General features: G+C 29.9%; 1 protein-coding gene and 1 long non-coding RNA gene across 2 annotated transcripts; both read right to left on the reverse strand.

The window, feature by feature from the left end:
* Positions 1-2,193: 2,193 nt before the first annotated feature.
* Positions 2,194-5,311, reverse strand: LOC142319988 (uncharacterized). Its single transcript, XM_075357667.1, has 3 exons — positions 5,113-5,311; positions 4,423-4,540; positions 2,194-2,838 (listed from the first exon to the last, which is right to left on the reverse strand). Exons 1-3 carry the CDS (start codon positions 5,309-5,311, stop codon positions 2,832-2,834), a joined length of 324 nt encoding a protein of 107 aa, XP_075213782.1. The 3' UTR covers positions 2,194-2,831.
* Positions 5,312-26,049: 20,738 nt separating this feature from the next.
* LOC142320285 (uncharacterized) lies at positions 26,050-30,037 on the reverse strand. Its single transcript, XR_012755337.1, has 3 exons — positions 29,844-30,037; positions 28,153-28,273; positions 26,050-26,331 (listed from the first exon to the last, which is right to left on the reverse strand). It is a non-coding gene; the product is annotated as an uncharacterized LOC142320285 (long non-coding RNA).
* Positions 30,038-72,089: the final 42,052 nt, after the last annotated feature.

The following is a 72,089-nucleotide window of genomic DNA, read 5'->3' on the forward strand; positions in this document are numbered from 1 at the left end:
GTTAATAAAAATTAGAAGAGAAGTAAATGTACATAATACTCGCATTTAGGTTGACTATCTTTAACGTTAATTTTTAAGACGTAGTCACAAAAATTAATGTTATTAATCTCAAAGGATTAGATTTATGAAAATTCCTTACAGTAATAAGATGTGAAGTAGCATTTGTCCTTGTGTTTTTTGAGTATTTTCCAGTTAGTATACCCGTGAAATTTCACGCTTTTCTATTAAAATGGAATTGATCATTTGTTGCTGTTTCCTTCAATAGTTTGGAGTCAAAAAGGAGATCTGATCATATCTCTCGCTACTAACAATAGAAAAGATAGGAAAAATTGATGTAAAAAAAAAGGATTAACTTCTTTCGGATTGATGAGTTACAAATATTTATAAATACGATTAGGTAAATTTCATATGAATAATTCTCTTCTTACCATTAAAATCACTGTTGTAATTATGTGTCTTCATTTCATCCCATTCGTGAGCCGATGTTACAAAACACAATGCTAAGAATAAAACCAAGGCAAATAATAAAATTTTCTTCCTCATGGTTATTGAAGAAATGGTGAACTGTTTTCTATGTTGTGTTACGACTAAGACTAAATTTTTTTTATTTTTTAGTAAAGAATAGCCAATTAAATAATAATAACCACTAAAAATGTAAATTACAAAATACTAAAGTTGCTTAAAATATCGAAATAATTGTAAAATAGGTTTATTAATATAATTTAGGCAATCAAAATTAAAAGAGAAGTAATTGTACATAATAATCACATTTAGGTTGGCTATCTTCATTTTTGAGACGTAGTCACAAAAATTAATGTTATAGATGTCTAAGGTATAGATTTATGAAAATTCTTTACAAAAACAAGATATGAAGTAGTTTTGTGTTTTTGGAATATACTCCAGTTAGTAAACCCAGGAAATTTCAGGCTGTTCTACAATGGGATTGATCTTATATGATGCAGTTTCCTTCAATAGTTTGGAGTCAGAGGAGGAGTATCCCTCGCTACAACAATAGAAAAGATAGGAAAAATTGATGTAAAAAGAAAGGATTACCTTTCTTTCGGATTGATGAGCTGCAGATATATATAAATACAGTTAGATAAATTCCATATTATCTTCTTACCATTAAAATCACTATTGTAGTTATGTGTCTTCATGTCATCCCATTCGTGAGCCGATGTTAAAAAACACAATGCTAAGAATAAAACCGAGGCAAATAGTAAAATTTCCTTCCTCATCGTTATTGAATAAATTGAACTGCTTTCTATGTTGTGTTACAACTTAGACTATAATTTTTTTCCCATTGGTTTGCTTTATATACTGTTATTTAAAAAATTATCGAAAATCTAAGCAGTAATCAAAGCATGAAATTATTGAAAGGAAACGCCCATTAACATTGACCAATAGAGGACAGATTACTAATATTTCCCTTTTTTTGTAACAATTCCTTTTTCCTTATTATGTGTAGGCTACTCATGATGTATTAGTAAATCAACTACCTGTTGAATATTTTAATACCTGTTTCAACTACCTGTTTAATATTTTCTGATATGTAATAAGCTTTTACCCAAGTACTTTTAAAATTTCGACTTTTTATATTTTAGGTAATTTATATAAACAAGCAATTTCAATTCTATAAGTAGGTATTTGTTTTAACACTTTTTATGAACTACTTAAAAAATTCTTAATTACCGATTCATGATTTTATTTCAAATAGTATTTTTGCATTTAAAACCATACGGATTTGACTGAATAGTTAATAGTTTAGGTACATATGTCAAAATGATATACGATTTCAATGTACGGGCACGGATTTTACGTAAGGAGTCCTCTGAACTGTCTAGAGGGATTCTTAATTTTTATTGAGGAAAATTAATTTTTTTGCAGTTAATATTTAGGCTAACTGTTAAAATCAATTAGTTGGTAAGTAATCTTCTGCTCTCATCTAAATAAAAAAAGTTCTGTATTCTTGAGGTATTGGAAGAATGGGACTTTTTTGCTTAGAGTAGGACTTGACCTTCTCTCTGGATTAGATATTTTCTGGTTATCGTAGAACAAAGCAAGAGCTATAGTGCTGTAGAAGAAATATAACCCTTCTAAATTTTGCTGTAAATATAAATGTTCATTTTATTGAAGAAATTTTATTAAAAATCTGTTAAGGGAAAAAAATGCTAATGAAAAAGGTTCTTAAACATTTTTTATTCAAATAAAACACTTATATTTGTCCTTTTTGTTAATTGTTATGTATGTTAATTCATACATAACTTGAGTGATGTTTCCAACAATTTGTTGAGCAGTTTTCCAAGTTGTACAAGGTAGAAAATTTGTTCTTGCAATATACTCACATCATGTTTGATCATGTGTGATTTATTAACTATGATTTTTAATTTTATTTTTAATTATTATAAAAATAACGAAATGAAATTCATGTTTCAGTTGTTATACTCGTATTGCTGAAATGACTGATTTAACCCTTTATGGAGTAATGTAGGAAATGGAAGCGAGGTACGTTTGCCAATAGCGAAAGCCACATTTGATAAACTGGTTCAAATAATTCATGGACGTTAAACTTCGCTTAGTACTCTTTCACTACTTACAGTATTCTTAATTTTAGTTGACGTTCACAGAACTTAATGTCACCTTAATTTACCAAATAAATAAAATGTTAAATAAAAATTTAAATTCTGTGATTGTTTATTTTTAAATTGTCACAGATTTCATAAAATAAAATTAAGTCTATAAATTTATCACATTCAGCTTCTGATGTATACTTGTATTACACCTTATGTCATACAGCATGTTAAAATATCGTTTATCTTTACTGAAATAAATTAACCACTGAAATAAAGAGAAAAAGCAATATTAGTAATTTTTTTTCAGGCAGACTATAATAGTAAATTAATATTAAGTATTTTTATAATTAGTATTCGGTGTCAAATTAATAAAATAGTTGGATAAATTCACTTAATATAGTATTTGAAAGTAATCAAATCTGTACTTGAAGATACCTTCCTTAGAATTGAGTAACGTCTAATAAAATTAACATTTTTAACTGTAAAAGGAAATGAAAGTAATAATAATAATAATAATAAAATAATAATTTTCCTGTTTAAGAAAATACTTTCAAAATAATATCCATAAAAATAGTATTAGGCCTAATAATAAATAAAAAGTTTAAAAAATGTATTTTTTTAAAATGAAAGATTAAGGTTTACAACGTTAAGATGATAATAATACGATGTAAAACATGTGAATAATTAAAGATATTTAATTATTATAAAAATAAAATTTATTAATAATCACCTCTTAATTATACAAATTATGCTAAATTAAAAAAAAAAAAAAAACAGATTATTAATTTAATTTTTAAAATCCAAATCGAGTTATTGACAGGTATATTATGAAGTCAAGACATTTTATTTAAATGTACTTTTTTTTTATTGTTTAACCTTCAGGTCTGCAATTAAGCATTTTTTCCGCAGAGGATGAGAAGAATGCATAGTAGCGTGTGTGAAAAATGCCATGCCTGACCGTGATTCGAACCCAGGATCTAAAAAATTAATTTTTTTTAACCCACTTCAAAAAGGAGGTTATCAATTCGACGATATTTTTTTATGGATGTTACGTAATATCTTCCAGGTTTGTAAACCATTAGATTTTGATAATAGTTTTTTTTTAATCGAAAGAGTATATCTTCGGAATGGCCCCCTATAAATTTTAACAAAATCCGATGATATAGGAAAATACTAAGAAAAACTGAAAACCGAACAGCTTGGCACCCTTAATCGCTGACCGATCGCGCAGTACAAAATGAGGAGGATTTTTATAAAATAATTTATAAAAATAAAAATAAAAACCGACTTCAAACAGTAATAGCACCAAAATTTCATAAATAATTATATTTTTATTTATTAATTGAAATAACAGTATTTACAACAAATAACTATTTTTGAAATTGGAGCCAGCAAACACAAATTAAACAAAAGGTTACATAAAATTAGGACCTCAATCGACCGATAGGCGGCTAAACGGGACTCGAACATGTAAAATGGGATCTCAAGAGCACATAAGAGAGACCATTTCACAATCATACCTCATCACAAGTTCGCTAAGGCATGTATACTTGGTGATAATAAATCTACCTTAGCATCTATAAAGTATTGTTATATCATATTTTTGTATGTCGAATTTTATTCTTACATTATACTTTTGTAGATCTCATTTTATTGTAGTAAATCTTCCACTACCAATTTTGCATTGTTTTAATTAGGATTTGTATTATAGAGATCGTAGGTTTATTCTTTTTGTTCAACTTCTGTTGGCTGGCACCGGCTTCAAAAATAGTTATTTGTTGTAAATACTTTTACTTAACAGGAAATTATAGAATTAATCATAAAAACTTGTAGCTAGAAAACTACTTACCCTATCGTTGCACCACCTATAGTTGAGGCATGAACTGTAACACCATACGAATTGAAGTCTCCAAAAGTAGCCCCCTTTGGAAAACCAGGTCCGAAGTCATAACGGCGATATCTTTGACCTACAAAAAAAAATATATATATATATATATAATATAGCTTACATGTGTATTTATATATTCCCCCTAATACTATACTCTCCCCTAATCATTGTTGTTTTCTTACTCGATCTTGCTTGTTATAACTAAAAATGCCATACTAATTATTACGTAAAAAACAATTCCTTAGTAGAAAGTGAGAAATGAATCAGTTTCAAATTTTCTGTCCCCTTCGTCACCAATCTAAATATACTTCTCCCCTCCTTCTAAAATGGTGGTATGCAAACCTACAAATTTCCCTTCACTTTGTTAACCACATGGAATTGTTGCAATTTTTATTTAAATCTTAAAAATGAAGAAAAATTGTATATTATATTATATATATAATTATATTGTATATATATGTAACTGGGTATTACTGGCCCAAACCAGTAATAAGTACTTTGATATATAGTGGAAAGCAACAGACATATCTAACAGTAATGAGAAAAAACGAATTATGAATTATTTGAGCTTAATATTGAGCAAATTATATATACTTTAACTATTCAGCACAGTATACTTAGCAATAGATTTTGAAATTATTTTATCTTTACCATTATAGGGAAAGTTATACGCATTAAAATTCATGTCTTCCCATGGATAAGCCGATGTAACAGTGATGACTGCAAATAATGCAAAAACTACGAAGTATATAATCGTAGCTTGCTTCATTGTAACTAAAAACATATTTTTGAACAGTGAACAGTATCGTGTTTTATTAAACATACATAAACCAGTTATTATTTTATTCATTTTATATCAAATTTATCACAAGACATGTTATTAATATCATTATATATTATAAGGAAGTGATAAAAGTGGTATACCAGATGGTATACCAAATCATGTTTATTTTTAAACCATTTCCTTACACTAAATTAATCTGTTGCCGATTCTGTTACCAATAATGTAATTAAATTTAATATAATTAATCTGTATTTTTTTTTTGTCTTCAGTCATTTGACTGGTTTGATGCAGCTCTCCAAGATTCCCTATCTAGTGCTAGTCGTTTCATTTCGGTATACCCTCTACATCCTACATCCCTAAAAATTTGTTTTACATATTCCAAACGTGGCCTGCCTACACAATTTTTTCCTTCTACCTGTCCTTACAATATTAAAGCGACTATTCCAGGATGCCTTAGTATGTGGCCTATAAGTCTGTCTCTTCTTTTAACTATATTTTTCTAAATGCTTCTTTCTTCATCTATTTGCCGCAAACCTCTTCATTTGTCACTTTATCAATCCATCTGATTTTTAACATTCTCCTATAGCACCACATTTTAAAACCTTCTATCTTTTCTTCTCAGGTACTCCGATCGTCCAAAATCCACTTCCATATAAAGCTACGCTCCAAACATATACTTTCAAAAATGTAGTCGATCTAATACATAAAAACGGTTAGTTCGATTTGCATTCAATAATTTGAAACACCGTTTGTAGTAGAGTTCTAAATTACTTACAATTAAAACGAAACGATATGCAATATATCTGTTATTTGAGTTTTTTAAGAAAACAGTATGTCAGAATTAATTTTCAACTTGAAAAATTACCGCTTATTAAATCATTCACTTTCTTTTAAAGTATCAATAAACACCTCTATAAGACCCGATAACAAAACTGTACCCCGTTAAATACAGGAATAATTGGGCTTTCAAATAAAGTTTCTTAATATGGTTTTGTTTTAGCTTTTAATAAATTAATAACCTGTGGGGACCGAGCCTACTGTTTTCTGTGTGCAGTCACTTTTGCGATACTGTTATAAATAAATATAAAGTACGAATATTGAATTTAACTATTTAGGTAATTTTATGTATAAATTATTCACTACTTTGTATCATTTTTTTAAATTTATTAAATTGATCAATATCCTTTATGTTTATTTAACTTCAATCTTATTAAAGACTTATTAAGCTGATAAACATGTAATGTGAATAACGTCTTAATTCGTTTATTTTAATTCCAGCACTTTTGGTTAAATGGGAAACTTTTTATGGAGGTATTTTATCAAGCTTTAGTACAAAGCTATGTTAGTAAACTGGTTTGTTTATTTTTAAGTAAGTGTTAAGACTCAGCCGGCCTCCGTGGCGCGAGTGCTAGCGTCTCGGCCTTTCATCCGGAGATCCCGGGTTCGAATCCCGGTCAGGCATCAGCCATGGAATTTTCACACAGGCTACAAATCATTCATCTTATTCTTGGAAGCAATACCTAACGGTGGACCCTGAGGTTAAACATAAAAAAAGTGTTAAGACTCAGGTTTCATTTCCTCCTTTTTTATTTGTAAAAATAAAAATGTTTACTTTTTTCTTACTCTTTATAAATTTTTACTTTTTCTTTTACGCTTTACAAATTCTCAAATTTTGTGTTATTCTTATTAAATGAATTTGTCTAATGCTCTATTGTTAGTCAACTCTATCCTCCAAAGACTAAACTTGTGTTTGTTATGAATGTATAATTAATTAATACAATAACGTTATATAAACGAATTACAGGTTCAAAATTATATAAAAATAATTTATATTATAAACGAAATAAATACTTTTATTTATTTGAATGAACCAACGAATAATAAAATATTTAGAATAATTAAATCTAACCGAGATATTGAACCAAGGCGGCATATTATTCGATAATTTTGGTCCTCCAGCAATAATCTGAAACTTTGAACAATCATCATTTTGATCTTCCAGACCGCGGATATAATATAAACTTTTCAAAAATCTTAATTTTCAACAAATTACTACAATAAAAGGGCTCGCTGCAGTATGATCTACAACATAATTTACGTAATATCTTTTTTAATTTACTATTACATTTGATTTTACATCGTCTCATCATTTATGTAATATCATTTGATTCATTTCATATTTAATTTACTTTGTTAATAATTCACGTTGTTAATTTAAGTTATTACTATTATTATGAATAGGGAACAATTAATTAGACTCAGAGGGTTAGTAAAGGCCGCTATAACAAGGATTGGCACATTTACTCACAATTATGATCCTTCACAAGGTGATATTCCTACCTTACAAATTAAAATAAGGAATCTTCTGGAATTTCAAAGCAAATATGACACCGTTCAATCAGAAATTGAATTTCAATATTTTGATAATGTTTTCGCTTCGGATCGTATATCTATAGAGCGTATCCCTATAGGTTTGGGTTGGACCACTCAAGACAGCTGCCCTGCTTGTGGGGTTGAAGAGACGCCTTTTCATGTATTTTTTCGCTGTTCTAGATTAGTGGTAGAACGTGATAAGATCGTGTATGGTGTTGGCAGAAAGGAAATGTTTGAACCTGAGGACCTCCAGGAAATTATGTTAACCAGTGAGAATCACTGAGCGGCTGTTGCCCGATATGCTAAAGCAGTTATGGAGAAGTAAGCCGCAGGTTAAATAGAGGCCCTGGGGTCCCGGTGCGGGGGCAGGGCCACGGGCGAGTGTATAGAGAGCCCCCCGATCTTGTGGGGGTCGGCTGGGTGCAATGAAGTCGCGGTCACTCCATTAATGCATTCACTTTAAACACGCAAGTGAAAACAGAAAACGAAACAAAAAAAACGACAGCGTCATAACAATTCAACCAAAGCTTTTAACAAACTTTACCTTGAAACATAATAAGCAATTCAAAGGATATAATATCACTTTTTATTAAAAATTTAACTCTAAGCAATGTTTATTTTGTAATTCAGACCATCATTTACAACAATGTAAAAAAAAACATTAAATCTGTCCAGCAATGAACGCAGAGACTTTTTGAGGCATAATAATTGTAGTTTTATTTCTTTAAATAAAGGCCATTCTATAAATGACTATAAATGAGTGTTACTCAAGTAATTTGTGTATGATTTGTACTAAAAAACATAATACACTCGTTCATATAGACAAGATTAATCATTGCAATTTAGATGGCAATAAGCCTGAAGGGAATACTTAATAATACCTATTGTTCATTTAATAATCAGCCAAACGAAAGTATACTTTTATCAACAGCCATATGTAACACCACTGATATACATGGTAATCACACCATTCATGTAGAATCTTATTAGATTCTAGTAACCAGGCAAATTTTTGTACATATAAATTTGCCTAAAAATAAGGACTTAAACTTATTGAAAATGATCTCCCCATTTCAGGCATAAATACCTCATTATCTCAATCCAGATACAGTGTTACACTTACATTACATTCTCGATATAAGAATTTTCCATTCATTGAGGAATGTGGTATTTTATCTGATATATCAGACAGCCTTCCATTAAACCACGTTTGACACCTCTAATCTTAATTTTCCTCGTAATATATTTCTAGCTGATCCCAAGTTCAACAATGCAAATAATATTGACATACTGATACTCAATACTATTTGAGCCTTATCTTGCCTGGTCGAAATTCCAGATATCCTATTATTCAGGAAACTAAATTAGGATATATACTTAGTGGTCGCCTTCCTAATAACGTTAAGGGCAAACAATATTGTTGTATCTTTTCTTGCTTGTTAACACTCATAAAAATCTCTCAACTATAATTGAGAATTTCTGAAAAATTGAAGAAATTAATACTGATGCTTCAGTTAACCTCTATATCTGAAAAACATTTTCAGTCTAACTCTACTCGAAATAATCAAGGCAAATATGTCGTGTCGTTACCACGCAAAGATAATAATATTCAACTACGTGATTATTTTGTTAATGCTAAAAATAAAATCTTATCTTTAGAAAGAAACCTAACCAACAATGCCAACCTTAAAAAAACTACTCCGCCTTCATTCAGGAATATTTAAAATTAGGTCACATGTCATTACACAATTCCAATGATTTGTTATTTTACAAATTGAATGTGTGCTATTTATCCCACCATCCATTATTCAAGCCTTCTAGTCTAACTACTATAATTCGAGTTGTTCCTCTACGGATTACATAAAAATCTAAATATATTAGATATCCGAGTAAAGCAACAAAAATCTGAAAATATAGGCAATCTTACTAAATTACGAACAAATAAACATTTCACATTGTCCTCATCTAATTATGGTATTTTTTTTTTTTACCAGCAGTTTTGCATTTAACAGCAATCTTTTCTTACAAGAGATAAATAATTTTTTGGGGAGGAATTGTTAATACGTAATTGGGAAGAAATAATATGTTCCTTTAATTACATTGCCAAACGAAAGTAAATAAAGATTAAAAATACGTATTATCAATACATGGATAAATAGACATTCCGAAAAGAAAACTTCCGATGAATCTATTTACAGACTACTATCTTATATAAACTAATCGTGCCCCCTTGCGCAAGCACACACACCCACATGTATGAGTAGGTATACATATACACCAAAACGCGGGTGCGTGTGTGTTTCGATTTCTGATAAAATTTTAAATATGTAAAACTAATAATTTAATGAATCTGTTCACCAAAAATATAGGGTCAGGTGTTGAATAAAGTGGTTTCCCGTTTTCTTTTTAACAAATTGTTTTTCATGGTACAGAATTAAATGTTACTGAGCATGAATAGCATTCCAAAATATTCGAAATTTGATACGTTCTCTCTTACCGATATTGAACATAGCAACTGTACAATTGACATTATAATAATTAAAGATAACAGCAGTAAGCACCGAATCTAAAATGTATAATATTTTTTTTTAATATTTAAAAGAAATCATTTATCGTCATAGTCAGAATAAACGCTTGAAAAACATGGTGTTAAACAAAAAAGGCCAATCAATTAGTTCTTTATAAAAATGTTGTTCTTATCCTAAAACAAATCACGGTTTTTACTATGTAGTAGAATCATTTACTATAACGTATTCTAGTACATAACAGAAATATTGCGCGCTTTATTTGACGTATAGAAAAGTTCATCAGTTAAAGAAAAACTGCATTCCAACATTTAATTATTCTTTTGGAAAATACTATGAAAATAAAAAATAGAAAGAATCTGTTCTCGTGCGAAGAAACCTTTTTACAGATTATAACATTTCTAAAGTTTTCTTTTCAGAATTAATCCTATTTCACATATTAGAGAGTAAAAGGTATTGGACTGAGGAAATGGAGACAAACAGTGAATAAATAAATCATGTATATTGTTTAACAAAATTTTATTAGCTCTTTTGAATTAACGTACAAAAGAAAGATATAATTAATATCATATTACGTTTATTTTGTACAGACAATACTTCCTCAATGGTAAACAAAACAACATTACTTATATAACATTGTGGTAAAGGTTGATTAAACTTTGGCGTGAAAATTCTTCTGACTAACCAAACGTGGCAGAGCTAGAATAAAGAAAGAATCACATGTATTATTCCAATAAAATTTAAGCAGCTTACATGTAAGATAATTTTTAAAAAAAGTTAAATTAAAATATTTCTTTACTCTCTTAATAAAAGATGTCTAACTCCTTAGATAAATATCTAACTTTCATTAAGAGAATACATAAATAACAAGCAGAAAAGAATTTCAAAAAATACTAATATTAGCGATATTAGGTATCGCTAATGGCCAGTAAGGTTGCTGTGGCATTAAATTAAAAAAAAAGAAAAGCTGTTTAACTTAATTTTAAATAAATCTGTCAGGAAATTTTTACGAAGTTTAATAATTTATTAAAAATTAAAACATATTTGTAATGAGCACCTTTGTCGTACTTCTAAAAATGTTTCTCTTATTCCTCTATATTACGGGATAGAATTTTGTTATACTGGTTATTGATATTTCATAGGATAAAATGACTTTTTTTAGTAAGCGAAAATTTTTCGTGATGAAACATAGTTCTGTTTTGTTATAAAATGTAAATAACCGGTATTATATTTCATATGGTTATATTTTAATTGTAACTAATTTAAAACACCACTATCAACGGTATCAGATTTTTACTTGCAGACCAGACTAACTGTTTGGCTAATTATTATTATTATTATTTTTTTTTTTTTTGTTAATGCTAAATGTAATTTTTCTGGTTATGTTGAAAACGGAATAAAAAGATATTATCTTGCTGATAACAGATAAGAAAATTTTAACATAAATTATTCTAATAAAAAAAAATAATAATAATAAATAATCAGATCCTTTACGTGGTAAATAACTTGAATTTCTACAAATTTTATTATGTAAAAATTGTCTGCTACATAGTGGCTAATAAACTTTATTAACAGTTCTTGGCTCAAAAACAAATTTTCTAAAAAGTTTCTTAGAAATATTTATTTTAAAATAATAATATTTTAGGTCTTTAAACCTAAAAGTACATTTTTTTCGGCTACAATTTTTGAGCTATATTTTTTCTGAAAATTGCAAAGACAATGTTTTTTCACCTGTGTAGGTGTGAAACAAAAGAAAGTTTGTGTGTGTGTGTGTGTGTGTGTGTGTGTGTGTGTGTCCTTAAATATGGGATCAATTAAACTGAGAATTCTTCGTTTTCCCCTTGAGTAACAAATCTAAGAGTGTTACTGAACATTGTTTATGAGAGAGAGTTGCTAATTTAAATTTTCTAAATCAGCTACTTAAAATTGTAATTTTTTTTAATCACTTTCATATTAAAATTTTAATATATTTTCCATGCTATATTCTAAATCACTGATAATACGACTTTCTTGGCTATTTATAGTTTTTTCATACTATGTAGTGGTACGAATTGTACGTGGGCTTTCTAAAGACATCTCCGTTCTAAAAAATGATACAACCTTATTCTTTTAATTTACCCAAAACGTACATTTGAAGATTAAAGTCTTTAACATGATTTCAAGAAACTAGGTTAAGGCAGGTTCAAAACCATATGCAAATATAAACATACGACAGCTTGTGTATTATTCTATTAACATAGAACAGTTACTATTTATTTACACAGTATCTGTTAGGTTGTTTATTAAATTTCTCCTTCAAAATCATAAATTTGCAGAAAACGATTGAATAGCACGGCAATTTACAAGGTAATATAAATATATTTTATAGCAAACCTCATTAATAACTTAACTATTTTTTTTAATATTTATTCTGTTAATAAAAATTACATAAAAATATTACTATAAAAACACTTAATTACTTACTTGACACTGCCACCTGTATTTTGAGAAGTAGCAACTGCATTTCCAAATGGAGTGAATTGTCCATTTCCTTGGAACGATCCACCGTGGTAAAACCGACGAAATCTGGCACCTATTAAATAAGTTTTAATTATTAACATAATATCTATTTTCATAATAAAGAAATATATAATTAAATTAATTAATTAATACATATTTATATATATATTTCATAACTCGATTTTACTATTATTTCTTATCTAGGAAGGAAAATAAAAATATATGAACACGTACGTATATTCTAGTTACGAGGATCTACTTTTCTGAAATCTTATATAAAATATTTTATGAAATTAAATAGAACATTAACCTGAAATCAGATAACAGGACTTAAAAATTCTAATTATACCTTTATTCTTAATTAAAAAAAAAAAGTTAGAACATATCTTCTAAGAATATATTTTTATCAGTTTTTTAAGAAGACGTCAATCCGGTAAATTGTTACATCTGATGGCTTGAAAAATACTACCAAACTTTCTTTCCAAAATATGGAATAATATTTAATAGTAACGAACATAATCCTTTTTTTGCCCCAGTGTTTAATTTACAATCGGTTCCAATTTACTGGAACCATAATAAAATTTGTATACAAAAAAAGGAGAACTTACACAGGTTTCCATGAAACCCACACAAATAAATGTATGTATCTTACAAAATATACATAAAAACCACCAAAAAGTATGTACAAACGTGAGTCCAAGAAACATTTCTACATAAAATAACTTAAAAAAGTTAAAATTCTGAAAATTACACAAAAATATTTTTGACACACACTCACACATACATTAGAAGAATATGTAATAATAATATATATATAATATATATATATATTATTATTACATAATATATATATATATTATTACATAAAATAATATAGTCAGCTTAGAAAAAAAAAACTGTTTGCTATTAGAAGAACTTTCTGATTATTTTAATTCTGAAAACTGAATTAAAATTTCCATGACTAATTTTCTTACTTTACTAAATATATTCTTTCTAAATAAACCTAATTGATGCTAACTAGTTAGGGCATCACATTTATTCGTTGAATGTTCAAATTAAGAAAAAAGTCTCTCTTATTAAAATGTTTTCTTATAGATTTTACTTAAAACATATAAAATAGTTTATACTACAAATGTAATTATAAATCCATAATAGAAAAATATAATTAATATTCTTGTTATTACAAATTTAATAAATTAATTAAATAAAAAAATTATTTTTTTTTTTAATTTTAAATTAAAATTTTTTAAATTAAATTAAAAAAAATCATATCACACTTTTAATATAAAATTGAACATAGTTCATCTGTGGATTTGACATTATTATACTCATATTAGATTAAAAAATTATATTAATATATTTTTTGAAATTAATTTTCCACAAAATACAATAAATAAAATTTTCTTATAAAAGTATTCAATTATTTAACTTAAACATAAAAATGTCAGTAATTCGAAAAAAGTTTTGAATATAATTCATTTTATAATATAAACAATTAAATATTAATATTTAGTTGAATTCGATAAAATTACCATTGGTAAACGTGGGCTCATAATAATAACTGTTAAAAGCAACTGCTGATGAAATGACAGCTACAAAAGCAAGAGCAAGTAAGATTAGTGTTGTCTGCTTCATAATTAGAAGAGCTTGATAAAATTTTACTAGTAGATCAGAAGAAATCTTCAAATATCATTAATTATCAAGAAAAATCTTACTTTATATACTAATTATTATCAATAATCTATTAAGGAAAAGCATAAATAAAGGGGAAAGATTTCCGCTTTTTTTTATCCTGCTGATAATATGTCTTTTGTACTCGTAGAAAATGTAATTAACAGTATATATTTATTTATCCTGGTATTTTTTTAAATTTTGTAAAGAAATTAATAATTATATATATATATATATATATATTATATATATGTTTGTTAGCTCAAATATAAACATGTATAACGTCATGAAATGAGAAACACTGACAAATACTACATTAATTTTCACTCTCTGTTTTTACTGTAACCTATCATATAATTTGTTTCTTTTTTTTGCTCAGTAATACAGATAGAATCCTCGAAGCTACTGAAAAAGTCGACAAGCAGTCTTCCTGAAAATACCCAAAAAACGCAATAAATCGTTATCCAAGGCTTGAGTTACTCCCTAATATGGCGAAAAATTTTACCTTGGGAGTTATTAAATATCCTTTTTTCTTTAGATTATCTAGCAGTTTTATTTTATTTTTTATAATAATAGAGCGTTACAAAAATTACGGATAAAGATTTTATAATACGAGTACTTTATTCCATAGTCAAATAATAATGTTAACAAAAAAACAGTTTCATTAACGGAAATGTAATATGAAATTTAAACAACTGTGTAAAAATTATGCTAAAAAATTAATAGAAAATAATTAGTAAAATACTTAATAAATTGTAGATGTGAGATTCTTTGTGTAGAACGAGTTTATTGACCCGTCTAATTAAATACGGAATTACTTAATTTTTACCACGATTAATAAGTTCCTGATTTTCAGCTGTAAACTATTGTACTAAAGTTGAAAAAAATTAGTGTCTATGAATGCGTTGATAATTTAACCAAAACATCAGAACATTTATATTTTTAACATTCCTTTGTACTTATATTTTTCTAAAATATTTACTACAGTAACGTAAAGACGTAAGCAGAATTCTGTAAGGACACTAGAACATGTTTCATATCATCCTATTACCGATCGTTAGATATCAAATAATGTACCGTAAGTTAAAAAACTAAACTCATAAATAATAAAGAAATAAGTATACATTGAATTAAAATCAAACATGTCAATGTGTCACTCCGAACATCTGTCAACCTTAACGGCCAACATCTTTTTTTCTAAAATGTAAACCTCTAATATTTATCTCATTTACCTCAAATAAGCAGTGGTTATATTTCAAAGAGAATTATGTTTTTCATAAGTAAACTTTTAACCTTATGGGATTAAGATTATATTAACAAACCACAGTAAATTATAACCGATATATTACTAGCCATATAAATAAATAGAAAAACTTTAAATAAAGTTGCTATTCATTCCCGATCGTATTTCAGATATGAGAAATAAATAATAATGAATGGTAATTGAAAAATGAGCAGTACTTATGGAAAGTAGAAAACAATATTTTTAATAATATCCTAAAATAAAAGGTAAAACATCACCTTTGTCTGCAGAGAGATGACACATTTTGCAAATATATACTGTAGCTCAAATTCAGGTAGGAACTATGATATAACTACCATTTTGATTTGAAACAGTAATTATGAAGGAAATCGAGTACATATTCAAAGATCGAAGACCAGTTAACCTCTAGATCAAACCGGTGAGTAAACGTTTAGTTAAACTTAAGTGGATTGAAACGTTTGAACTAAAAGTAAAATATATCCGATTGTGTAGTCATGTTAATCAGTTGTAAAGAATTGTACGCATTTTCGTAGAAAAGGACAATGTGGTCATGTATTCTACTCCTATATATATCTTTAAAAATGAATTTATAACTTATTAAGAAGATAAAGGGCAATATTAGACATAAAAATACAATGAAAAATTGTTTTATATTTAAGGTATAAAATTAACAAGATTTCTATGAGCACTCTGTATGGGTTTAATTCTACTAATTTTTTAATGCGTTGGACTAAGCTAGACGGCAGAAATTATATATGAGGAAGATTTCAGTGTAGCATTTTTTTTATTAAATTCGAATTTAACTAGAAGAAAATTGTAAAAAGACAAATTAGGATAATTTCATCTCAAATAATGCTTGGAGATTGTAAAACACTCACGCTTTATAAATACTACTTCGAATACGTTCTAGTATAGTAAAATACTTGATATTTTCGAAATTCTGGGTGTAATTACCATGGCTACTATTAGATAAAGAAATTTCGAAGTAAGGTATCCTAACTTTATAAAACTGAAGAAAGATTTTATACATCAAAATATTTTATTTCAAATAGAAGAAGATAAAAAAAGTACATGACGATATCTGTGCCAATAAGGCCTCTTTTCATAACACCACTTCAACTTTAACATCTTCTTGGACTAATTTGCTGATAGTTGGATGGTTTCTATGTCTGATAAAAATTATCTGAAATGAATAAAACTCGTTAAAGGGTTTCTTTAGTGCGGTTAATAAGAAAACACATTGTTTTAAAAGGATATAAAAGGAGATCTTATCTTCTGATACGATTTAATTTTTATTGTGAGTGTGTTTGGTTTGAGGTACAGATGACAGGTGGTAATAGCATGTTAACTGACAATCATTACACCTGCCTGCTAGACTTCCTGATAAGTTTATTGGATACTTAATCAGCTGTGAAAAAAAAATTGTTAGCGTTGTAGGGTAATGATTGTGGATGACTTCAATAAGCCAAAAAATAACTGAAACGATCGTTCACTAAAATTTACGATTCAATAGTATGCTGTAGCTTGAGACCCTATTCAGTTTATGGATAATACTAGAATCGATCAATGTACTATTTCCATCTTCCAGAAGATCATACTTAAATACTGAATCATGTTTTATCTAATCTTGACTTGAATCTGGACATGGACAATGATCATCTGCCCTTTATCCTGATATTCCTCATGAAGCTCTTACATTGAATGTCAAGGTAGAAAGAATGATAGACATTAAATCTGTGTGGCAATCTTTTCACTGCCCTCAGGATAACGATCTCAGTCTGCATAACGTTGTAAAAGAGGCACACTGGATTTTAATCCACTGTTCCACAAATATTAGTGAGTGCCTATTTATTAAATTTTGGTTTTTTTTTGTAAAAAAAAGAATATTGTCAGCCAGAATTAGTGAATATATACCTGTAAGGAGAACAAATTTCCTGATTGGTTTTTCAGAGAACTTATTAATTTTCTTAAGCATAAGAATTGGCACACCGAAATTCATTTCACATGTCGGTGTGTCACCTGAATCATCTTGAAATCATTGGGTTATCTGATTATTGTAATGAGTTAAGAGAAAAAAGGTTAAGGATTTGCTACGGAGGGATGGATACCACTGCAATCAGGACTAAATAAGTTAAAATAAAATTAAAGTTGAATATTTTTTAAAGATAAATATACTTTATTATACTGGTTTTACAATCGTCAAATCGAAAAAAAATTAATGAAATTATTAAGAGGATATTGGTTGTAGAATCCTTTGATATATACTTTTTTTATTTATATACTTTACTTGTATTTTTACATGATTACTACTTAAAAATTGATGATCGTTCTTTATAACAATAAATCCTTGGTTTCTCTAACCGTTACTATTGGAACTGCAACATAAGAAAAGATATTATTAGAATAAATGATTTTTTGTTACATTTTTAAAAAAGTCAACAAAAGTACTGAATAACGAAAAACTTAAGTAAATATAGAAACAGGTTTTTTCTTTGCTTTTTGTAGGCAAGAAAAGGAAATATTTTTATATTCTAGAAATGTTTAATATGAGAGAGACAAGCGCAACACTCCACCTCGTATTAATATAGCTTTGAAAACAATCCTGTATTAAAAATTCACTTAATCCCTCCTGTCTAATTATAAGATAAAGAACGTTTAATAATATCAAAAAAACGCTGAAAAACTAAGAGTTTTTTCCTTAAGTCTTCTGAATATTTAAACAAACGTCAACCCGTTTTTATGAAAAAATTATTAAAAGTTTATCATGAACAAAATCGTTATTTTATTAAAATTCTATTCAGTTTTAGTCCTGTTAATACTGTTTTCTTTTCTTCCTTTATAAAGAATAAAAAACAAACACAAAATTATATCTAATAAAAAAAATTGTTAATTTTAAAATAATAATTAAATATAAATATTATTTACATATTTTCTTTTCTTTTAAATACCGAATAATTTAAAACCACATAAATTATACTAAAAATTTCCTCCCAAAATAATGAAGAACGAATTAATTATGAAATGAATACCTACTTAATGTGAGAGCCAATATTTTGTGAAGTAGAAATAGCATTTCCAAAAGGACTAAATTGTCCACTTCCTTGATATATACCACCAAATATAGGGCAGCCTTTACAAGAACATTTGCCGCGACGATTCCTATTACCTAGAAAAAAATGAATGTTAAAATTAAAAAACAAAAATCTGACTGATACTAAACTATCCCAATACAGTCACAATAAGGATGAATAACATAAATGAATAAAATCCGACAACACAGTTGTTTCTGTTGCACGAGACATGGAGATATACCACTGCAATCAGGATTAAATAACCTAATATAAGATTATTTCTTAAAAGTTAAATATTACTCATAATACTAGTTTTACAATTGTCAAATCGAAAAAAATAATATGAAACACACAATTTAAAATATTTATTATTTTACTTAAATATAATATCTTTTCTTGTAATTCACTGATTTTAATTAAGTTTGCATGATTACCGCATTTAATTCGCGCGGGTGTGGCGGTAATAGTGGAGATGGGTTACACTAACTAATGTAATTTCGCAACTTATATAGAACCAATTTCGCTTGAAGGGTCGGCAGACTGGTGTAGTCGCAAGTATTAACACACGAGGTACCGAGTCAACCGGGAGATCGAATTCGTGACCCAGCCTGACCGAATTACTTTTATATACTTGAAATTCTTTTATTTAATTCCACCGTTCACCTATGACATCAAAACGTAGCAGACGATTACAACAGCGATTTTGTAGTGGGGTGCGATTTTGCAAATGTTTTTTTTTTTTATTGTAAACAAATGTGCTTAAGAAAAGTATGATGTTAATTAGGAAAAATCTTGAGATACTGTTGGTGACCTTTGCCTTACTAACATTTGTCCTTTTAAGTTGAAAATTTAGTGGTATCAATACCACTAAATTTTCAATTACTTCTACACATGTGTAGAAGTAATATGACAAGTTTGGCAAAAATCGGTTCAGTAGTACTGGAGATATAAGGTAATTAAGAGGACAATACCGAAGACACACGCGCATATACGAACATTAACATCCAAAAAATTCCATCCGGTATTTGGGTTTCTTAGGTATTAGTGAGGTTCGATGGGAAGAGGAAGGCGACTTTTGGGCACGTGATTTTAGAGTAATTAACTCAGCTTCAAATAATGGGCAGGCAGGAGTAGGTTTCTTTATGAACAAGAAGATAGGGAAGAGAGTAGAGTATTTCAAAACACATAGCGATAGAATCATTGTAATAAGGATAAAATCAAAACCTAAACCGACAACGATTGTTAACGTCTATATGCCTACAAGCGCCCATGATGATGATGAGGTAGCGTGCGTATACGAAGAGATTGATGAAGCAATTAAACACGTAAAAGGAGATGAAAATTTAATAATAGTTGGAGATTGGAATGCAAGCATTGGAAAAGGCAAGGAAGGAAATATAGTGGGTGAATACGGACTGGGCAAAAGGAATGAAAGAGGGGACCAACTTATAGAGTTTTGCACGAAGTATAATTTAGTAATTGCCAACACCCAATTTAAAAATCATAATAGAAGAATATACTCTTGGAAAAAGCCAGGCGATACTGCAAGGTATCAGATAGATTATATCATGGTTAAGCAAAGATTTAGAAATCAACTCGTTGACTGCAAAACTTACCCTGGAGCAGACATTGATAGCGACCATAATTTGGTGATAATGAAACATAGATTGGGGTTTAAAAACCTGAAGAAAAGGTGTCAGATGAATCGGTGGAATTTAGAGAAGCTTGAGGAAGAGGAGGTAAAGAAGATTTTTGAGGAGGACATCGCTAGAGGTCTGAGTAAAAAAGATAAGGTAGTAACTGTAGAAGTAGAATGGGAGAATGTTAAAAAGGAAATTCTTAAATCAGCAGAAACAAACTTAGGCGGAATAAAGAGAACTGGTAGAAAACCTTGGGTTTCAGACGATATATTGCAGCTGATGGATGAACGTAGAAAATATAAGAATGCTAGTGATGAAGAAAGTAAAAGGAACTATCGGCAATTAAGAAATGCTATAAACAGGAAGTGCAAACTGGCGAAAGAAGAGTGGATTAAAGAAAAGTGTTCAGAAGTGGAAAGAGAAATGAACATTGGTAAAATAGACGGAGCATACAGGAAAGTTAAGGAAAATTTTGGGGTACATAAATTAAAATCTAATAATGTGTTAAACAAAGATGGTACACCAATATATAATACGAAAGGTAAAGTCGATAGATGGGTGGAATATATTGAAGAGTTATACAGAGGAAATAAATTAGAAAATGGTGTTATAGAGGAAGAAGAGGAAGTTGAGGAGGATGAAATGGGAGAAACAATACTGAGATCTGAATTTAAGAGAGCATTAAAAGATTTAAATGGCAGAAAGGCTCCTGGAATAGACGGAATACCTGTAGAATTACTACCCAGTGCAGGTGAGGAAGCGATTGATAGATTATACAAACTGGTGTGTAATATTTATGAAAAAGGGGAATTTCCGTCAGACTTCAAAAAAAGTGTTATAGTAATGATACCAAAGAAAGCAGGGGCAGATAAATGTGAAGAATACAGAACAATTAGTTTAACTAGTCATGCATCAAAAATCTTAACTAGAATTCTATGCAGAAGAATTGAGAGGAGAGTGGAAGAAGTGTTAGGAGAAGACCAATTTGGTTTCAGGAAAAGTATAGGGACAAGGGAAGCAATTTTAGGCCTCAGATTAATAGTAGAAGGAAGACTAAAGAAAAACAAACCAACATACTTGGCGTTTATAGACCTAGAAAAGGCATTCGATAACGTAGACTGGAGAGAGAGTAGAATTACTAAAGACGGACGAAGCAGGAGCGATATAAAATGCCGAATAGCACAAGCTAAACGAGCGTTCAGTAAGAAATATAATTTGTTTACATCAAAAATTAATTTAAATGTCAGGAAAAGATTTTTGAAAGTGATTTTAAAGAGTGTCGCTTTATATGGAAGTGAAACTTGGACAATCGGAGTATCTGAGAAGAAAAGATTAGAAGCTTTTGAAATGTGGTGCTAAAGGAGAATGTTAAAAATCAGATGGGTGGATAAAGTGACAAATGAAGAGGTATTGCGGTAAATAGATGAAGAAAGAAGCATTTGGAAAAATATAGTTAAAAGAAGAGACAGACTTATAGGTCACATACTAAGGCATCCTGGAATAGTCGCTTTAATATTGGAAGGACAGGTAGAAGGGAAAAATTGTGTAGGCAGGCCACGTTTGGAATATGTAAAACAAATTGTTAGGGATGTAGGATGTAGAGGGTATACTGAAATGAAACGACTAGCACAAGATAGGGAATCTTGGAGAGCTGCATCAAACCATTCAAATGACTGAAGACAAAAAAAAAAGGTATTAAAACGTCAACATCCGGTGAAAACCGCACATGGCCAAATTGGAATGATTACAATGCTCTCCCTCGTAGAGAAATAGCTCTGCTATAGCTATATCTAGACGGGAAATATATATATATATGAAAGATAGTTATGTTAATTAGTACTTCGGAATGAAGAGGAACTGGGGTGGGATAATGTGAATTTTTTTAGAATAAACTCTATTATAGAATTTGATACTTTTTATGTACATATTCATGAGTTTTCGTATTGGTTTTTTTTTCTTTTTATAGTTGGAAATGGTTTTAGCTTATATGAAGTTGTTGTTTTAGTTTTATTTACAGGTACAAAATATAAGAACCTTGTAATCTTACTCATTTGTGTTAGGGTAATTTATTATTATTACTATTTTTTCCTATGGTTGTTGTCACTTTACACAGTTGTAATATATATAGCTTTAATATATAGTTGTAATAGTTTTTATTTATATAGTTGTAATATATAGCTTTAATGAATACCCCGATCTCTAAATTTTATATCCGGCTGAGTGTTAAGTATACAGAATGCAAATTAAGATGAATTGCATTCAAGGTCAATAGTTTGGTGTAATAGATTGACATTGTCATACGTCCATAGTAGCCGATGTCTTTAGTAAAGAATAGCCGATTAAATAATAATAACCACTAAAAATGTAAATTACAAAATACTAAAGTTGCTTAAAATATCGATATAATTGTAAAATAGCTTTATTAATATAGCTGAGGCAATAAAAATTAGAAGAGAAGTAATTGTACATAATAATCACATTTAGGTTGGCTATCTTTACCATTAATTTTTGAGACGTAGTCACAAAAATTAATGTTATAGATATCTAAGGTATAGATTTATGAAAATTCTTTACAGAAACAAGATATGAAGTAGCATTTTTTTTTTTGTGTTTTTGGAATATATTCCAGTTAGTAAACCCTGGAAATGTCACGCTGTTCTGCTACAACGGGATTGATCAAATGTTACAGTTTTCTTCAACAGTTTTGATTAAGAAAGGGGATCAGAAAAAAATCTCCTTCAATAGTTTGGAGTCAGAGGGAGAGTATCCCACGGTACAACAATAGAAAAGACAGAAAAAATTGGTGTAAAATGAAAGGATTACCTTTCTTTCGGATTGATGAGCTGCAGATATATGTAAATACAATTAGATAAATTTCATGTTATCTTCTTACCATTAAAATCACTATTGTAGTTATGTGTCTTCATGTCATCCCATTCGTGAGCCGATGTTAAAAAACACAATGCTAAGAATAAAACCCAGGCAAATAGTAAAATTTCCTTCCTCATCGTTATTGAAGAAATTGAACTGTTTTCTATGTTGTGTTACAACTTAGACTATAATTTTTCCCCTTTGATTTGGTTTATATACTCTCTAATTTAAAAATTTATCGCAAATCTAACGTGTAATCAAAGCATGAAATTATGGAAAGGAAACGCCCATTAATATTGACCAATAGAGAATAGCTGACGAATCCTTCACTTCTTTTCTAATAATTCTTTTCCTTATTATCTGTAGGCTACCCATGATATACAGGGTGATTCAAAATTAAAAAAATTAAATAACGTTAATGAAAAGTTTTTTTTAGAAAATGAATTTTATTTCATGTAATTGTACAAATGTTGCTATTTTAGGACACATACATTTTAGTTTATTTTTTAAAGATGACATCTTCCAGGTGACCTCCTCTTCTACGTAAACACTCACGAAGTCTCTTCGTTAAATTGTTCATGGTTTGATGTAACATCTCAACTGAAATTTCCGCAATTGCTTCTCACATCTTTGCCTTCAGTTCTTCCGTTGTGGCAGGTCTACTGTGGAACACTTTGTTTTTAAGGTGACCCCACAAAACGTAATCGCAAGCTGAGAGATCAGGCAAACTGGGAGGCCATCTAATGTCACCATTTCGTGAAATGACACGTTGCCCAAACAATTGGCGTACAGCTGCCATCGATATTCGTGCAGTATGTGATGTTGCTCCGTCTTGTTGAAACCAGGCTGTGTTAAGAATTGGTGGAAATCTCTTCTGTTGTTCCACAACAAAGATTTCAAGCATGGCTACGTAACGAGCCGACGTCACTGTAATCGCAAGACCGTTGTTATCCTTAAAAAAAATAAGGGCCTATAACACCGTAAGATGACATAGCACACCACACGGCCACTTTCTGGTTGTGCAACAGACGCTGGTGTAGCTGCGTAGGATTTTCTTGTGCCCAGTATCTGAAATTTTGCTTGTTAACAAATCCACTGAGGTGGAAATGCGCTTCGTCTGACATCCAAAGTTCGTGAACAAACTCTTCGTTATCATTTATCTTCTGAAGCATTACATTACAGAATTGTGCTCGCACAACTGCATCGTTCGGTTTCAGTTCCTGGACGATCTGCAACTTGTATGGATGGTATTGCAAGTCCTAACATTCTTCGAACACTTGAACTATGCAATTGTAAAGATGCTGAGAGACAACGGATTGACCGATGTGGACTTTGTGTGACAGCATCTTGTAAAGCTAGAACATTCTGTGGTGTACAGACGATTCGCTCACGGCCTGGAGGTTTCTTTTTCATTGCCGAACCAGTTTCCTCAAAATTAGATATCCATGTTTTAATTGCATGTGCTGATGGAACACGGTCGTGCCGTCCCAGATTAAAATGTCGGCGAAATTCTCTACGCGCTCCCTCCACACTGTCATTGTTTTTGTAAAACGCTTTGATAGCAAATGCACGTTGCGCACCACTCCAAGGATCCATGACAACTAAATGGCAGGTTAGATTAGAGAGGCTGGCGCCACTTATCAAGTGGTACCAATCACCCACGGCTACCAATACAACTTTCAAAATTTCCCGTTTCTTTGAATCACTCTGTATTAATAAATCAACTACCTATTTATTTGAAAAAATGTCTAATATATAATAAGCTTTTACTGAAGTATTTATAAAGTTTCCACTTTTTATATTTTACATAATTTATATAAACAAGCGATTATTCAATTGTGTAAGTTGGTAATTATTTTAAAAGTATTTAATTTTATCGTCGATGTCTAGTTTAGTCTACTTTTGCATTTCTTTCTATTCCGCAAAATTTCTCCTCCTAACAACACTTTTTATGAACTACTTAATTACCTGATTCATGATTTTCTTTTGAATGGCATTCTTGCATTAAAAACCATAAGGTTTTTGACTAAAAGGTAACAGTTTAGGTCCATACATCTAAATAATACACGATTTCAATGTACGAGCACGGTTATTTACGTAAGGAGCCTCTGAATTACCTAGGAGGATTCTTAATTTTTTTTAATGAAAATCAGTTCTTTTGCAGTTAATATTTAGGCTAGGTGTTAAAGTAAAATGATTGGTAAATAATTTTCTGCTCTCATCTAAAAAAAAATGTTCTAAATTCTTCAGGTGTTTTGAGAAGAATGGTAATTTTTTGCTTAGAGTAGGACTTGATCTTCCCTCTGGATAGGATTTTATTTCAAACTGCAATTCTGGACATTTTGTTTATTTCCTTGCTATCGTAGAACAACCCAAGAGCTATAGTACTGTAAAAGAAATATAACCCTTCTAAATTTCACTGTAAATATAAGTAAATGTTCATTTTACTGAAGAAACTTAAAAATTTGTTAAGGGAATAAAAAAAGGCTAATAAAAATCGTTTTTAAAAATTGTCTATTCAAAGGAAACACTTATATTTGTCCTTTTTATTAATTGTTATGTATGGTACTTCATACATAACTTTAATATTTCCAACAATTTATTGAGCAGTTTTACAAGTTGTTCATGGTATTAGAAAATTTATACTTGCAATATACTCACATCATGTTTGATTTATTAACTATGATTTTTAATTATAAAAATAACGAAATTAAATTCATGTTTCAGTTGTTACACTAGTGTAACAACTGAAACACTCGTGTTGCTGAAATTACTGATTTAAACCTTTATTGAATAATATAGGAAATGGAAACGAGGTATGTTTGCTAATAGCGAAAGCCGCATTTGATAAACAGATTCAAATAATTCATGGAATTTAAACTTCACTTGGTACTCTTTCACTACTTACAGTATTCTTAATTTTATTTGCAGTTTATGTTCACAAAACTCAATGACACCTTAATCTACATAATACATAATAATAAATAAAAATTAGAATTCTGTGATTGTTTATTTCTTTTATATTATCAAAAATTTCATAAAAAACTTTTAACATGATTTTTATTAAAATCTTTAAATTTATAGCGTTCGGCTTCTGATGTATATTCGTATAGCACCTTATGTCACGTGTCATGTTAAAATATTGTTTATTTTTAATGAAATTAATTAACCACTGAAATAAAGAGAAAAAACAATATTAGAAAAAATTGTTCATACAATCAGCCTATAATTGTTAAATAATATTATTAATTTTTTTATAGTATTAGTATTAGGTGTCAACCTAATACTAATATTAAAATAATAAGATAGTTTGATAAAGTCATTTAATGTGGTATTTGAAAGTAATCAAATACCTTTTGTGGAATCTATACTTGAAGATACCTCCCTAGAAATTGAAGCAAGATTTTCAAAACTGGGCAAGATCTAATAAAATAAAAATCTGCTTTCGTTGTTATTCTAAAGGACATTATAATAATAATTTTCCTGTTTCAAAAAATACTTCGATAACAATATTCATAATATAGTATTAGGCCTAATAATAAATATATAATTAAACATTTTTTTTAAAAAGAAAGATTATGGATCGATTAAAATTTAGGACCTCACATTTTTGGAAGTATTTTACAAACCACCAGAAAAACAAAGAACAAACAACATTTCTAAATTAAAGATATTTATGACCAAATGAAATTTATTAATAATCATTTCTTAATTGTACAAATTCTCCTAAATTATAAAATTAAGAAAAACTGATGACTAATTTAACGTTGAAAATCCAAATTGAGTTATTGGCAGGTGTATGATGTCGACGTATTTTATTTAAATGTAAAAAATTAATGTAAAATTTAAACGTAAAAATTTTGTTTAACCTACTTCAAAAAGTAGGTTATCAATTCGAGAATTTTTTTTAATGTATGGTAAGCAATATCTTCGACGTTGGTAAACCAATTTTTTTTCTTCTTTTTAGTTGAAAGATTATACTTTCGGAATGGTCTCCTATAAATTTTAAACAAATCCAATCATAACCTTAAGTAAAATACTGATCGGCTTGAAAACCCTTAGCAGCTGATAATATCGCTTCCACAGTACAAAATGAGGAGGTTTTACAAAAAATCTATGAAAATAAAAATAAAAACAGACTTCAAAGAATTATAGTACTAAAATGTCATAAATAATTATATTTTTATTTTATAACTGAAGTAAAAGTATTTACAACAAATAACTATTTTTGAAATCGGTGGCAGCAGACACAAATTAAACAAAATATTACGTAAAGTTAGTACCTCAACCGACCGATAGGCGGCTAAACGGGACTCAAACATGCAAAATGGGATCTAAAGAGCATACAAGAGGAGAGAGCATTTCACTATCATACCTCATCTTCAGTTCGCTAAGGCATGTATACTTGGTGATCATAGATCTACTTAAGCATCTATAAAGTATCGTTATATCATATTTTTTATGTCGAATTTTATTTTTATATTATACTTTTGTAGATCTCATCTTATTGTAGTAAATCTTCCACTACCAATTTTGCATTGTTTGAATTAGGATTTGTATTATAGAGATGGTAGGTTTTTCTTTTTTTTCAACTTCTGTTGGCTGGCACAGACTTCAAAAATAGTTATTTGTTGTAAATATTTTTACTTTATCTAATAAATAAAAATTTAATTATTTGTAACTTTATAGTACTATTATTTTTTTTAGTCGGTTTTTACATTTTTTTAAAATTATTTTCAATTTCTAACATTAACACTAAATTTAGAGATAAATATAGCAGTAATATAACACTAATTAGCAATGACTAATTAGTCTTTGTCCATAGCCATATATGATATAGTTAAGTTCGATATTTTGATGTCGGTTTTAAATGTATAAAAGATATACAAAATTCTTAATGGTTTTATTAATAAAATTCACGTAAATGTTAAAATCAGTGTAGCAGGAAATTATAAAATTAATCATAAATACTTGTTACTAAATAGCTACTTACCCGATCGTAGTGCCACCTATAGTTGAGGCATGTACTTTAACACCATATGAATTGAAGTCTCCAAAAGTAGCCCCCTTTGGAAAACCAGGTCCAAAGTTATAACGGCGATATCTTTGACCTACTAAAAAAAAATTTATAATATAGCTTACATGTATATCTTCTATATATTACTACCCTAATCATTGTCGTTTTCTTACTCGAACTTGTTGCTTGTTACAACTAAAAGTGGCACACTAATAATCACGTAAAAAATAATTCCTTAGTAGGGAAAGTGTGAAGTGAATCAGTTTCACATTTTTTGACGCCTTCTTCACAATCTAAATGCACTTGTGTATATCTGCAAACCTATCCTTCCAAAATGGTGATATGCAAACCTACAAATTTCCCCTTAACTTGGTTTATGACATGGAATTGCTACATTTAATTTTTTTTAAATCCTAAAAATAATGAAAAAATGCATATATATATATATATATATGACGGTGTTCGTTAGAACTTCGATGGTAAGAGTCCGCAGAAGTCAGTGAACTACGTTTACATTTCTAAACATGACTTAACTTAAAAGTGAAATGAAAATGGGGAAAAATTAAATAATAAGTTTGAAAACATATTTCATTTCAGTTAGATTTGTAATAAAGAATACTTTCAAAAAATACCTCGAATTTTGTTAAACAACGTTTTTTTTCTCATTTTATGAACCGCGGAACACGAATATGTCATTTTATTCATTTTTTTAACGTGACAACGAATCGCGCTGCTAGATAACAGTACTAGGTAGCGTACAAAAACTTGATAATGTAGTTGAAATAATAAAATTTAGAATAGTAAATGCTCTTACTGAAGATAACAATTACGAAGATGAAACAATTTTTTTTAATTCCCATCACTTCTTTAAATATTGTAATATTGTAATAGACAATAGAAAGATATACAATAATAGATAATAAACAATATTTAAGCGTTCCATATAATAAGCAAAAGCTATAAAAATTTATTACAAAATTCTTGCCGGCTCGATTTCATTTGTTAAACAACGAATAATCATAAGAATTGTATTATTTCTGCAAATGTGATATGTATTATTCGTTGTTTAATAAATGAAATTGGGCCGGTAAGAGTTTTGAAATAATTTTTTCAATTTTTTACTTATTAGATCGAACATATATTTAACATGGAATTTTATTTAAACAAACTTCTAAATTAATAATAGATTTTGGTAATAGAAATGTAGTGTCACCTTTTTTGATATGAGTATCGTTTTGTTAAAAATATTTTTATCTAAATTACAGAAATTTTTTTTTTTTGAGCGGAAGAAATATCTGCGAGACTCTTACCGTACGGTTTACATTTCATTGTAATTTTTTTGTATATATACGTTATACATATATATATAACGTATATATATATATAAATATATAAAATAACGTATACATATAAAATTTAAAACGATTAAAATTGTTGTTTTATATACGAGCTTCTTATAAGCTAAAATTTATTTTAGCATTGGCTTATAGTTTAAACCAGTAATAAATAATTCGATAGATAGTGAAAAGCAACAGACAAAATACCGTATGATAATGAGAAAAAATTGAATTATACTCATACGTACATTTAATATTGAGCAAAATATTTATAACTATTGAGCACAGTATACTTAAGCAACAGATTTTTTGAAATTATTTTATCTTTACCATTATAGGGATTGTTATACGAATCAACATTCATGTCTTCCCATGGATAAGCCGATGCAATAGTGATGACTGCAAATAACGCAAAAACTACGAAGTATATAATCGTAGATTGCTTCATTGTAACTAAAAAAATATTTTTGAACAGTGAACAGTATCGTGTTTTATTAAACATACATACACCAACTATTGTTTTACTCATTTTATACAAAACTTATCACAAAACATGTTATTAATATCAGTATATGTTTTAAGGAAATGTTAAAAGTGATATACTAGATAACGAATCATATTTATTTTCGAATAATTTCCTTACACTAAATTAATTTGTTGCCTACTTTATTACCTTTAACGTAATTAGATTTAATAAAATTAGTATAAAAACTATTATTTTTACATTAGATAACTAATAATTAGACCTTTTCTGTTTCTTTATTTAATCTAAAAAAATGAACTGTTAGATGATACATCTCAAATATTTCTCTTACATCGTTTTAAAATCACCTTGTAAGATTTATTATTTGAAGAATGAAAACCAACAGTGGAATGTGTTAGTAAATAATAAAAACAATTAAAAAAGGACTGCCAAAAAAAAAAAATGGAAATAATAACAAAATAAATTCAATTAAATAAATGACAATAAATCGAACTAAAAAAAAAAAAAAAGAAAACAAGGTATGAAAATAAAGGGCTAAAAATCGTTACTCAGTACTTAATTAAATAAATTAATAGGTGACCGAGCAACTTTCAGAGACTATTAATTTGTTTAAATATATTTTTCTTGTTGCAAATTTTCTCACTCGACTCAATGCTACGTAGGCCTGACCCTTGGCAACAATTTGAATGCTCAGATCTATGACAGCTCTATCTAGGGTACTTCCTTGTAGTTTATTTGCATCGTCACAGCCCAGCATATATTAGCGGCAGAATACACCGTTCCACTTTACCCTGTCCCCCTAAAGCATGAAATTCGACAATAGTGTGCTCTATCATCAATCCGATGCCGACAGGATTATCTCTAATAATACTGGCATCAAATTCTACCGTTTCAAAAGACCGTTTACTCGCCGGGCTCAAGCTGGTCTCGGCGTAGCGCAGGTCACATGATTTTTCTGAGTATATCAGTTAGTTCTGGTTTGGTTCCATTGTGGGTTTTTCTTATACTAGTAAATACCCCGTTTGAATTTTGAAAATCGGAAGATCGGTTACCAAGATATAACAACATTTCCAAATAACCGTGATCTATTAGGTTGAGAGTGTATCTGATGCTTGCAAAAGTTAGCCTTCAACCTACTAACAAATATCCCATTTGAATTTTGAAAATCGGACGATTGTTTGCAGAGATATTAAAAAAGGATCACATTGCACCTCCTTAAACAGCGCCCAAGAGGCACTCTGTAATAACCGTTTAATAGTTATGATTGGTCTAGCCTTGCACGAGGTGCTCAGCACTCTAGCGTCATACGTAGTCCCCTCGGAAAGCCCATTATTTTGAAACAGAAACTTTTATTAAACAGAGATTTCTAATTTTTTTTAATATTATTTGATTTTATTTAACGTAAATTTAATTCTATTATTTTTTTAATATATTCATTCGCTTGATTTGAATCATTGTGTTCAAACCTAGCTAACACAGTGATAGAGGCTCACAGTTTACAGTTCATTAATTCAATTCATTAAAGTTTGTGTTTCAACCGGAAAATCTGCACTACTGCATATACAAATGTACATATTTATATAGTCTACGACACTCTGTTAACGTAAGAATTCCAACGCGTGATCATACATCTAAATCGGTTCGGCCGTTGAGCTGGTACAGTGGAACAAACAAACATACACACGTGCATAAATGCATACGTACACCCTGAGTCAGTGATGGCGAACCTTTTCAGCTCAGCGTGTCAAAAATTTGAAAAACCCTAACTTAACTCTGGTGCCGTGTCACATACAGTCTATATGTGCTAAAAGGCACATATAGACTAATGTGCCGTGAAATATATATATTTCTATATCATATATTTCTGTATCACATAAAAATATTCATAATTTTTTGATATTTGCGATCACAGTAAAAAAAGATTTATATTTTTGATATTTATTTTATATATTTAAATGCCATTTAACAAAGAAAAATAAACCAAAAAATATATAAAAAATGAACGAAAACAGAATTTAATGTACATTTAGAAAAAATAATAATAAAAAAAATGGTAATCAAATGGTATGAAAACTAGAAATTAGTGACTTTTTTGGCACTGAAATTTGTCTGCTAATTCTTCGATTGAAGGTTCATACTTGGTGCACTTCAAGGCCCAGCAAGCGCCACTAACTTCATCTGTTAGCCGGTTTCTTTTGTTCGGTTTAATATTATTTAATGCTGAGAACAAAGTCTTACAAAAATATGTTGTTGAAAAAATTATTAGCAAAGCCATTTTATGTCGCTAAAAAGGTCAGGTAATCTGTTCCAAGGACTCAAAATTTCTTGTTGATAGTTGTACTCTTTTTCATTATTCAAACGATTTCGTTCCAGATTTTCAAGTTTCTTCCTTAAGTCGACAAACACATGAGTCCAAATGCTATCTTGAAAATCTGCAAGTTACATCTCTAAATCGTCAATTTCCATCCATTGGAAATTTTTTAATTCCAAAGTACTGTAAACAACTACATCCAGATACTTAATTATTTTAATGGTCTGTTCTAGGCTTCTAAATTGGTTGAATCTTTCGCTGAACTCTTCAAATAACGAGTTTACTATATTCTGATACATAAGTATGGACTACATTACACTCGTTGTTGTGGCCTTCTCGAAATACTTTTTTATCAGAAGATAATACTTATAAGTTTTAGTTTCAATATCTCGCTTAAAAATGTTAAGTTTAGTTTCAAAAGGTTTGATACATCTAAACATAACATCAATAATTTTACCAAAAACCATGTAATTTTAAGTTCAGGTCATTCATATGAATCATATGATCTCATTCATATGAGATCTGTAAAAAAACATCAAATTGCTGACCCACTTATGATCATTGATCTGAGAAAATTTTCCACATCCTTATTCTCAATAAATACCGTAATTTCTTCAAAGCACTCCAAAAACCGCTCAAGTACTTTACCTCGACTCAGCCATCTCACATTATTCAACATCAGTAGTCCACTGTAGGTTGAATCGACTTCCTGTAAAACTGCATAAAATTCTCGCTTGTAGTGGGGTCGAGCAGATATAAAATTCACAATTTTCGTTTCAATTGACATTAAATCATTCAATTCTGAGAATCCCAATTTAGCACGCAACACTTCCTGATGGATAATGCAATGAAAAAATACAAGTGGATGTCTAATAACTATCTGTCGTGACTGACACAATTTCAGAGATATCAATGTTTAGTTCACTGAATGTTTTTATAATAACCTTACATATTTCGTTTCCTACGTACTTACTGATGTACATATTGGCACTGATTCTAGCTTTATCAACTCTTCTCTTTTTGAGACCATCAGAATATCTAGTAATAATGGCCAACCGACCATTTGATGTGATATCAGTGGTTTAATCAAGAGAAATCGAAAAATATTTACAACTATTTAAGTCTTTTTGAAAGACAAAAAATTATGGAAAAGAGAGTAAAAATAAAAATAAATTTAATGTAATTATTGATGCAATAAAAAACATAGTATATTTTGTATGAATTATGTTACGTAATTTTAGTTATAATCTATAAATTACCAAGTTCTGTTACTACGATTTTCAGTTATCGATGTGTTATTTTTAATGAGTTACCACGCATTTTAATTAATAGCGCTGTGGACATAACAAACTTAAATATTAATATATCTAAATTTTTCTACGAATAACTGCGCATTATTTCATATAATTAATCGTCTGTATAAATTATAGTAATTAAATAAAGATAATACAATGACAATGTTGGTATTGATTATTAGAATTGATTAAAAATGTAGCTAGAAATCTCCTAAGAAAGTTTGTAAGGAAAAACATCGTACATTAAAAAAAATAAAAAACGCTTATTTATATTATTGCTAGAAGTAAAGAAATTTTTAAAAATGTTATGACAAACTCATTGACATATTTGATAAAACCCTTATAAATAAATAATAATGAAAATAATGTTAAGCCAAACAACAAATACAAAGTATTAATTTAAAAATAATGATAATTTTCTTTTAAAAAACTTAGAATATTTTAAATAAATTTAAAGGATAAAAATTCAAATAGGGTACCGCATATTCGAAACAGATGTAGACGATCTTGTATGAGAAATCAGTCACTGGCGAAAATAATAATTCATTCTCAAGAATAACAAATTTACTACATCCGTCTTGGGAACCTAAAAGTGAAATGATTCCTTGATGTCTTCTTTAAGAGCTCATTACTCTATTATATCAACATTGAAACTTAATGAAATAGAGTTTTTTATTTGAATCTACAAAGGGATACCTTTGTTATGTTCAAACATAGGGCCTGACTGTATACTGAACATCATTACACTCAGAAAAAATAGACTTCACCGCTTATAACTAAATTTTTTAGATGAGTTCATAGTAGTAATAATTTAATATTTAAAGTGTAATTAAACAAGTTAATCCATCCCCTTTCTATGGAAAAATATGTGTTTCTATTCGGAGGTTTAAAGTAATAACTAATGTGGCTAAAAATCATAAATAATGAGTTATTTTTGTCGTAATTGGCTAGATAATTATAATTAAATAATATTTAGATCAAGAATTAAAATTTCTTTAGTTTAATATAGGTTCAACTAATAATAGCCAATGCCCGTATTTTTAATTAACTGCTGGATTTAAATTTACTTCATTCAGGGTGCACCAAAAACTATCTAAGACAGGAACACAAAAATTGCTCAGCTATAAACTGGTTTTTGGCCTTTTCCAGACATATAAAAAACCATAAATAATATAAAGGTTATAATAATTACTTCGAAACTTAAGCATCAAGCTTATAGAAGGAGTTATTCTCTAAAACTTTTCATTTTATTTCATTTTCCACAAAAAGAATGATATAAAAATAAGCTTGATATTCATGGCCTCAATACTCTAAAATTGAGTCCAGATTTAAAAAATAATTGAGAAGAAAAACTGGAAATGATTGAATTACAGTTAACATTGCATAACCGAACCAGTGTACATAAAATTTACTGGTTACATTTGAGGGATTCTTTAAAATTAAAATAATTTAATAAATGTCAGTTGTCATTTATTTTTAAATTTGAATTTGTTTAAAGGATACTTATAGGCAGTAAAGATGTAGGTTGGTTAGACATTTATTAAGGCCATATCTTTGAATTGAGTAACATGTGACGATTCCTTTAGGTTTTTCTTAAGCAAAACGAGGAAATCAAGTGATAAACTAGCAAAGTAGTGACCAAATTAACTGGGGTTTAATTAAACTTGGATCGGGTTTGATCAAGCCTTTCCGGAACATTAAGTGGCAATATATAAAAATGAATAAAAATTCAGTTAATGAAACAAAAACAGTCAAAATTTTATTTTATGTATTTAATGAATTTTATAAATTTCTCATGGCAATGTACATTTCATGGCTTTTTGAGGAAAAACTGTTTTAATAATTTATGCCCTCTTTGAACAGGTTCTACTTTATTATATTTAGTTTTAACCAATTATATCCTGTTAATCCAGTTTTTTTCATGATTAAATAGATATTTCTTGTGTTAACTGTTTATGTCCTGAAAAATCCGATTATTTTCAGTTCAAACGTTTATTACTGATAATATTTTTGTGATGTTAACCGGCCATATCAATTTTTTTTTGTTTCATATTTTTCTGGATTTAATCTTGTATATTCGGTTTTATAATTTATTTCCTGTTGAATCCCGCAGTTTTTTTATTTGAATCAGTTGCTTCTATTTACATCCGGTTATATCCAGTTTCCAAACCAAATCAATTTAAATAATAAAATAAATTTACACAATTTCAAATAAAAAAATCTTTATTAATAGATTTTATAACTACAACATTTTAAAAAAGACAATAACTGATGACCGACCATCACTGTTCAGTTAGTAATTTCTTAATAAATAATTTATTTTTAACAAATAATATTGTCTGAATCTCCAGTAAACGTTAATAATGGAAAAATTCTTAGACTGGAGAACAAAATCGACAGTTTATTGTGGTGAAAAATAAATTTCTTTTTATTTAATTACCCAGCGCTCTATGACCTGAAACAAAAGAAAGAAACGGTCAAATTTTAAAGAAAAAAGATAAACGAGAAACAAATATTATTTAATAAAAGTATTAGTTTTCAATTTACTCTTTGGAATACAATCCTTGTTTACGGATAAAATTTTGATTCTGTTTAGGCGAATAAAATGACTTTTTTTTATTTTATTTTCTCAGGTTTTTGATGGTTATCACGTATACAATATACCTATAATCAAGAAGCATTTGCCAAAACTGTTCATCTGGAAAAATTATAAATAATATTAATACACAAAAAATATCCTTAGAAAAAATGGCGATTTCTCCTTCGTTCTCCCTCTGTCCGCTATTTTGTTATTTTTATATAAAAATTTATATCTGAAGTTCGGATAAACGAATCACATTAATATTTGATAAGCATATTGGTAATAAAGTTTTAAAATTAGCAAAATATTAAGAATAAATACCTTTGCAAATTACAAAATGGCGTCCATGTTTATTTTTCAATCCGTTATATCTCCGTAAATATTAGTTATTTTTATGTAAATATCAAAATTTATGTTTTTTTCTAAAATATTAAGCCTTTTATTTTGAACAAAATGACATTTTATGTTTTAAAATCGGTTAAAAATAGCCGAGTTATGGTAGAAAATTGATGTAATTTTGTGTCTGTTTCCATGTCCTTCACAGTTGTCAGTTGGAATCTATACAAATATTGTCTTACATTTACATGGTTGGTGAGCACCTGGACTCCCGTTGCCCTTGAATTACAATATGCGTAACTAGGGAAAGCCCGCAGGGCTTCCCCTGCTTATCCCCCTGATATTTTCACAACTAGGTGCGCATCTTTGAACAAACCGTACGGTTAGACAAGTAGTCTCGTACCACGGCCTGTAGGGCTTCGGAAACATTGCGACGTTCCAACTGAATGAGGACAGAACTCCAAAACAAGGAAGGAAATGCTGCCTCTATGTCAATAGAAAATAACAAAAACATATTTAGAGTATTTCCACCTCGGCAAGAGCACTTAAGATGCAATCCTCGGTGCCAACCCCTTCGATGAAGCCATATTGGCCTCGATTTCGAAAACCTTTCATATCGATATTTTCCCGGAGCGTTCCACAACCAGCTTTTCCAGCAACTTACCGATTACCGGCAAGAAGCTGATGGGTCGATAACTCCCGACCTCACTAGGATCCTTTCCTGGTTTTAAGAGCAACCTCACCAAAGCTACCTTCCAACATGTCGGAAAGCAACCCGAAGCTAAGGCACCCGAAGAACAGTCTGCTCTCAACAGTCAACAGTCAACTCTCTTATGACAGGGTAAAAATATCCCAATCAATTTAGTCAACCCCCGGTGCCTTTCTCAGTGCCACTCGAGAAACCACTCGGTTTATATCAATGGGATCCACAGATCGCACCCCAGGGAATGGCGTCACCCGCCCTAATGCTGATTTCTGCTTCACCCTCCGAAGTATCTGTAAACAGAGTATCCAGGAACGCCTGATTTTGAGAAGGCGTATTTAATTTTACTTTTTGCTGAAAAAAGTAAAAGTAAAATAAAATATACAAAAAATTACTGAAAATTTATCAATTTTTTAAAGCTTGTTTAAAAAATAGGATTCAAGGAGTTTGCATTGAAATATTTTCGACATCACTTTTTTTAAGTTTGTCCTTGTCCTTTATGATGTTAAGAGGAGACAATAGTTCTACGAGTACCTTTAAGTTTTTTGATACTTTTTGAAATATTTTTATTCAATATTTTTTCCTCAAGAAAAGACCTTGAAAATACCTTTTTCAACGATAATTCCGGTTATATAGTACAACTACCATATAACATAAAATCAAAACAAGATTTGATTTTTCTTCTGAACTTCATTTGAATAATAATATAATAGGTACCCCTTGCTGAGCAGAGGTTTTTATTTTAGGGGTTTACATTTTCCATAAATCAGAATATTTCTAAATAAATGTTTAACAACAGAAAAAATTGCATGACTGCCTAAAGCACAAATTATTGATGATTTAAAACAGTTAAATTTATTTAAAGCAAAAATAATAAAAAAAATTAGCCTTGAATCCTAAACAACAAAAATGTGAATAGATTTTTTTGAAACTGAGATAGAAATCTATAGTTATGGCTTTGATATCATTACATCATGGAATTTCGTTGAATTGAGGTGTTCTATAGATATATATTATGTAAGAATTGGAGATATAATATTAGTATAAGATTTTAGAGTTTAATTATAGTCATAAAAAATAATACCATTTGAGATTGATGTTTTTAAGTTTTATTTATTAATTTTGAAATCATAGATAATAACAAAAAATAAATAATATAGTCAGTAATTTTATGGATAAAAATATTAATCTTTTGTAATAAAAAACTTAAGTGGTACATTTTTATAAATATTACTAGTAATTAATTTAAATAATAAATATTTATTATTAAGTGACTACTTACTTTGTACCACAGCCATTATTTTGTGAGGTAGACACTGAATTTCCAAAAGGAGAGAATTGTCCGTTTCCTTGAAATAATCCACCAAAATAAGCAGCCTTTGGCCAGTCAGGTCCAAAAGAATATCTTCGATATCTGTAATCTTTTAAAATAAAAGAAAGCTTTTAGATATGACGTAACGTTTTTGTTTTAATCCTACTACCTAAAGAATACAACCTGACACGAGATTCTAGTAACTCCATTAACGTCATAGCAACATCTAGAACAAAAATAATTTAATACCAGATATTGCTCCAGAAAATAGGGAAGAAATTACCGTTTCCCCTATTATTTCCTTACTGAGTAGAATACACAATTCTTCGCAGAATGCAGTTGACCACTTCATTTTGTTCAACTTGGAACTGCTTGTTACTTAAGCAGTTCTTAAGCAGTATTATAAAATATATTAGTATTAGTATATATATATATATATATATATATATATATATATATATATATATATTATATTATTTTTAATATATTATTTATATCAGTATTATTTATAAAATGTATATATTTTATATATTTATTTTAATATATATATATGTATATATTCCAAATAATAATATTATTATTAAAATAAAATACTGCTTGTGTTTTATTTTAATATTATAAAATTAAATATCAAAATTTAATTTTAATACTAATATTTTTTTTATTTATTAAAAAAATAAATAAATATATAAATTAATATATTAATAAATTTATTAATATTATAAATAAATAAATATTTTTTAATATTGGTATTGAAAAATACCAATATTTAGTGGTATTTTTCACCACTTAATATTTTGTGTATGTTAGTATAAAATGAGTTTTTATTGAACCTGAGGTTCAACAAGCTCAGGTAGATTAAAAAAATAGCTTTACAAGGTGGCTTTACAAGCATAGGTAGATTACAGGCATTACAACCATAAAAAAGGTGGATTTATACAATTTAACACATTTTAATTATATGAAATTACTTTAAAATTACATATTTATAAATATTTTATAATTTCTTTCTTACCATTATTAGTATTATCTGAAATAAGCTTCATTTTTTCTCTTTGGTATGCTGAAGAAATAGTTATGACTGCAAAGAATGCAAATGTAAAACATATAAGTGTAGCATGCTTCATTTTAGAATAAAAAGTTGAATGGTATTAACTGTAGGAGGTTTATAATATTCACAAAAATCAATTATATTTTAATCTATTTATGCAAAGCTTATCTTAAATTCCATCTTGAGCGTTACATAAATGGTTTTAAAAAGGAAGTTATACTTGATAACAAATCACTACTAACTGACTGCAACTTCCTTATGTATATTAATGCCGCAGAGTCATTTATTCCACGTTGATTAAATTTAACTTGCTTTGTAGCAAAAACTTGTATTATATGACAATTCTGAGTATAACTAAAATGAAAAATAAACACAACAAATAATCTTTAACTGTATCATTTAATCTGATAACTTAAGACCCATAAAACATATTTATTAATTAAATTTATTCCTAAAATCTGCTAAATTTCTCTGTTTGCTGCACCAGTTTTGAAAAATTTCTGTTAAATAATTATCTTTCAATAGTACATGTAACCTAATTACTGTTAATTTGGGCTAACCCCTTTTTAAAATACTATGCCTTGTGTTGTAATATACTATTTTTACATATCCTATATTTTTGTCATCCTTTCCATCTATAAGAAATAAATTTTACTCTTCGTCTATCAACTCACTATGTTTTAAATAAAATTTTAATTAATAAATCAACATGATAATGATAATCATTATTTTTATTTTTTTGCGTGATAATGGAATATGAGTAATTCAACATTACACGATAATGAGAAAATGTATCCTAAATATCTTAATGTATTCCAATTAGATTGAAAAAAGACCTAAGCTATACGTTATTCTTCTATAACCCTTCTTCGTTTTCATAAAAAGTGCTTTCCTGAATACTTACGCTCTAGGTGCACTTTATAAAAAGTATTACACTACGTGTTTTATTAAAAATACATTTATTTGTCAGGATACTCTTCTTAATAGGACGGCGCGGAGGCTGAGAAGGTTGTTCAGGACTATCAGGATGAGACATTCAAGGAGGATATATGAAATCTTTCTCATCTCAATGGGGACGGACGCTCCTTATGGAAGGCTACAAGGGACAACAATTATCCCCGGGAACACTCCCCACCCTACAGAGGCGTACTGGATTGTGGGAGAGGACTGACAAACAGAAGGCCGATCTGATTGCTTCATACCTAGAGGGAACTTTCCGACCCACGATGAAGAGGGCCCCGGTGATGTGGATGTTAAACGACTTCCTTGAGAGCCCGATGCCAATCAGCTTCCCGATTAAACCGACCTCTGCAAGGGATTTACTTAAACTAATCAACCAAGGAAGGCCCCGGGTTTTGACTTAGTGACGCACATAATGCTTGTTATACTAACACTTAAAGGCATCGAATACATTAGGAATCTGTTTAACGCTGTTCTGCGAACGTCTTACTTCCCAGCGGAATGGAAGTTGTCGCAGTTGGTGATGATCGTGAAACCAGGGAAGCCTGCACAGGAAGTTTCTTCTTACAAACCAATTAGCTTATTACCAGTGTTATCTAAATTGTTTAAAAAGTTACTGCTGCACAGCCTTCGGCCAGTGTTAGAGAGTAAGGGGATAATTCCGGACTATCAGTTTGGGTTCAAGGGCGGCCATTCCTCAATTGAACAATTCTATAGAGTCATCAGTGGGTGTCTAGAGGTAAGGAAATTCTGCTCGGTGGCGTTCTTAGACATCCAACAAGCCTTTGATAAGGTATGGATACCAGGCTTGCTCTGCAAGTTAAAGCTACAACTTCCTCAACCCTACTTCCTAGTCTTGCGGAATTATCTTGAAGGGCTTTTCGCTCAGGTGAAATGTAATGACGAGTTTTCAACATCCTTTAAGATTAGGTTGGGTGTCCTTCAGGGCTCTGTGCCGGGCCCTTTGTTGTATTCCATATTCGCTGCGGAAATTCCGGCCCTCGATGATTGATTGCATCATCGCCACGTTCACTGATGACACAGCTATCCTGGCTGATATCGAAGACCCTGGCCTACCCTTGCAGAACCTACAAATGGCGCTGGACCATATCTGTGCGTGGTAGAAAAAGTGGAGGGTTAAAGATAATCAAAGTAAGTCGAGGCACGTCACATTCGCCATGCGGAGGGGTGACTATCCTGGTGTGTACTTCGATGGTGTCGTGATCCCGTTAACAGAAACTGTGTGGTACCTGGAACGTCATCTGGATCGGCGTTTGACCTGGAAGTGTCACGTGAGGACGAACACAGCTGAACGCAAGGTACAGGGAACATCATTGACTGCTACGGAGGAACTCAGGCCTCACTTTATCCAACAAGATCTTAATTTATAAGGCTATCCTGCGCCCAATCTGGAACTACGGTGTGAAATTGTGGGGAATAGCTAGTACTAGTAATGTAGAAATTATACTACGATTCCAGGACAAAGTAGCGAGGGTGATTGCCGTAGCGCCATGTTTCACGCGAAATGATGAGGTTCATGATTATCTGGAGCCCCCATCGTGAGATTTCATGGCAGCGCAGTGTCAAATACCTGCAGAGATTAGAGAATCATGTAAATCACTTTGCAATTAATCTATTTTATAAAAGCAGGGACGTCCGACTGTTGAGATGTGTCCATGTACTCGACTTAGGGTTTGCGTAACAGTTTGGAATCTAGCATCGTCAGGTTTAGTGGTATCGTATTTAATTTCTTTGTTACTTCTCTTTCTTTTTATTCTTGTTTTTCTTTTTATTCTTTGTTGTTAATGTTTGTTCTTATGGACTATATGGTGCCGAAATTAATGTTTTTTGATTTATGACTGAGCTTGAAATTTCATACGGGAATTGAAGTTTACTTGCAACTATTTATTGTGTATTACTTAGTTTGGGGATTCCTTAAGGACCCCCTTAAGGTCGTGCTTTTGTTAGGAAACTTACTCATTACTTTGCAGGAGAGCCGATTGGAATTATAATTGTTATTGAGCAAAAAAAAAATTTTTTGTCAAGATAAAAAATCGAAAACAATTTTTCAATATTTTAAGGGTTTTAATTTCCACACTGTTAACTATAGCTACGAATGCCAAGCCCGACCGTTTCGAACATATAATTTTCCGGATGAAAGCTAGCAACTTCGTCATCCCGCTTCATTTGTCTGCAATCTAATTTAAAGTATTTTACCAGTTATTTTAAAATCAGGTCTGAGAAAATAAATTACTTCTGCTTATCAAAACAAATACTGCCTCTCAAGGAGTGAGCAAAATATGGTTTCTTCAAACCATATATTTGATCCTATGGGATCAAATTTGGGGTACTGCGAGCAAGTCTAATGTCGAAATCTTACAGCGATTTCAAATAAATTAGTTAGGTGTGTAAAAGAGGCAAATTGGTCTCCAAAAAAAAAAAACAGGGAAATACACGAACATCTACTTCCGGGAACCAGTACAATGTTTCACTTCAAAGTAGGACTACGACTTAACAATCACGTGAATCACTAAGTAGTAAACCTTCTAAACAACGGGGTTGACGTTAGAAGAAGATTAAAACAGCTACATGTTCAGGACCTTAGTGACTCTAGAGAGTCTTAAGTGTAATTTCAGCTGTGAGTACTGTACATTACTTCTTCGATTTTTATTTTAAAATTTATTTCATATTCTTTTGTTTTTCTTTTTCTTCTCATTGTTTCACCGTTTTTCTTGTTATTTATGACTTTTTTATTTTGCTTCCTCTTGTTCTACTGTTAGGTGTTAAGTGTTATTCATAAATATTTAGCGTATGCGCTGATTGTCATAAAATTTGTTTGTAGTAATAGTGTGTAATCTTTGAGGAGATTCCCTGGGAACTTTTTATCATGTGATGGCCAGTGTGATCCAATTTACTCAAGGTTTATAAGTGTAACCGATTGTAAATAAATGTTTAAACTATAAAAAAGAATTAATTACGTAATAACATTAGCTAAATTACTATTTTAATAAAAGGTAAACTAATTTTTCCCAATAATGTTTCTCATCAACTGTTCAGTGAATTTAAAAAAAAAAATTGTATGTGATTATTTTTTAATGACATATTAAAGTCGTTTTAAAAAAGGCTGGTAGAACTTTTTAGTAAGAAATTGTTTTAACAATTTTTTTAAATTCCCTGAATTTGATAGAAGTTAGTACCCGGAAAACCTTTCATTCTTTATTACTCTAAGGATAGAAAAGTTACAAAATTAGATTTAATTGTGTACATGTAGAGACAGTGTAGAGAATACTTTAAATATATTTATTTTGCGAAAACATCATTGAAACTGAACCAACCAGTTTTTGAATTAGAATGAAAGTAATAGGTATAGTTAAGATAAAAAAAGATAAAAATACTAACAGTGGAATCTGCACCGTAAATAAATTCGCCGTTTTAATATTAGGTTTTCTGGTTTTAAAAAGAACGAGTAATAAACTTTTACGGTTCTTTAAGACAAATTTATTTTTACAATGAATCGTTAATTATTAATTAACTTAAAAAAAATTTAGTAATAAATTTCTTTTACACTTATTTAATGATGTAGTTTACTGCAATGATGATATCTAAAATAAATATATACTTCCAATTCATTATGTTGTATGTATAGCCTTTGACTACAGAATACAATACTTTAAGTTATATCTTTCTATAAAATATAACTCAATAAACTGATTTAAGCTACCAGAATATGTTCAACAAAAGAAGAAATGATAGACTGGTTACTAAAAACAGGATTTCACTGTGATTGCAAAGTAAGAAAGAAAGAATTATTTTCATTTATATAGATTGATTCACCAATTTAAAAAATGGTTGATGATTTCCTTAAAAGCCAAGGATTAATGAAGATAATCCAACACATCTTTCGTGACCTGAAGTAAAGTGATTGATCCAGCAAAACAGACTCACAAAGTTTTCGATTGATAGTCTAAAAAAACAAATAATACTAATGGTCTTTAATTCAGTTACGGTAAACGACTGTTTATATTAATGTAAAGTTTCTCATGTAAGAATACTTTTTAACATGTAGAAATATTTTAGGAAAGTTACTGGGTTGAAAACGACTAAATGCAACTGCTTTCCGCGAGTACTAAACCCTTCAAAAAATGAAATACTTCATAATGTAAGTGAAACAAGAAACTAAATAAGTTGTAAATGAAAGTAGTAAAACTATGGGAAATTTTCAACAGATTTGGATAACAAATATTATATTTGCAGTATTATAAAAATAAAATTGGTTGCAGTCCATAGTATTACAAAAACATTTTTTATTGTTTTTATGTTGCACTAATGCTACAGCTGTGCCACGATTAAAAAGTAGGAGTAAATAAAATTGTTAAACAATTTTAAAAGCCTTATTACTCAAAATCTGGGAACGAATTTAAGTAAAAGTTTGAGTAAAAGAATTTATTTTTACCTAATTAGTATTATTTAATAAGTTGTGAATTTAGTAATACAGTTTTCATAAATTTATGGGAAGATATTTTAGATTATTAGGTAATTTATAAAAAATATAAATTACTGCGTAATTTAGATTTTTTTTAAGCTTTAAACTTTGCTATGTAACGCAATACGAGTAGTGATTTTTGGTTTGTTGCAGGTCAATTGTTATAATTAAAAATCATGTTTTTTTGCAGATTTGTTTTTGCAGTTGGCGTATTAAAGGGTAATAGCAGGGCCGAACCGTACAAAAGTTTCCGCTCGTTAATTATATTATTTGTAGTGGTCCTTAAAATGTAAATTAAATTTATTATAAAATTACTGTTTAAAATATTGCAAATCATGTTTACTTCTATCTAAAAGGAAGTATTGTGATCGCGAAAAATTTTAGTTTTCAGATTTCGACGGAAATCTCCATTTTGACCATCCCTGAATCCATTTTGACTAGCTTTGGCATGACATCTGTACATACGTATATATCTCGCATAATTCAAAAACAATTAGCAGTAGGATGTTGAAATTTTGGATTTAGGATTTTTGTAACACCTAGTTGTGCACTTTCCCTTTTGATTGTAATTAAGTGGACCAAAAGTGTCCTAAAAGCCCAAAATCAAAAACAAAAATTAAATTTTTGACTTTTTCTTAACTGCAGTAATAAGCTCTCATTGAGAGCTTTTCAACGATATATCATAAGTGGTACTTATTTTCAAGATTCCCGAGTTATAGCCAAATAAAATGTTAATTAGTGAAATATTTGGATCTTACAAGGGGAAGACACATCGGTTCAAATCCGATTTCATCTCTTTTTTTCTTTTTTAAACTTTTATTTTAATTCAGATATATTGATTTATTAATAATTATTAACCACTGATTGTACAAAAATCTTTACAATAAAAAATAATACAATAATAACAATAACAATAAAAAAATATGAAAAAATATCAGAATTTATTAATGAAATAAAATTTTATGTACTTTTAATTTTTTTTAAGGAGTTTTAAAGAATTTAATAGGCGTACAGTGATGTCATATGGTGTATATATCAGATTTTTTTATTAAGCCATCAAAGCGCAGAAAGACAGAAGTAATTAGCGTATAAATCCAGGAAACGCCTTTTAACTTCCTTTTTTTTCAGTGTGAAAACGGCCCTCCTGTGATTTTCAGGAAGTTTCATTTCATTTTTTATTTTGATAATTTTGTTTAAGTAGTTATAGAAGTTGTATTAGCACATTCCTGCAGGAGCGGCGATATAATTTTAAGTACTTACATATCGTTTACAAAAGAAAGTAGGGAATGTACATGGAATTTTGGATTGGTTTTGTATTTTCTGAAATTATCACCGCATATGTAGACGAAACTTACCTTTTTATGGGTATTAATGTGTATTTATCATTTTATTATCTTGGAACAAATCCAAACTCTCAGTTCCAGTTAATTGTTACTTTTCTCATTAAAAGAAAATTATTTTGATTTAAAAAAATATTTTAACTTTTCTCATATTCATACTATAAATAACACTGGATGAAGTTATAAGAAACGAAATATTTAAAATTGTTCGTGATCTTCAAATGAAAATGATGTTTTAATTTTTAATAAGTTGAATAATTTTAATAAAACGATAATCGCTTTAGATTGTTAATATAAAAAACAATATAAAAATAAATAGATTGTTATAGTCACCAGTTGATTATAGTTATATTCACCAGAGACAGAACACGTTTTAAGAGTTGTAAGTTCAAAAAAAAAAAAATTAATAATCAGATATAAAAGAATCATTATAATAAAAACATAAATGTATACGACTTAAAAAGTTTTTTTTTTTTTACATAGGTAGAAATCTTTTTTTTACTTGATGATATCGCTACAAAAGCTTAAAACTCATGAGTGGGATATGAAATTAGAATTTTTTAGCTTATGAAAAGTCATGCCTGACCGAGTTTCGAACAGGAGACTTCTGTATAAAAGCCCTATACGCTATTACACTACCATGGACATCGATGGTTTACGTTTTTATTTCACTTTTTATAAACCTTTTACATATTCATGCGATTACTTTATATTTTATCTTTGTTTTAGTTCTCAGTTTTACATTTTTATCTCGATTTACTGTTGATAATTTAACAAAGTGTCTGCTTAGCGTTTAAGTACATGGTTTCTTAATTGTTTTGGGTAATTTATGGATCAAATTTTATTTACAAATAACTAGAAAGACAAATTTGTACAATTTTTTACTAATAATTTTTTTATTTGACCCATTATTAAAATAAACATGTTTTTCAGAATTTATTTACTTGCGTAAAATACATGTATGTGCAGTTCCTTTGATTTATCTAACCAGCACTGTTTGAACTGAAACAAAAAATATACATATATATTTGTACATATCATTCCAAAAACCGATAAATAATTTTTAATAAACATTTTAAAATCTCTTAATACCCTCTCACTGAATAGAGGAAATGTTTGTGTAAAGTAATATGGCACTGTTAAATAAAATAAATTAGAACTTAAGTTATTACTGTGATCTATCTCCCACAGCCTATTAATGGTTTCCCGCATATAACACACTTGTAATACAAGAAACAGTGTTCAAAGTTTCTTTTCTGAAATTGAAGCTTATTCACTACTACATAGTGAATAAAGTGAATTTCTCATTACTAGCGCCGAATAATTCCTCTAAGCTTTTAATGTATTATATCATACTTGACTTGGCAAAGAAGGCAACTTCATCTACGACGATACCTTTCTGGTAACGGGGAGAATGTTTGCAAAACCAGATCGATGTTTTAATTACTTTTTTCTGTTTGTTGTGCAAACATTTTTATAATTATTTTGTAATATATCTAATTGTATAATTTTTTTTAGTTATGAAGACATTAGCTGTTTTTCCTACATTGCTTTAACAATTACACAATAAATAAAGAAATAAAATGTAGGTCCAAAAACATTGTTAAAGTGATCACTTATATCTATGTTGTAATGAATAATCTAATATCAGATGTTCTCAGAACAGACAGAATAAAATTATAATTTAAAAGTTAATCAATGAATACATACTTAATTCCAGAGCCGTAATTTTGTGAAGTAGATACAGCATTTCCAAAAGGAGTAAACTGTCCATTTCCTTGAAATAAACCACCGAAATAAGCACCGTTTTGAGGAAATCGTCGTATTCTTTGACCTAAAAAAGAAAAAAAAATCAGTTAAATTGTTTGAAAAATAACATCAATGTTAACATTTTTTAAATGAACTATTTTGACTATTTGAGCTATATGAACTATAATGAACTATTTTTTTACCGCATTTGACCTATAACTCGCTGTGCTAATTAAATTGTTATTTTCAAAAACTATTTGTTGATCAATGATTCTAAGTTTTTCTTAAGAAAATCATAAGTTGTAACAGTTGGTAACGATATTTACAAGCATAGTTACATTTTAAGTTTACATAATTGCAGCTGATAGTTATATATTATTCCGTGATATATTAGATTCCATGAAAGTTAACTATTGGTAGTTATTACATTTTTTTCTATTACTGTGTATGGTGTTTAATTTTACAATTATTATTTTGAGATATATTTATATATTGATTTGATAAAGTCAGCTTAAAAACACTAAAGGCACAATAATCATCATAGTACCACCAGCCCTTATCACCGATTTAATGGTAGGAATCCAGAATAAGAAAAAAAATCATAGAAAGAAAGAATTGATGTCTTTGCAAGAAAAATATATAAAAAATTATGCAAAAATCCTACCCAAACTGTGATTTCACTCCAGAGATCTTAATTTTTTAGTTAATCGTTTACCTACCTACATTTATTAAATATCTGTGTGGCTTTTATCACAATTGGAAGAGCATATTTCTCTTACTTATTACACAAATAGTATGTAGACATATGTTAAATTTAATATTTAAATTAAAAAATCTTAGTACTTCATAAATATGTTCTTTAATTCTGAAATGATGAATAGAACTATAGATTAGTTTTCATATAGATGCTAAAAAGAAACCCAGGGTTTCTTTTGAAAAACTCTCAAAAATGGGTTGTAGACGAAGAAAACCGTTTGTAGAGGTATGTTGAGATCTACCAAACAATGTAGAAAAAGGATCATGTTTGAAGATAAAGAGTAAGTAGGATTTATGTACCGCTCAAAAAGAAAAGAATTGAAAAATTAAGAAAAATAAGCAATAAAATACCTCATAGTAGTAAATATCGTTATAGTCTTAATGGTATCTATTATTCAGAAACAGAATCTGAGGAGCAAAACAACATAAATATGTTAATGAATTTCCTAACCAATATGTATTACTTAACTAAAATTCTTATCCGGCATTTACGAATAACCCATATTAATAACATAACTGACTAAATAAATGTTAAATGAGATTTTTTTTAACAAAAATGAATAAAATTTAAAATAATATATCACTGTTCAAGTTGAGTAAAAAAATATATAGTTTTTTACAAGAATAAAACGTTTTTTGTAGCCGTACGTAATATTTTGGATGGTTTTTTCTAAGATATTAAGCATATAATTTTTTTCTTTTTCAATTTTTTTTTAAAAGCTTAGTAAAAACATTCTTGAATAGCAAAGGTTGCTTTGATATTCAAAATAAGCTGTCTCTAAAAAAAATAAAATTATTAATTAAATATGTAAAATTTCAAGCCTAAAACAGATATACTTCGTATTTGTTTTATACACCTAACGTCTTGGATCTGGAAATTAAATAAAATGTATTATATTGAGTTTAAATCAGAAACCCGGACCATTTTTATGTCTTTAATTATGTCATTTTTAATTTTATATCATTAATTACGAAAACCAGATTAATAAACGAATGAAGCTTTTATTTTTATAAATTTGAATATTTTTCTTCAGTTTACTATTTTTTTATTTAATTCCATGTCTAAAATTTTAAGAAAATTAAAATAAAAAATAGCCAATTATCATAATTTGGAAAATTCTTGGCACAATTTATGAAAACGGCAATTATAGACTGGGACATGATGAAAGGATTTACCAATACACTGAAAATTTAATAACAACGATGTAGAAACGAAGATTATTTTTTTTGAGACAGATTTTTATAATGGCCGATAATCGTCATACAAAACAAATATTTAATTACTTTTATAAAAAGAAAACTGAAATGTATGGGATGGTAATTTCTGAATGCCCTGGACGCTTTATTAACTTTTGTACACAGCTCATTAACACTGTAGTCTATATCAAGAATATATTAGCCAAATCTAATCAGAATTTAGTGATTAAACGTAAAATATACATAGGACTTCGGTATAAAATATTTCAACCCAGGAAAGGACCGATTGGACTTACAACATTCTTTAAATGATACTCATGACGATCTCCTGATCGAGATATATCTTATTATTACATACTTAAATATTTTACGGTAAAATATTATATATCTATTTTCTATAAATCCGTAAAATTAAGTTTGATTATAATCACATTTTTATTTGAATTGATTAGTTCATAAACGTGGACGATTTACCCTTTTTAAGTAGCGTAATAATTAGATGTTATTCAAAAGTTTTTTTTAATAAACTTTTGCGTTATTAATCTACTGATAGTAAAATAAAATGATTTTAGGTTTTCTGAAGCTGAAAAGCCTATTTAAATATTACTGAATACTTTTTTAACTAATTCATATTTATCATTAAATACATTACCGTATGGAAACAGCTCACTTTCACTCAGTTCATACGCCAAAGAAGCAGTAATGACTGCGAAAAATGCAACAAGTGCAAAGAAGATAAGCGTAGTTTGCTTCATTATAACTAAGAAATCGTTGAAAAAAATTGAGTATCGAATTCTAAATCAATTCTGCTGCTATAATAAGCTCGAATCTCTTTTATATACAAAAACTTATCATAAATCCAATACGGAATTGCCGTTATTGATAAGTTAGGGAAATATGTTTTTAAAATTATGTGGCTCTGCTATGTAGCCACATAACAGGAATTTTTATGGAAAAAAGATAAAGATTTCCTTGTTACACGAACAGATAACTTCCACGTTACAAAGTAGAAAGGACAAACGTTAAAAGAAAGGCAGAAAGTTTCCTGTTGCCTTTTACACTAAATTCCCTTAAAAAATAGCAGTCCATCCAAAAAATATTGGATATGATAATTAGTGGCCTTCACTCTGTTCACCCAGAGGTCGGCATTATTGAATTCTGCATACATCACACAAATAAAAATACTGGAAAAATTGCGGAAAAACAAAAAGATTTTCTGATCCATTTCCCTTCAGAAATTATCAATTATATGTTTTGACCTTCATTAATACTCATAATAGCATTTAATGTTGTAGATTGTTTTATCTAATAAAATAGGTAGGGTAAATCATATTTATAGACATATAATTACTGGAACCTATATTACAATGTATAGATATTGTAGGGTTTTGAAATTTTTGTGGCAGAATATCTTGGCTAATTAGTTTTAATTCAAATTAAAAAATAAATTTAATAATTTTAAAAGATAGATTTAATATAATAAAAGAAAAAGAGAAAAAGTAAATAGTATGATATTTAACAATTTGAAGTAAATCGACTAAGAAAAAGCAATATAAAGATAATTGGATCTTTTTAATTATCTATATACATCATACCATTTTTTGTTAGGCTATAAACTAACTAAAGCAGAAATGAATAAATTATCTTCTATTGAGGAGGACAAAAGGTCATAATATGGGAAAGAAAATTGAAGTGACCTCTTCCTCCGTTCAGCAGTGCCACATAAACTCACAAAGATAAGAGTCTTTCGTAGAGTGATATGTTCTACAGTGCAGGCTTATTGCGATGTTCAGCTAATCTGTAAGTGCTCTCTAGGGTTTGTTGAGTGGTTTGAGCAACGACGAAGGTATATTTATATGAAACAGTCTGTTGCTGATAGCCTTATCCTTGAATACGGTTATACGCTTTTCACTCGCCTAATATAATGGTACTGCCTGGTAGAATGAGTTCTTTTTTGACAGTGACGGCTGTGCTTCTGTTCTTCTGTTCTATTTTATAGGAAATCGAAAAGCAATCTTTTTTTTCCCAGCTCATATTACTGAAAATCTACTGAAATGAACCAAACGATTTTTTTTAGGCAAGGAAATCGACTGTCATAAATTTCAATCGTTTTTCCTGGACCCTCTGTTTCGGTTGGATTCTTAAAAAGATTATCTGCTTCAGCATGTAGTCAGAGCAATCAGCAGCAGTCGGGCACTTATTTCTAGATCTTTCTGGCAAAATTTAATTGATCTTAATTGTTGCAACCTATGGAATTGAAAAATAATTCCATGATTTTGTTGCGACTTCTGAAAAATGAAATAGAAAATTTTTCGGAAACAAATTTCTTATTAAATGTTTTTATTATCAACACTTTCAAAACATCACAATCTTTTTCGAACTTGCAAAAGTAAAACTAAGTCATGGCCAAGAGCACATTCATGTGGATTTTATAATACTGCGGTCTTGAAAGAAAGTAATAGCTTTTTCAAGCAAAGCTGGAATAGAGCTGAGCCGATCACGTACAACGTTATTTGATCTTGCGTTTTATCACTCTGCTGGAAAGATAACAGTGACCAGATTTATCTATTTCATTTAAACTCAACTATGTGTTTATGTTGTTAGAGACACAGACAACCATATTATTTTATCATTTTTCACCATATTATTTTAGACAGTTATTATTTTTATACATAAAACCTCAAGTAGGCAGATGATTAAAGATATTACTTCTTATTCCTTCTTTTGTATTTTCTCATCTCCCACTATCCGTTGATTTTTCAGGAGCTGCCTTATTGCACCTTCTTTGAAAGCTCCCTTAAAATTGTTATTGTTACTGAGTGCTATGAAAATGACATAGAAGGGCAGATAATTTTTATATTTTGTGTTGTAGAATTAGAATAAAATTTATTTATATTGATTTGGAAGACGTAGATTCTAAAACAAAGAAACATATTTATAGAAAAAAATCCTTCAACCAAGCCCACTATCTCAGCTCCCATGCGGTAATTGGGCAGATAGTAAAGTGGGATAAGGTGGATTCGGTAAATTCTTTTTTATGGAAAAAAGAATAAAAAAGCTATTTAGGAAATTTTAAAAAGTCTCCAAGAAAACATAGCTGCTAAATTTGACAGTTTAAGTTCAAAGGAAGACATCGAGCTGCTGATAAATTCTCTGGAAACTTTAGAAGTTGAGAATAAACAGTTGAAAGTAAGATAGAAGAGAAAGAAAAGAGAAAGTGGTCATTGAGAAGACAAATTGTGCATCTTGAAGAACAGAAACTTAAATGGATAAGTAGTTTTACTAATAACAAGTAGTTATGAAATTCTGTTTAAATTACCTAGATATGCGGGTTAATTGCTTTTTATGAAATAAGAATCGAATTATCAAACAAACTAATGGATTTAACAGAAATGAGGATACAGAATTGTGGGTGAGGAATGGGATGGTTTGGAAAACTTGAGCAAGTGCTAGGGGATTCTTGAAAATATGAGAAATAATATACAAAAGATGAGGAAAGAAGATTCAAATATAGATAAAAATGAGAAAGGTGATATTGTAAAAACTAACCAGGAACCTCAGCCAAAAAGTATGAAAGGAGAATTAAAGTTATTAGTTTTTAATGTTGATGGATTTTGAGAAATTATGATATTTATAACTTTTAGAAATTTGGGTGAAAAATGGTAAGGAAGAGTGTTTTAATTAAATTTTTTGACGTTATAGTTTGCTTTGTTATAAGGGAGCAAGTGCATAGTAGGACTAAATATTTCAAATTAAATTGGCAATAAGTAAATCAGGTTGTAAATGTAAAGCATAAGAATAAAGTTAAGGCTAATGTTGATCAAGAGAAGAATAACGTGATTAAAAATGGTTTTGGGAACCAAACTTTCTGCACTCTACCAGTTTATCTTAGTAGAAACTCGGAGGTTGAGAGAGGGTTTGATTATAGTGGATTACGGGAATTTTTGAATAACACAAACGTTCTGGAGAAATCACTTTGTGGGATCGTCTTCAACTCCTCGGTGCAAGCCCTTTGGATGGACGGAATGTCGTCGAAAAAGCGGCCTTTCATCTTCAACTTGAGTTTCGGGAACAAAAAATAGTCTGCTGGAGTTAAGTCGGGTAGGATAAGACGATTATTTGATTTGCGGCGTAATAGCGTGGTAAAACTTTTGCCATGTGTGCCGGCGCAATGTTGTGTTAAAGAATTCAACTGCCCGGATACCGGTACTCGGGCGGGATTCGACGATGCGACCCATCGGGTGTTTCATTACTTCCAAATAGAATTTAGAATTCACGGTTTGACCATTTGGTTGAAATTCATGATGAATCAGGCCCTTTGAGTCGAAGAATGCAATCAACATCTTTATCACGTTTGATTTTTGCTGCCTGACTTTCGCCGATCTTTGTGCTTCAAGACTCAGCCAAGCAGCAGATTGACGCTAAGTTTACGGATCATACATGAACATCAGCTTTCATCCCGAGTTATAATTGTTTTCAAAAAATTCGGATCGCTATCGGCAGTTTCAACGAAGTCTTGAGGGCAAGAAAGGCCTACCTGTTTTTGTTTTCGGTCAAGAAGTGTGGAGCAAAACGAAAGCACACCTTTCGGCGGTTCATTTTTTCTGTTAGAATTTTATTACCCCATCTTTACCGTTTAGCTCTTCTGCTATGGTCCGAAGGGTAAGATGAGGTTGTTCGAGCAGAAGCGCGCACACATTCGCGACGTTTTAGTTGTGAATACTTTTTGACGACCTCCCGCTTCGTTCGTTGTCATCCAACGTCTCTCTACCGTCTTTAAACTGCTTCCACCACGTGTATGTTCCAGTACGAGATGCGACTTCATCACTGGATGTCTGCTATGTTATAGAATAAGTTTCAACGAAAGATTTTTGAAGTCGAACACAAAGTTTTATCGCGATTCTCTGTTCCATGTCACGAGATCGCACATGAACACAACGTACGCGGCCGAATATAACTCGAGATTGGAGAGACGGAATGTGATGAAATTTTGTACACACTCGTCAGACATCGTACTGCATACGAGAGTTATTTTTTTTTCACGCCGCTCACTTCGTTTAGTTCTGAACACGCAGCTAGCACGTAAATATGTCTACAACAGCATCTCCCGCCAAGTGTGAAGTGCGTGCGGTAATTCGATTTCTTCACGCTGAGGGGTGTAATGCAGCTCAAATTCATCGAACAATAAGTAATGTGTACGGTGAATCTTCAATGAGTGACAGCAAAGTGCGATAATGGTGCAGGAACTTTAAAGAAGGACGTACAGATGTTCGTGATGCAAGCGGTTAGGGAAGGAAGCGAGTGTCAACCGATGATCTCGTTGAGCGAGTGGATGAGGCAATTCGAGAAAATTGTCGGTTCACAATTTCTGTATTGAATGATTCGTTTCCTGAAATTTCAAGGTCAGCTCTCTACACCATTGTTTGTAAGAGTATTCAGTACCGCAAACTGTTTGAGATGGGTTCCCGAGACGCTGTCCGACCATCACAAAACAATGAGAATGGACGCCTCCCTAACGTTTCTCCAGCGCTACCACAATGAAGGAGAAGATTTTTTGAACAAAATTGTCACAGCGGCGAGACATGGGTCCATTTCGAAATTGAAGAAACAAAAGAACAATCCAAACAGTGGATGCATTCTCATTGTCCCAGTAAACGAAAGAAGTTCAAGCAAACCTTCTCCAACAGAAAGTGTATGGCTACTGTGTTCTGGGACCGGAATGGAGTTCTCTTGGTGGAATTCATGGAACGTGGCACGACCATCACTGCAGCCTCATACTGCGTGACTCTTCACCGTCTACGAAGGGCAATTCAGAATAAGCGGAGAGGAATGTTGTCATCAGGCATTGTCTTTCTTCATGACAATGCTCGGCCGCAAACTGCAGCTGTAACAAAGAAGCTTCTGCAGTGTTTTCGTTGGGAAGTGTTTAATGACCCACCCTACAGCCCCGGACTTGGCTCCATCCGATTTTCACCTCTTTGCTCACATGAAACGCTGGCTAGGAGGACAACATTTTGGTACAGACATCGAGCTGCAGACCAGCGTAGAAACATGGCTGAAAACACAGGCGGCTCCGTTCTATGACGAGGGTATTGGAATGTTGGTACCACGCTACGACAAATGTCTAAATCGGAGTGGCGACTATGTAGAGAAATAGCGTAACTATGTAAGTACTTGTTACAAATAAATTTTTTTTTATTTTCACTGTGGTTTTAATTTCGTGACCGATCGGACCTTGAAAAAAAATAACCCTCGTAGTTCCTTGGTTGTCCGAAAGATGGCACTACTTGCATCGACCCCAAAAATTTAGTTCGGGAACTTTTCAGACCTACTGTGTATATAGATATAAACAAAAATATGATAGTGGTAGATGAATGAAATCCATGTCTAGGGTATGAATACCTGAGGAGGATATTGTCATTGTCAATAAGCTTGGTATTAAGCGGAATTCGAAAGATAACGTGTTAAATTAAATCACTGATTATTATTCATTTGCTTAATCAATTAATCTTAACATAGCTGAGTACATATCATCTGTAATAATAAAAAGACATTTTACTATAAGACGCTCTCTATATTGGCTTCTGATGATCATGAAACTATTAATATTGACACTAACTTTTTCATTAAAAAAAAAAAAATGGTCAGATTTTTGCTAATATTAATGGGAGCAACAAATTATTCCAAAACCATATATTAATAAAATTATTAAGTGTAATTCGAATAAAAATAGTGAAATAGCCTTAAAAAATAATAATTCAGCATTTGTCCATACAATTAAATAGGGCTTTGGAAACGAAAAATAATATTTCGGTGGATCTTTCATAGTTAATATTTCAGTCTACGACAGTTTAAAGAAGTATTTATCATTGACTCCTTCAAGAGAATTTGGGTTGTATAATTATTTTTTCAAATATTTTTTCATAAAAAATATTCATATTTTATACCATTCTCTTCTATTACTACTATTGCTTCCCAAAATAATAATAATAATAATAATAAACAAAATAATAAATTTGTTGAATAAGATTAATGGAAATGACTGTAGCATTAAGAATTTTTCTTAGCACTGATACACACTTTAGTTATGATTTAATTAACCGTTTTAATAAATGTATATGTTCTAAATATAAGATGTATAATATAATATATTACGTATAATACAATATAATATATAATACGTATAATTTATTCTAAATATCCAGTAGAAAGCTATTACTTTTTCAGTTTTTAGGAATGCAGTTAAGAAACATGTAAGTAATCAATATCTGTTGCCTGATTAGTTAAGGCCTTTCAAAAATTAATAAAAGCCAGATTCTTCGTGAAAATTGGAAATTTTTTACAGCATTCTATTTGTTTTTAGAAATAACTGCAGCGCTGATCAAACGTTGTAAGATTTTGGTCCTGATTTTGATGAGAATTAATGCAAGGAAAAGTGAAAAATTAAATCTCAAATTATTTTTTCATGTTACCAATGCATTAAATACAGTTCAAGGTGATCTGCTTCTAATAATCCTTGAGAATTATGGAATTGGTTAACCTTTGAGATGGTTTGAATTAATTATGAGATAAAGTTCAAATTGGAGAACATAAAAGTATGTTCTCTTAAGTAGAGTACTACTTCACTGTTTCTGTTATAATACCTTTGATCACTTCATTAATATTTTTTTTTTTTTTGGATTGGTAGGTTATAATTCAATCTATATTTAGGATCAAACTCTATTTTTAATTTTTATAAATTACATTTTCTTTGGAAATTTTTAGTTTTGCACACAAAATTTTTCCACAGTTCACTCACATAATGATATTATATGTATGTTTTAGCAGAAATAGAAGGAGCACGTAACATTTCATTACGGTTAATAATTGTTCTAGACTTAGATTGGATGTACCCAAAAGATATTTTGTTATTTTTTAATTTTTATAAACAAATAATTTTTGTAAACAATTAAGAATCCAAAGAGTTAATTGTGATAATGATAACTGCTCATGCATCAAATTGTAGAAGAGAATGAAATAACATGTGTATATCTTAGTTTGCCAGTTTAATAAATATTTCATGGAAGTAGATTAACAGTAAATTAAAAGTTTTAAAGAGGGTTTTTCTTGAAACTTTTCATTTTTTATTTAGAATATTTAGTTTCTACACTTTATAAACGCAGATTTATTTCACACTGATAATCAAATCTCAATCATTTTACGGGTTAAAATTGATCACTCAAATATAATTTATGTCTCCAGTATTCAAAATTTATTAGATCGGTACATGGAGCAGTAGCTCATTCCTTTTAATTATGAGAAGATGATTTTTTAATTCACGAAATTTAAAATTGTTTTTCAAAAGAAGTGGTTATTAAATGGTAACAAAAGGTTGATTGTAACATTACATTTTCTGATTACTGTAATTTGAAGCCCATTAATAATTACTACATTGCTTGTACCCAAATAGAACTGTACCCATTCTCAAAACAAATTTTTAAATATTCAGTTTTAAATTTTATAATATTCTTCCAGCTGAATTAAAAAATTATAATACTTCTATTAGACACTTAAAAAGGACCTACTATATTGACTTTTTCTTACGTTCAATCCATAAGAATGTACATAATACCAGTGGCGGTTCGCGTATAGGCACTATGGAACTGCAGCACTCCCTAATTCCAATTGATATAATCGATAACTTTTAGTATAATGAGTCCTCTTTCCTTTAATTCTTTCTTTATACTTAAGTAATCATTAAACTTAATGTCAGTAACCATCCCCCAGTTTATGAAAACAATACAAAAATCTTTGTGTGATACAAAAAACTGTGCGCTTCACAGTTCCAGCGGTGTGGTGTTTGGCTGTTGTGCACATAGAAAGCTGCACGCGAGGCTGCGAGGGAGACAGAGCATTGTCGCTGCCGTAGTGCCAACCCTTGCGTGCTGATGGAAGATAGTTTTGTTTTTAATCCACGTGTGTATGGAAGGTTCCTCGTTCGTTCCCTTTTCTACTTTTTATGATAGAAGGAATATGAAAGTGGTTCAGTTTTTTTTTTTTCAGCAGTAATCAGAAGATGGCAGAAAGAAAGGGTTCTTTGATTGTCAAATCTGTCCAAAAACAAGCTAGAAGTGCGAAAGAGAAGGTAATTAGTAAAAACTTATTATGTATTTGTTTCTGTGTACATAGAAGTTTAAATTAAACATCGTTTAACTATAGTGTTTTTAAGCGGACATTTTAATAAGTTATTATCTACTAATACAAAAAAATATTATCTGTATTAACACTTTATTATTTATTCGGTTAAATCGAATACGGTTTCTAAGCACAATGTGCTTAAAATCCGTGTACCATATTCTTGAGTGTGAGAGTGTGATTATCCTTCTTCCCGCTATTCTCTTTGATTAATTTTTTCGGTTTTTTATTTTATAGAAACCTTTAGCCATGACCTTGAAAAGGCCCAAAAAACAATTTCTGGAGCAGCACGCCCACTAATTTTAGCTACGAGCCGCCAATGTATAATAGATAAAGAAAACACAAAGAAACTTTTGTAGAGTAATATTCAGTAACATGAGGTAAAGAAAACAAATGAATGATTATCGTTCACTCCTGCATCATCTACTTCTAACATGCACTTGTAAGTTAGCATCAGAAAGACATTCCGATAATAAAAATCCCACTAAGATTATTTATTTATTTTCAGATGGTTAGTTAAAATTATTTTCCAAATATTTCTTGGGTTAGCCTGAAAGAATTTTGTGAGAGTTTTATGATTTCATTATGCTTTCTGATCCCAACTTTTTAAAGGGAATGTGGTGTGGAAACTTTTAGCGAGTGGGAAATGCTGGATTAGAATTCAAATCGGGAGTCTCGGGGATAAAAGACAGAGATACTATCTTTTACATTAAGTCGTAAATAAATCTGACATATTTCCATTCAATCAAATTTTAATACAGAAATCAACATAAAACTTATTAAAATATAACTTTTTATAACGTGGTTTAGTAGAAAAAAAATAATTGTTTTTTTCTTATTGTTGCTGAATTGTCGTTGAAGTTCCTCATTAACCACGGTGACGCAATCTATTTTTAACCCTGTGCATTTTGTTTCCTACCTTATAGCCAGCTCTTCCCAACAAAGAACGTTGATATCTCATGAATTCATCGGCAGTAAGTGCATCTGAAACAAAAAAATACATAAATAATTTATAAAAATTTATAAACAAAGTTCATTTCTGAATAAAACAATTACATTTATGTTTATTAAAAAATTACGGTAAAATTTATTTGGAAATTATCAAAATAGATACTGCAATAGAACTGCATAGAAAATTTATAGAATGAAAATTAAGTTAATGGTTAATAATATATGCTATTAAACATAATTAAATTTTAGTTTTTTATGACTGCAACATACTTTAACATTAAAAATTCAATGTCGTCTATCGTAATTTTCTCTTTCTAATCGGTTAACAGGTTTTTTCCTACCATCTCATCGGGTTACTAGAAAAAAAACACACTAAAGTTTGTTACTAATAACTTATATTCAATAAAAACTAATAACTTGCAGCTATATTATGTAATGATGTAAAGCAATACATAATACGGGCGACGAGCGTTTGTCAACCATCCACCTGCCCTACAGAAAATTAACCTAAGTATTCGAAGATAAATTAAAAAAATAAATTTAGATAAAAATAAAATATCTCCTATTGTTCCTCCAGTTAGGGGGCTCCGCTGAGTTGCCGTTTAATCATAAAATCTAGAAAAAAGTTTAAAATAAATATGAACATTCAAAATCTGTATATATATTGATTTTATTTATTAGTCTATAATACTTTTCATGATACAGTAACATTTTTTATTTTTTTATTTATTTGGATTTGTTTTACGCATAACAAAATTAAAAAGTATTATAAAGAAATGTACTTACTAATGGTTTATAATCATCGTTATTCTACAGAATTGTCAAATATAAATGTGTAATTAATATTATAATCAGTGATAAGAAAAATCATAAATATAATTAACCACGTCTACGGAGCTAGACTTGTAAGAGTTATGTCATAGTTGATTATTTGATTGAATGCATAATTAATTTCATCCAAAAAGATCATTATCATGACCAAAAAATGAAGGCGAGGAAGATCCTGTCGTTGTCAGGATCACAGTTTTATCGCATAATATATATTTTTTCCTTTTACTTTCTTCCCGTTAACCATTTAAATAATCAATTTTAAACTTATATAAATTACTTTGTATTAAAATTACATTTTTTTTGATATCATTGTATTAAATTATCTTCAAATTTATTTAATTATTTTTGTTAATATTTTCTTTAAAACAGACACAAAATATTACAATATCTCTAAAACATGATATTCTTACGAAATTCTATGATACGTATATCCCAAATTTTTTTTCAAGTATTCTTATTTGTACCCTTTTTATTAAGAGTCAAAAATTTTTCAGGTTTTTGGTTTGGGAATTCATATTCAATCAGACATATGTACGTTCATTTGTAAAATAACGAATTAGTTGAACCTTATTTTTTATTTGATGAAAATTGGAGCACCTGTTCTAGATTTTTAGTTACCTCAATTGTGACATTCATTAAACATCGTCAAAATTCTAATTGGATAAAAGCATACGAGAACCAGAAATATGAAAATTAGCGGAATTTCCCAGCCAAAATTCTGTATACAACTTATTGTATAAAATCTTTATTTTTAATCTAAATTAGACAAGGTTAGCGGGCGAAGCGAGCGTAGGTTATGTTTGGTTAGATTATGTTGATTACTTGTAATTACGAATTGTACGTATACGTTTTTTTTTTGTCTCTACTCCCCTGGGCCGGTCCGACTTTTTGGTATTGCGCCGCCCAGGGGAGTGCCTATAGACTCTATTAAGCCTCCCCGGTCGGCATGGCAGGTCGGCTTACCGGTTCAGATCTTTTAAGACTATCGTGTTGCCCTTTTTCTGACACCACACCATACCTTGAACGTCATGGTGTGGTGCCGGATCTTTTGTATTACCTACATCTCTCCAACCCTTTGGAGTCCCCAACGGTTCATCGAGACCGGCACACCTCGGCATGCCGACTCTCCCCGTTGAGTCTGTCCACCCTTCCCTAACGCTAAAAACCCAGAAGTAGTTCATCCTCGTTCTTTTGTGTTAATGCCTTTCTAATAAAGTCTGAGATATCCTTCCATTTAATTTCATTTTCCAACATTTCTTTTACTATGTCAAGGGGACTCTTTCCTTGAATATTTGCTGTTGCTCTATGGGTGGCCCATTTATTACACCCAAAGAAGGTGTGTTCGACGTCATCAAGTCCCTCACAGTACATACACGTCGAGTCTACGCGTCTTCCTACTTTGTGCAGGTAATGGTTAAAATTGTCATGCCCTGTGAGGAACTGAGTAACAAAAAAGTCCACCTCGCCGTGTTTTCTCTCAACCCAGGTCTTAATGTCCGGGATGAGTCCCCTCGTCCATCTTGCTACTCCCGCCTCCATCCACCTGTTTTGCCAGCTGTTCATAGCTTCATTTCTAATCTCTTGCTCGTCCTTTCCGTTCGCTTTTACTACATGTTTCCTCGCGGTTAGATCTATAGGAATACCCCAGGTACCACACACAACGCATCGAACGAGACCGTACGATACGCTGAGACCACCCCCAGAAGTACCTTTCTGTGTATCTTCGTCAACTTATTCTTGTTTCTTTTTATATTTATCGCAGGCCACCAAACTGGTGCCGCGTACATCAAAGAAGATGCCACAGAGCACAGAGATGGCCAGCAGCTTGGCCAAGCTCTGGGCGCTCTCTGCTATACATAACGTATACATAATCTAACCAAACATAACTAACGCTCGCTTTGTTCGCTAACATCATCTAACTGACGATAAATGTACAAATTATACACAACTTATTAATAACAAGAATTATATTTAAACTAAATAAAATAACGTTAATTATTGCAATTTTATATTGACATAAAAAAAAATTTTTGTCTTTTTTTTGTTGAAATTCCGAAAAAGTATTAAATTAGCACAGTAAAATGTTAATTAAAACGATCTGATTGTTTTAACTAAATAAAAAAAGTATTCTTTAAACGTATGGTACTTTTTATTACTTTCATGATATTTTTTTTGTTTCATTTGCTTTTTGAAAACAATATAGAAATTTATTTAACAAATTTTATTTTGATAATTTAGCTAGTTTTTATTGTGCTTTAATAAAAGTTCTAATAAAAGAGAAATATCTTATATTGGGGTTTAACTGAAAAATTAATTGGAGCTAACTAAAAATCTGCAGACAAATTTTTATGCATTTTTTTAATCTAAAAAGTTACCAAAAATAAAATAAACCAGTAAAAAGTAACATATAAAAAAATATATTGACTTAAAAACAACAAAGATTGTGAATGTTTTTTTTTCAGTTAAAATAATTTTTTAGAAGTCAGTATAAATAGTTCACCATTTATAAAATGTTTAGGTTGTTTACAAGAATCAAAAGTGTAAGATACTTTCATTTCGAAAAGACAAGAAAAAGAAACTAGAGGAAACAATGAAAGAGATTGCTGCTGAATTCAAGCTAAAGCTCATTAGAGTAAGGGAATAAGAATAATCTTTTATCCTAAATCTTCCAAGTAATTGTTTTATGAAAATAGTTTGAATATTATTACAATAACAACAATTTGTGTATTACATATAAAACATAACAAAAATACAAAACTAAGCCATAATGAAAAAAGTAAAATCTTTTTAATAAATTATTTTCAAATCATCAATGTGTATTAGCTTTTTCATTTAGATATGGCTCCATTTCTAAAGAAAGCTTATAACGAGAACTTTAAAGGCATAAACAAAACAAAAGTTTATCGTTTAATTTAAGAGTAAACTTGCAATGTCTGTACAAAAATACAATCATTGAAGAATGTTTTTTTCTTGCTGTTTTGTTTTAGAAATTTGTTTTTTTTTCAAATAGGTTACAATGTACAGTCACTGGGCAGAGGAAACAATTTTATCTTAGAAATAAAATTTCTTTTCTGCAAGTGTAAAAACTGTTAATTCAGTAATAGTAGCTTTTGATTAAACCAAAATTACGGAAATAATTCGAGCCAGTCGTCTGGCATTTTTGAAAAACGTTTGTAACATGATAAATAAAAATAAAAAATTTATTTACCAAAAGTTACTAATCTACTTCTTTGTAAACGTTTCACAACTCTACCAGTGTCAGATTAATGTTATGTGAAAATAAAATTATTGTAGGTTTTATTTTATGATTTTAAATGGTACAATAAAGACATTAATGAAGATTAATTTCGAATGCTGTAGAAAATGGTCGTAAAGGTAACTTGTTAAATCAGATTTTCACAATACTGGAGAGAGGTCCTATTGAATACGAATTATCCAATCGATTTTTATTATTTGATCTAAAAACATACATCTGGGATTTTTATTTAAACGAGGCAGAAAGTTACGTTTTAATTACAATAAAAAATCACAATATTACAGATTTCATATTTTATAATAGATTTTTTCAACAGTTTTGGCCATTAATTTTTCAAATGTTAAAAATCATAATTCAAATAAACCAAACAAAAATCATGCTTTTTACCACTGTATAGATCAGCTTCTGCAGCAGCGTCATTATCATAGTATGCTGATGTAGCCGAAAAAACAGCAAAGAAGACTACCAATCCAAGTAGAAAGAGTGTTGTAATCCTCATGGTGTCAAAATTTGTATTCTACTGTGTTGAAACAGAATTTACCAAATACTGTACAAGAATAAAAAAAATTATCGTTCTTTTATATGTAAAATCAAAAGGGTATAGTTTTCCTTGTTCTTTATTCCACCTAAACGTTTTTGACTTCTTTGTTTTCTTTGTATTTTGGATAACTTCCTGGTAGTGAATGTGGTTTCCTTTTGACTAATTGTTTTGATTCTTGAATAAAGATAAAAAATACTTCCTACGTTTACCCATTACTGATTGATAATATTAGTTTTATTAACTAATATTAGTTTTTTTTATATTCACACAGGTAGAGCAGGTAATAAAAACTGAACTTTAATAAAATATGTATAAATAAATTTAATGAATCGCCTAATTATATTGTATTACACCGTAAAATTATTCTCAAAAATCTATTTGCATTTATTTTTTACTTTTAAAAATCGTTTAAACTGATCTGGGTACTAGGCGTACGTAAAATTAACAACTTTTTATAATAAAAACAAACACATAGTTATAATTATTCTTTGTTTATTTAGAATTGCATTGATTTATTTCATATCTCGCTTTTTTGTTATAGTCCACTTTAACAGATGGGTCCATCTATCCATTTTTATCTTTGCTGTGGTCAATTTAAAATAAAGTATTCAAAAACGATTTTCTTATTTATTAAAAGTTTTCTGCAACTTAACTTCTTTCACTTACTAATTGAAGTAAAAATATGTAACTTCCTAATAAGAAATTAGGATACGAAAACTGTTTAATAAGATTAAAATAAGAAAGAATGCTTCTTCTAACCATAAAGTTCTTCAAAATAATAAAAGTCTTTCAAAGAAGAAAAATTAGTCTTTTCTCTTAATTTTCATAAAAAAAATATTCTATTCCTTTCAAATTTAACAAATCATTTAACTATCGAATTTGGCCGATTACAAAGTATTTCATAAGCGTCTATTTATTTCCCTTCATTTTTTTTAATATTGCCAGATTCGCAGATATAAAATGCCCAGTACAACACAAAAATAAATATTTTATTATTATTATTTTATTTTTCAAAATTCAATAGTGTTTCATGTTACCAGAGTTCTATTTTGGATGAAAATTCTAACGTTTCTCCTAATATGCCTTTGATATTATCTATATTATATATTCATCTATCGATCGTAATTTTATTAACTAAACATTATTCTTAGTGATTAGAAGTAATATAATGTATCTCTTACATAATATATTTCTTACAGAGTACGGCTGTAGGATGCGCACCTAATTGTGGAAAAATCCGTTACCAGAGGATGCCCGCAGGGTTCCGTTCTCGGTCCTATGCTGTGGAACATGGTATTCGACGGATTTCTGGGATTGACATTTCCAGAAGGGGTTATGGCCCAGGCTTTCGTTGAAGACTGTCTCCTTTTGGTTCGTGGTAATTCACGACGTCACCTAGAAGACTGGGCGCAGGCGGCCTTCAACCGCAGAGGGCTGGATGGATATTCAAAATTTAAAGATTTCTGTGCCCAAGACGAAGTTTATGTTTCTCAAGGGTGCAGATAAATTATCGTACAGTCATAACCCCCATATTAAATATAAAGGCTGTGTAATCAGCCGAGTTAGAGTTCATAAGTACCTAGGTGTTTTGTTTGATGAAAAGTTGCTATTTAGCAACCACATTAGGCAAGCAGCAGCGGACGCCATCTCAATGATGCACAAACTTAGGAGGATTGCTCAGAAAGACTATCGGTTGTCGGGACTTTAAATGTACATGGTGTATCGAGGTATCTTCGAAAGCAAGATGTCTTACACAGCGCCCGTTAGGGCGCATAGGTTGGATATGAATAGAGCACTTGTTCAAAATTTAAGGAGTTCCCAGTGCAGAGCCTTAATTGTATGCACTGGAGTTTTTAAAACAACCTCCTACGAGGCTACCACCGTATTGGGAAAGGCTCTCCCAATCGATTTAGTGGTGAAAGTTCGGACAGCCATGTGGAGATTGCGAAGAGGCCGGGAGGCCGAGATATTTGGGATGCGGTTTCGGGCCGGGCCAGTACCGGAACGGAGCAGTGATCACAATGCACCGGATCTAAATTTCGTTCAGTTGCCCATCTCCCGCCTGCGGAAGAGGCTCCAGAATCTCGCAATGGAAGCATGGCAGCTGGAATGGTACACCACGGGTAAGGGAAGATCCCTGTACAAGTTTATATGGGATCTGGGGGGATGGCATGCCTCGAGTTCGTTTTTCAGGGCAACGGGTGCCCAGAGGCTCACCAACCGTGTTAATTTGAACCAACATCTGTTTTGGTTCCGCCTGGCAGCTGATGAGCTGCGCGTCTGCGGGGAGGTCCAGTCAAATGAACACCTGATGTTTGAATGCCCTGCTCTTGGGGTCCAGAGACCGGGCCACCCTGGAACTTAGAGGTCAAGGAGAAAATTGACCACTCACGAGCGGCGAGTCAATGTGGCGAGAGCCGCATTGTCAGACCGTGTGGGAGTTCCTTGATTCGGTTGCTATGATCAATCGACATCAGTAGTTTATTTAAGGGAAAGACTCCTAACGCACTGCTGTGAGAAGCTAACCTTGAGATATATGGCTGACAACCAGTCAATTAGGGCTCCATGCGCTTTAATATGGTGTACTTGCTGGCATTCAGCGACCTAGGCGTGGCAGCGAATTGCTGTCTTGACAAAGTGAATTTTAATTTATGGATGCCATATATAATTTTAGTAGTTGACGGGGTGCGCCTACCCATTTTAGTAAATATATGACAAGTGAGCGGGTGGGACACTTAAGTCGGTGGTGTATGGCACCGCGCTTAGTCCGCTCACGCTGTTAGGTAAGCTTTAGAAGCTATTTAGGACACTGGTTGCTAAACTGTTTCGAGACTCAGTAGTCGGTTGTAGCACAGACATTCGATCTTATGCTTTAGGGCGACCGAATGGAGTGGGGGGTGGGAGAAATGCCTAGCAAACCGTATCTGTTACATGTCTAAACATACTGCAGAGTTGATGGTGTAAATTTTCATTGTACCCATTTTTATATATCTGATGAAATTTTAAGCCGCATTAGCGCTATGATGTCTTCATTTTAAAATAATATTTACTTATTTTTTCAATGTAATATATTCTGAAGGAGAAATGTTCTGGAAATCAATAACCTGAAAAAATTAAAGAATCACTGTTTAAATCGCAATTTTTTATTTCAGGTTTAAACTACAGTTGCAGGATTATAATAGTTGTTTTATTTATCCTAGTTATAGAATAATAATCTCACAGAAAGCCTCTCTTGTTCTATTGTACAAATATGTTATCTATACTGTCGTATTTCATTATTTTTTACAAGGTTTAATTTAACTATTTTATATTTTGCATTTGTAAATAGCTAAAATAAGAAATTATGAATAATTTAACAGAAGGGAAGAATGAGTTGATTGGACACGTATTGAAATATTATGGTATAGTAAAATAGTTAATGAAAGATAGTTGAAAGGCGATATTGAAGGGAAGATAAATCTAAGCAGAGAGCGAAAAAAACAGACAGAAGTAGAGATTAGCATATTTGCAAAAAGTTATAAAAATACAATTTGGTGAAGCCGTAAGGAATAGAAGGAAAAATCATCATAAAGAGATATTTTGAGAGCTGCTGCTCCAAACCAAACTAAATGTAACAGATTACATTTTGTTTTCCTAAACAAGAATCCAAATCAAGATATCTGAGAAAAAATCTTCTATGAAAGGTAAAAATAATATTTTCTTCTCCTTATATTTAGTTTTCATGAGTTGAAAACTCATGAAAACTAAATAAATATAATATAATTCTAAATAAAATCCCGTAACCTGATAAAGCCATACTTTTATTTATTCATATGGATATATACTCGTGTTCAAATAGAAAGAAAGACGTTTTAAAGAATAAATATTCCAACTTTTTTTAAAGTGTTGTTTAAGCGTTTTTTAAATTGTTTTAAAAGGTTGTCAAGTAAAGAGATTATACTAATAGAGATGTAAATGCTGGAGGGAAAAATATATTGAACCGTTCATTTGGCCGCTAATGTATAATTTATCAACTTACTTTAAAGCAATTGTTGATACGTTAGAGCAAAGAAAACCAAACAAGCTAATATAAAGCGAATTACATGAAGAAAAATGATATTGCTCTTCATTTTAAATTAGACAATTATTTAATTTTGTAAAAACAATAAACTAAAACTACAAAAAAGAAATATATATACACGAAATTTAAAAGGTAATCATAACTAGGTTATTTTAAACGGAGTCAAAGAAATAGCAATTTTTACATTGTTTAAAAAATATCACAAGAAGTTTCAGTTAAGATAAAAATAGTAACTAAACAAATATGAAATTAAAAACACGTTTGAAATAAGATAAAATATAAACAAATTGTAAATATTCGTGTTTGTTTTACAAACAAATACAATATTCGTGTTTTTCTTGTCTATATCTGTGTCTGTGTATGTGTGCCCGCGCTCTTGCGTGTTTACTAACTCTGTACAAAAATGTAATTAGTCTACCTATTTTGATTACGATCGTTAAGAATACTGCCTGTTACCTATTACATTAAATAGTTAAATTACTCCCACTGTCTCGCATAACAAATATAATTAAAAGAAATATGATAAACCGTTAAGGTGAGGTTGTTTAGAAAACATGTTGGATTATCACTTGACGTCATGAGAAATGCATCAGTTAACGTGGTATGCACTTAACGAAAAAGATTGAAAATCGATTTCTTTACCACTATTTTTTGTACTGGTGATTTATTTATTTAGTATTTTTAATAGAGAAGTTTATTTTTCAGACTGGTCATCATCCATTTGTTAGATATGTATCCAACATAAATAACAAGTAACCGCATTTCAGTTATTGAAAACTAAGAATTTTCATTCAAAATTGTTGATTGATGTCCAATATTGCTTTAACCACTTACTTAATCCTAATATGCACTACTATGTGGATATACCTATGGGTATACCTGTGGGTAAACTTTCGGGTAATTTTCATAGAGCTTGCATGGAGAATCGAGAATAGAAAAAAAGAGATAGATAATCGTCAAGTTTGGCTGATTATTATATAAGATTTGTTAAGTTTTATTTTTTAACGAGGTAAAAGTAGTTTTTGGGATAAGATTTTTATTTGATTTGTTGTTTGCTTGTGTTTTTTAGCTCTGTCATCTATTTATCTTTGTTCGATGATATACATAGATTACAGTTTTTTGACAGGAAAATATATAAAAAATAGAAAACAGGAAATCTTTAATAATAATTTTAAAAAGCATTTCAATTAATAATAACGATAGATATCAAGAAAAACTCTAATATCGGTATATTATGACGTAAACATTTACTCTGCGAAAAACGATATGGAAAAAGATTAAATTTTCAAAGAATAGCTTGGAAATTTGAGTTCCTGTAGCTCGTCTACAAAACTCAATAGCTTTCTTTTAACCAAAACAAAACTTTTTTTTATAAAACGGATTTTCATTTCGAGGTTTAAAGCAAACGTGTTTTATATCTAAAAATGATTGCGTCTTTGAATAAAACGGATAAAGAAATTTCTCGAGTTAATCCTTCAAAAATTTCATTATATTTTGTGGAGCTCACCATTTTTTAAAAATTAGCTCCTCCGGTTGATGGAAACTTTATACAGTATGGGATATGTTTTGCTATGTTTCTCATTGCCTGTTCGAGTATAATTACGACTACTTGAAGGACAAGAAGTTACCGATTAAAGAAGTTTGTATTCCTTGTAAACAAAAAAAGGGCAGCTACGATTCTGAGTTAATTATTATAATGTTGAAAGCGATTTCCAAAATATTTTAGATGCGTTAAGAAAATAACGTAAGCAGTAAAAAGTGGGTAAAAATGAATTTATTTGAGAAAAATATTAAAGGATAAAAAAGAAAAGAGAAGTTTTTTGTAAAATTAATTGTCTCGAAAATGTGTGTGATAAGTTTTACTAAATGAAAGAACAAACTCATGAAAAATGAAGATGGGGGTGAAACTGAAGGAAAATTCGAGAAGAAAAGCTGGTAATGAGTGGAATCCCCAACCGGTATCTAATTTTTAAGAACTGCTCAAATGTTAAAATGAATGGATTCAGTAGGTATAACATAGAAAAAAAATATAATTTTTTTTAATAATGAAAGTGAGAAATAAACTGCAATAGTTTATACATTCACCTGTTTGGGGTTTGATTCTATTTAACAGAAATGAAACGCAGCCCAATTCAGAAATACTACAACTATTTAAGCCAGAGCTACCAAATTTTATTATTCCACTTTTTTATTTTTCTTGATGTGTACTTAGTTTCATCTGCAGAAGCTAACAACGAGTTAAAAACTATTGAGTTCTTTATGCATTTTTGCATTTGTTTTAATATTTTTTTAATAAAACTGTTTGCGTTCGTACTGTCACTCAAGTAGTGGGGGTATACGCGCAAGAGTAGCTGGTCCAGTCGGTCGTCGCACAATATCAGCCGTGTACGCAACTCGCCCGCCTAGCGGGACCATTAACAATTTTATATCTTATTTGTTGTACTTTTATGTAACTTATTTTCATTTTAACGCAAGTCTCTTTATGAACATTTATAAATTCGTATTTTACTCTTTTTACAGTACACCCATTGTTTAAATAAATATGTTTCTTGTCTGAATTATGAACATTTATTTCTTTTTATTTATTTCACGCTATTCGAATTGTGAAACATCCATAATTAGTCAAAAAAAAACTGATAATTATTTTTAGAGATAAAAAATTTATGTGAAAAAAATTCTTCTCTAATGAAGGGATCAAATTATAGATACATATAATCTTTGCTATAAAATACTTGGGTTATATATATTTTAGTTATTTGTACAGTGCGCCAAATCAAAATAAAGATTTGACAACGAGAGGCAGGCGCTTCTAATGTACATTATACTACTGTTTCTGTTTGTACTCTTACATCAACCGTGTTTTCGTGGGTAATTATTTTTAGTAATAAGAAAAAATGGTACTTACGTATTAACGCCACCGCAGCTACAGCTTTATTTAAAAACAAAGTAGTCAGTCGGATTTTGGTGGAAAATGAACAGTCTCTTTATTAATTTTAATAAATGGTTATTTATATTTATTTATTTTATAAATATAATTTAACCAAACTTAACCTACGCTCGCTTCGCTCGCTAACCTTGACTAATTAACACCGTAATTTTTTGATTATTTATTTAATAAATTCAGTAATTATTGCAATTATTTATTATATAAATAATCAAAACACTCCTGTTAATTAGTCAAGGTTAGCGAGCGTAACGAGCGTAG

The sequence above is a fragment of the Lycorma delicatula genome, chromosome 2 (genome assembly GCF_047948215.1).
Source record: "Lycorma delicatula isolate Av1 chromosome 2, ASM4794821v1, whole genome shotgun sequence".
Classification (NCBI taxonomy): domain Eukaryota; kingdom Metazoa; phylum Arthropoda; class Insecta; order Hemiptera; family Fulgoridae; genus Lycorma; species Lycorma delicatula.

Bases quoted from the DNA above. Each gene is read 5' to 3' on its own strand.
- LOC142319988 (XM_075357667.1), bottom strand. From the start codon at position 5,311: ATGAATAAAATAATAACTGGTTTATGTATGTTTAATAAAACACGATAC. The intron at 4,541-5,112 runs GTAAAGATAAAA...TTTTTTTTGTAG, and splicing joins GTATAACTTTCCCTATAATG to GTCAAAGATATCGCCGTTAT.